The sequence below is a fragment of the Quercus robur genome, chromosome 3 (genome assembly GCF_932294415.1).
Source record: "Quercus robur chromosome 3, dhQueRobu3.1, whole genome shotgun sequence".
NCBI classification, from domain to species: domain Eukaryota; kingdom Viridiplantae; phylum Streptophyta; class Magnoliopsida; order Fagales; family Fagaceae; genus Quercus; species Quercus robur.
Genome location: NC_065536.1, coordinates 34149949 through 34222037, shown reverse-complemented (window position 1 = coordinate 34222037; position 72089 = coordinate 34149949). Strand labels below are relative to the sequence as shown.

Genomic DNA, 72089 nt, shown 5'->3' with positions numbered 1-72089 from the left:
ACAAACCGGTATACTCTCCCCCTTTTTGTCACGAATAGACAAATGAATCAAGAGGAAGGAGGGAAAGAAAAGGAGATATGAACAAGGACAAGATGCATGAGGGGTGCAAGATGAATGAGAAAATGAAGCTCAATCGAAAGACAAAAAAAATCCCTTTTAAAAAATGCTACAAAGCATAAAGAACATGATATGCTAAGGATGATGGAACATGATATAAACCTAGGTATGATATAGACACAAGAATATGTTATATGTGCTAAAAGGTCTAAAAAGATTTAACTAGCATGAGTAATTGCAAAATGTGTCAAATGTTAAAGTGTGTGCAGCAAAGATGCATCTAGAGTGCATCTAGTATGCATGTGAGATGCATAACCAATGCATGAGTAAGCACTCACGGGGCAAGGTGTACAAAACACACAACTAATGATTAAAACATGATAAACATGAATAATTATTTTGGTACTCATCAGAGTCCAAAACAACGAGAAAATTCCATTTGGGCATTTTATCAAACACATAAAATGCACATACTACACATGTACGTTAAACAATGCATGAACAAATGAAAATCTTGCCTAAATACATGTTATTTTTTCCACAAGAGGCCAACATCCAAAGCAAATCATCATTTAAAACAAAGCCTAATAAAAAAGATTGTCAAAAGTTAAGTTTTCCAACTCCCATTTGAGAAAATCCCAACTATGAACATAAAACCCCCAAAAACATAATCTAAGGATAAAAAACAATGAAAAACATTAAACTTGTGTGTTGTGTGTGTGAATCAAGTATGGAATAATCCTTAGACCAGAGTGAAGCTTCAATGATCAATTCAATCAAGTCATACACAACTAGTACTAAATCAAGTGGTCTATCTCAATTATAGAAATGAACATATATGACCTCCCACAAAAAAAATGATTACATATCTTTAAAGCTTTTCATTTTACTTCTTTACAAATTATAACATTTGTTCTTTTTTGAACAATACATCTCATTTTGAGATCGGTGCTTGAAATTTTTTAAATTTCAATATTGAGAATAAGCCTTTGGCTTTTTGAGCACCATACATTTCAATACAAGAGCCGCTTTCCCTTTTTCTTGGTTAAATACTAATATGTGCGACAGGCTTTTGCAGCTCATAATCTCTTTTCATTTGAGATTTACATTTGGTGAGCTCTTTTGGCAAAAACATAAAAATAAAGTAGGAAGAAATATAGGTACAAGTCAATGCAAGAATCAAGACCATCAAGACTATTGACCAATCATTTATGACAAGGTTGAAGATTTATTTACAATAATCACACATAGTTTTCAAGATTTCTCCCACAAAGATATAAGTGCATACATAACAAGCTAAGCTTGTAAATGCACTATGCCATTAGTACGAAGGTACTAGGCCAAACTCACATGAGATATGTGCTCAAATATATACGATCAAACTTTTTGAATTTTTCACTTTTTATGTGGTTTTAGATTTTTTTTTTTTTTTTTTTTAATCACACAAAACTAAAACATAAACGTAAGATCAAAAACAAAATTAATGCATACAAATAAATGCAAGATGCACAAAATGCATGAAGATATGACATTTAATGCATGAAGGGTCCTATAAAGATCGAAAGAATTAGATCAAGGACCAAAAGAGCAAAAGCTCAACCATAGGAACCCTTCCTCATCCAAACAGAATGATTGTTTGGAATGAGTGTCTCATGAGAAGTGAGACAAGGGTTGGAAGAATAAGAACCAGAGATGCACATCGACAAGGAGGTAAGAACATCAAAGACTTTTTCCAAAAACTTACCATTTTCCCCCAAAACCGGTTTAGCTTTCATAGCACACCTTTCAAACAGCTCAAGTTTAAGAGCTTAAAACTTAGAGCAATGAGGTCTTAGATGATTAAAGGTACCACAATGATGACAAACAATGGGTTTAGGTTCACTAGGCTTTTTAGGGAAGGATCTAGCACCATGGTTTTGTTCTTTCTTCAAAATGGGACATTGAGGTCTTATTGACCAATCACACCACAATGGTGGCAAGTAGGACCAAACTTAGATCCACTTAATTCCCTAGGATGGGACCTAGACAGAGGCTTAGGCTTAAAAGCCTTTCTCTCCACTTTTGGATTTCTTTTGTGTGGAGGAATGTACACCGATTTGTCTTTTGAGGTAGAACACACAATAGGCACAAAATCAAGTACCACAACATGATTGCAACAGATATTTTCATCATTTTTATCAATAGGTTTAGCAATCAAACACTTGACATGCATCTTAAGAGATTCATTTTCAAATTTAAGATCATCAACTAGTTTGTTAGACAAAACAAGTTTAGCATCCAAGCCTATATTCAGACATTCAAACTCTTTCAGCTTTTCAAGAGAATTTTCAACAAGCTTCTTATATTTTTCAACCAATTTATTAGATTCATTGAGCTTAGCAATCAAATCATCATTTTCACAACGAAACTTGCTCAAATTCTTATGAAACTTCTTAGCTCCTTTCTTCAAAAGTTTGTCAACAACACTCATAGATTCAAGTAACATGTCATCACAATTATGAGGATTAACACTCATAGAGACATTTTCACAAACACATAGCATGTTACAATCAACAATATCCATAAAAGCATACAAAGCATTATCCATGGCAAAACACACAAGGGATCAAGGATCACACATAGATAATGAAACCAAAACAAGTGTACCCACTCTGATACCAATTGAAGCTCGAAAATGTATTAAAAAATACAAGAGCTATTTAGACCCCCAAATTAAAGTTACGGCTCAATAGATTTTACACTAACTTAATTCTAAGTGCGGAATAATGTAAATGCGAGCGGATAAACAAACAAGCTACTCTAATCCATAATCAAGACAACACAGCAATAAAATGGAATGTAAAAGAGTAGGGAAGAGAGATGCAAACACAAAATAACATGCTGATATGTTATCGAAAAGGAAACCAAAGAACTAGGTGAAAAACCTCTCCACCGCCCTCCAAGCTGTAATCAATCCACTAAACAATCAGATAGAATACATGGGTTAGCAAGAGACCCTCCAAGCATAATTTACCCAATGTACCTAAGCTCTCCAAGCCCTTACTCCAACAAGGCTTCTCAGAACTGTGTCTTGTCTAGCTCTCCGGATCCCGCAACAAGCTCCATGTTGCATCTACCATCTTTGGCTTCTTCCAATGCTTCCCAGCAACACCAAACTATCACTTGACACTCTGAAAGGGTGTGGTAAGTGTTTGGGCTATCAACCTCTCAATGGTATAGAAATGGAGAGGTAGGAGTTGAGGAAATTCACAAGCATATGTGTAGAGATATATGGGTATAATAATCTCTAACTCTCAAGGCTTGAGGCTAGGGTTTTCTCTCAAAAGTACCCCTCAACATTTGTAGGTAATGTGGATATATATTGTGTGGATACAGAAAGTGTATATCAAATAGCACAGTTTGGCAAAACAATATGTTTCGCGGGTGTCACGCGGGAAGGCCTTACCCGCGAGATACTCGCGAAACACAACTGTCTCCATCTATATTGACTCTTTGCATTCCAATCATGTGCAAGGCACATGCTTCACTTCACGAGATGCTTAGTCATGAAATACCCGCGAGAACTCTTCTAACTTCAATTGCTTGAGTCTTCACACACTCTCTCTCTAACACACAACCCTTACAATCAAATCCCACAATAAATACAAGGTACAAAAGATTGAATATAATTACAATCAAATTTGGCACGGAATAAAAGCCAACAAAATACATATTTGTAAATCACAACTTTACATTATGTATTGACATGAAAAATAAGTACAATTACTACTAACTTTAGATATAATAATTTACACCATTATCCATATCAAGCCATTCACAAGTGCAAACTTTTAACACAATTGTTACTAACTCAATACAACAAATGACCACATCAATATCTATATCAAGTTCAAGATAAGTACAAAACTTTAAGAAATTGTTACAAACTTTACATAACATAATCCACATCATTATCCATATCAAAATCAAGACAAGGGCAAAGTACACAATTGTTACTAATATTCTACTCATTATAATCCACATCATTATCCATATTAAGTTCAAGATAAGCACAAAACTTTAAAACAATTGCTACTTAGATGACTCATCATAACCCACATCATTACCTATAAAGATTCAAAGAAGCATAAAACATTTAAAACAATTGTTATGAACTCTACATATCATAATCCATATCATGATCAACATCAAGTATGTCATGCTCTTCATTTTAATTAGTGTCTCTTGAAGTTCCACCTTCATGAACAACCTTAGCTTCAACATCACCCATACAATACTCAATATTGTCTTCAACATTGATAGGGACAATATCAACAATCGCTTCTTGTTGGAATGCATCACTATCTTCTATATTTTCATTGGATTCTCCACCCCCAACTTCTAGGACATTAAACACTCCCCTATGTTGGATGCATTGCACAATTTTCCAAGGTTCACCCAATTTGGTACCTTGATGGTAGAAAACTTGTTTCGTTTGACTAGGAAGTATAAAAATGGTCATTTTGATACCACCGACTTTGTAACATCAATGCTTGTGCAGTGTGCATCGGTTCTTATCGTTCTCCTTTGACCATTGTTTCTAGTATTATTCCAATACAACAACCCACTACAAAACCAATTTTCAACATTATAAGTATAGAGTTTTTTAAGTACTTAAACAAATTTTACTTACTATGCTCAAGAACAAATGTTACTTACTATGCTCAAGCTAAATGGACACCTTTAAGAAAAAAATCTAAAGTTATCACAAACAATGAGTATTTAACCTAGAAAAGAAAAGTCTAATTTATAAAGAGATTATCAATACACTTACTAGCTATATCATCACTACTAGCAATAGCATATAATACTCAGTGTTATAGCATAATGCTCAATATAAGTATTTAAGTAGAAAACATCTCAAAAAAGGACAACTCATGCAAAATGTATTCTAACATCTAAGTCTATAAGCTACTTAGATAAAGTCATTTCTCATTCATGAATGCTATTATCTATATTAATACTTAAACAAATATATATTGTACAATCAAATACTCCCAATATCAATTTATACCATCTTATAATACCATGCAAACCACCCGCTTGCTCTATTTCAATAATCCACCATAATACCAATCATCAACATTACAATATACAACATTTACAAGTATTGAAAAAAACATTAATATAATCATACAAAAGTAACTCAAAAATATCCATCCACAATTCCAAAAAATAAGAAACACTCCCAATATGATATTGAACCACCTTATATCACCATGCAAGCCACCCAATTGCTTCAACACAACAACCCACCACAATACCAATTCTCAACAAAACAATATATAATGCTTACAAATATTGAAAACAATTAAATAATATCCATCACATATAATTCAATAATATCCATTCAAAATTCCCAAAAAAAAAAAAAAAAAAAACTCCCAATATTATTTTAAACCACCTTATAACACCATGCAAGCCAACTGCTTGCTCCAACATAACAACCCACCACAAAACCAATTATCAACATCACAATATATAATGCTTTCAAGTATTGAAAATAATTAAATAATATTCATCACATATAAATCAACAATATTCATCCACAATTCCAAAAAATAAGAGACTCTCCCAATATAAATTTAAACCACCTTATAACACCATATAAGAATTCAATAATATCCATTTAAAATTCCAAAAAAAAAAAAAAAAAAAAAAAAAAAAACACTTTCAATATGATTTTAAACCACCTTATAACACCATGCAAGCCAACCGCTTGCTTCAACATAATAACCCACCACAAAACCAATTATCACCATCACAATATATAATGCTTTCAAGTATTGAAAATAATTAAATAATATCCATCACATATAAATCAACAATATTCATCCACAATTCCAAAAAATAAGAGACTCTCCCAATATAAATTTAAACCACCTTATAACACCATATAAGCCCCCGCTTGCTCCAATACAACAACCCACCACAAAACCAATCATCAACATCACAAGTATAAAGTTTTTTAAGTATTTAAACAAATTTTACTTAATATGCTCAAGCTGAGTGTACACCTTTAAGAAAAAATCTAAAGTCATCACAAACAATGAGTATTTAACCTGCAAAAGAAAAGTCTAATTTATAAAAAATGTATCAATAAACTTACTAGTTATATTATCACTACTAGCAATAGCATATAATGCATAGTATTATAGCATAATGCTCAATATAGGTATTTAAGCAGAAAACATCTTTAAAAAAAATAAAATAAAATAAAATAAATAAATAAATAAAAAACCTTTTTTTCAACAAATGGATAACAAGTTAGTAGCTTCACAAAAAAAGAAACAAAAAAAAAAAACAAACAAAAACAAACAAAAACAAAAAAACAAAAAAAAAAACAAAAAAACAAAAAAACAAAAAAAAAAACAAAAAAAAAACAACAAAAACAAAAACAAAAACAAAAACAAAAACAAAAACAAAAACAAAAAACAAAAACAAAACAAAAAAAAACAAAAACAAAAACAAAAACAAAAACAAAAAAAAAAAAAAAAAACAAAAACAAACAAAAATATACATGACCAAGAACTAATAGAATCAAAGAATCCCAAGAGAAAATAAAATTACACACATCCAAAAGCCTGTTTCAACAAATGATAACAAATCTTAAAATTATAATGCTCAATAGCTTCACCACAAAACAAAAACAAACAAAAATATACATGACCAAGAACTATTAGAATCAAAGAATCGCAAAGAAAATAAAATTACACACATCCAAAAGCCTGTTTCAACAAATGATAACAAATCTTAAAATTATAATGCTCAGTAGCTTCACCACAAAACAAAAATATACCTAACCAAGAACAGTTAGAATCAAAGAATCCCCAAGAGAAAACCACTTTCTATCATCATCCAAACCTGACAAAACAAACAATAGAGAACTAAAATTTACAAAATTTAAAAAATGCACTCTAAAATCACACAAAAACCAACTACAAGTAACTAACACAAAAACCCATTAAAAGTAACTAAATACTATAAACATATTCTTCCATTTACAGGAAAAAGACTCAAAACCCATATCATTTAATCAAATCCAAACCAAATTATAAAAAATAAATAATAATAAAAAATAAAAAATAAAACCTTACATAGTTGAAATCAGTGGAAGGAGAAGATAAGGGAAAGGGGGAGACAGAGGGAAGGAAGAGGGGAGGAAGTAGAGGAAAAGGGGGTGGAAAGGGGGAAAGAAGGGAGGGGCGGTGGTGGAGGAGAGAGGGAGGGGCGAATCAGCGGCCGCAGTTGTGAGGGAGAGAGTGAGAAGATAGTGGAGGAAAAAGGGGAAAGAGAGAGAGAGAGAGAGAGAGAGTAATATTGTTGAAGTGTTTGGTGGGAAGTGAAAAAAAAAGTGTTGAAATATGTTTAAAACCTTTAGTGATGACTTGTATTTCATCATTATTGGCTATCTTTAGCAACGGACTTAGATTTATCGCTGATAATGATATCAGTAACTAATATTTTTAGTGATGACTAGGTTTTCGTCGCCGATAATGATACTTGTTATTCATGATTTTTTTTAGCAATGACTTATTTTCGTCGCTATTTGTCAAATTCAGCGATGAAATGGATTTCGTCACTAATAGTGTTCCCAACAACCCCTTTAGTGACGAAATTTTTTGTCACAAAAAACTTAAACTTTTAGCGACGAAATAATTCATCGTTGTAGATTAATTTAGTTTCGCGACCACATTTTTGTTTGGTGCCCTTAATATAACACAACATATAGTGACGAAAGTATCATAGTTATTCTGTCATACTGTATTTCTTACTATAACATCTGTAACAGTTGTTCCTACCGTGGGCATACCATACACTCAATACTTCTGCCAAGACGTGTCCATATCGAGATGGCTCAACTTGTGCACAAACTGGCCTAAAGTGTGATTCATTTAGGCCAACCCCAACCCTCTTACCTTAGAATCATGGGTTGCGGTACAATAGAAGAACCCAAAGTCCAACAACATAAAAAGGCACACCACATTTAAATTGGCGACTCCACTGGGGAGTTAGGAAACGGATAGGGAAAGCAAGTAGATCCCTTACAAGTTATGCCCCCAAGATCAAAGGCAACACAAAATATGAGTGTCATGCCATCATAGGCGGGAGTAGAATGTCTTGCTGCAAAAGCCAGAGTCGACAAATCTTTCTTGCAAGACACCAATGAGATTACTTTTAACAAATGAAGACATGGAGGTGGGGTAATCACACCACAGAAGGCCCCTCTACTTAGCAGCCTCCATAAACCAAATCCCCATTAAGAGAGCTTTGGTTGATACAAGCACTTTAGTGAACCTCATCCCACTCAGCACACAACAAGCAGCAAGAATTCTAAAAGCAAGATTGAAAGATGCCCAATGGAAGTAACGAGATTCGGAGGAAGAGGCAAATATACCATGGGTCACATACAACTATGGTTAAAGGTGGGCTCGATAGCCTTTTTAGCCCATTTCCATGTAGTAAAGATAGAAGTTTCCTACTGCGTACTGCTGGGAAGGTCATGGCTACACAAACATTGCTTAATTCCATCTACCTATCACTAGTGCGTGAAAGGGAGATTGAATGGCAGGATGATACAAATTGCAGTAAATCCATCCCCATTAAAGTAGGCAAAGGCCCATTTGGTCAAGACTATGTTTTACGTCGAATGGGCACCGTTTGGAGAAAGTTTGATATCCAAGCCGTAAGGCACCTTTGTCCCCATGTGGGAGGACATCCAAGACAACCTAGAGCCTAACTTAAGGGTGTTGCTGATGTAGAAGAAGAAAAGTAAAGAAACACCAACTTTGGAGCTAGACAATACGCCACGATGTGCCAAGGTCCAAACACTTGACAGCAAGATAGTATATAAATTATAAAGGTGTACGAGGCCCACCTGCAGTATGCAAGGGGGTCCCGTAAGAAGGCCACAGCGTAAGAGCCTCTATGCTGTGTGGCCCAAGATGGTTCGGAGGAAGAAAGTGACATGGAAAGTGAAAGAGAGATTGTGGCAAAACAAGACATGCAAGTAACGGCGGAAGAAAAGTTAGATGAAATTGACTTGGGCACAGACCCACAAAATTCGAGACCGATTTCAATAAGCTCAAAGTTGTTGGAAGAAGGAAAGGTAGAATTAATCCTATTGTTAAAAGATTTCAAAGACATCTTTGAATGGGATTACAACGAGACGCCTGGGTTAGACCCAAGCTAGTAATACACACGCTTAATTCGGATCCTAAGGCCAAGCCAGTGGCTCAGCCTGCTAGGGTGTTTCACAATGAAATAGAGAAGCAAATAGTGAAGGGGGTGTAAAAATTATTAGCAGCTGGTTTCATCAAACCAATCCAACACCCATGGTGGTTGTTCAACATTGTCCTTATGAAAAAGAAAAATGGGTAGATACAATGCTGTGTTGATTTCAGAAATCTTAACCGGGTCTACCCCAAAGATAGGTTCCCATTACCCAACATGAATAGACTCTGCCATAGGAAATGCCATGTTTTCTTTCGTGGATAGGTTCAGTGGGTACAATCAGATTCGAATGGCATCGAAGGATGCCAAAAAAAAAGAAGAAGTGTTTTTAGAATGTCTATCGAGAATTTTTACTGCACAGTGATTCCCTTCAAGCTAAAAAATGCTGGCACAACTAGTTAGTGCACAATGACCGCAATATTTCATGACATGATGCACCAAGAACTGGAGGACTTTATGGATGACATTGTGGTGAAATAAAGAAGGTAAGAAGATCTTGTCAAGGTGTTAAGAAAGGTATACGAAAGGTGCATAATTTTCAAGCTAAGAATGAACCCACTAAAATGCACCTTTGGAGTGTTTTCCGGGAAATTTCTAGGATTTCTGGTCCACAGCAGAGGGATAGTCAAAGATCTAGCCAAGGTAGCAGCAATAGCGACCATGAAGCTACCAACCATATTCAAGGAGTTGAAGAGTTTCTTAGGCAAAGTCTCCTACATCAGGAGGCTTATCCCTAGTTTAGAATCCATCACTTCGGCTTTTACGAAGTTACCAAAGAAAGGACAAGGCTTTGAGTGGGGGCAAACACAACAGACAACTTTTCAAAAGCTACAATAGATTATCATGTACCTTCCTATGGGCAAGCCCCAGTTCGCAGGAAACCGTTACTGCTTTACCTAGCCTTAAGCTCATCTACCATTGGGGCTTTGATAGCCCAAAAGGATTGAGGTAGCATTGAACAACCAATGTACTAAATAAGTCGTGCCTTGAGGGACGCAAAGACCCGTTATGCCATAGCAGAAAGGGTATTCTTGGCAATTATCTATGCGTTGCAATGACTACACCATTACTTCCTAGCTTACAAGGTACATTTAATGATGAAATCTCACGCGATTAAAGCTCTTCTTCGACAACCCATTCTATTTGGCAGTATATCTCAATGGCAATTACAGTTATCACAGTATGGCCTGAAAGTGGGAATGACTAAAGTGGTGAAAAGCCAAGCCATAGCAGACCTGTTGGCTCAATTCCCAAGAGAAGAGGAATTCCTGCTAGATAATGAGGTACTGGGAGAAGTGGCTACAACAGAAGTGGCCAAAGAACAGTGAGTCATGAAGTTTGATGGTTCCTCTACAGCAAACTCAGAAGGCGCAGAAGTGGTCCTTTATCATAATGGTGAAGAGACCATGGCACTCTTATTCAAGTTAGAATTTTCATATTCAAACAATACAACAAAATACGAGGCCTACCTAACGGGGTTGGCAATAGCCCTCGAGATTGGGATTAAACACTTAAAGGTGATAGGCAACTCCAATCTGGTAGTCTGCCAGGCTAAAGGGAGATTTTCTTTAAAGGAACCAAGTCTATCCCCGTATATTGGCCCAAAGGATGAAGGAAAAGTTTTACACATTTAAAATAGAGCATGCTCAGAGGAGCGAAAATCGATATGTGAATGCATTTGCTATGTTGGGCTTACAGATAGCCTTTGAAAGGAGCAGTATCAGATTTAAGATCAACAAGCGAAAGGAGTCCATAATTGCAATACTCCAGGAAAGGTTTCAAGAGAAGCAAAGATGCGAGGAGGCTTGGACGATTCCCATCAGGGAAGCCCTATTAAAGGAAGAAGACGTGGCAGAATTGAAGACATTAAAGGACTTTATCCTAATGAAAGGGGAGTTGTATCACAAAATGTCAGGAGGAATTCTGTCAAGATGCATAGGGCATGGAAAGGCACAAAGAAAGCTGAAGGAAGTGCATAGTAGGACTTGTGGGTTCTGCAGTGAGATCAGTCTATACCCAGATTGTGGGTTCTGCAGTGAGATCAGTCTATACCCAGATTGTAGAAAGCGTATTTCTATTGGCCAACGATGGGCCAAGATACAGACTTGACCCAAACCCAGTTCGAAGCTTGCCACCTAGCTATAGATAGGGAAGAGAGTTGTGTCGTATTTACCACAGAAGATTGGAGAAGCCCATTCATAGAATATTTGACAAAATGCGTCCTACCACAGAAGCATGGAAAAAGGTATAAACTCAGGAAGCTAGTAACCGGCTACTTTCTACATTAGGGAGATCTTTTTAAAAAGGGATATGATGGGGGCCCACTACGGTGTTTAGGTCTAGAAGAAGATGGCAATATGTCGAAGGAAGTGCATGCAGGAGAATGCGGAGAGCATCAAGGGAAGAAGTTGTATTGGTGCATACTACAAATAGGCTACTGTTGGCCCACTATAAAGAAGGATACAGTAGAATTTGTGAAAAAGTGCCACAATTGCCAAGTGCAAGCCAATTTGATCCATACTCACCCATAAAACTTACATAGTATGGTCACTCCATGGCCCTTTCACAATTAAGGGCTTGATTTGGTAGGACCAGTCAATCCACCTTCCCATGATTACATATGGATCCTCATGGCCACAAAATATTTGACTAAATGGGCAACGGCAATACCACTCTGTAAATCCACCGGAGGTGTTATGGCAAATTTCATTAAAGAAAACATAATTGTTTGATTTGGTAAAGCATCACCGGTCATTGCCTTATTACCCGCAAGGGAATAGGTAGACAGAAGCAACGAACAAAACCCTCATCAGGATCATTAGCAAGATAAGCCAGGACAAAGGAGGTTAGGCAACGCATCTGCCAGACACACTTTGAGCTTATTGAAGCTCGCCCAAATCTACCACATGATTCTCTCCCATCTCCTTAGTGTATGGAATAGAAGTGGTGAGCCCAAAAGAAGTAATAATAAATTCTTTAAGGGTTATGCAAACACAAAGGAAGGAAAAGGAAAAGAAAGTCTTTATGGTAAAAAGGTGCGAGGACCTAGAAGGGTTGGACAAAAAGAAGGAGGAAGCCCAAGTGCGTAGCCGTAGATATAGGCAAAGGATGACTGAAACTTATGGCAGGACAATTAAAGATAGAATGTTCATAGAATGATAGCTCATATTAAGGATAGCAGACCATGTCGGGTGAGGTATGGCAAAACCATCAAAATTCTCACCAAAATGGGAAAGACCCTTTGTGGTCAGGGGAGCACATGTGGGTACTATCTTTTAGCCTAGATGGATGGAAAAGATTTAATGGACCTCATTAATGGCAAGTGGCTGAAACGTTATTATGCATAGGAAATATTATGTAATCATGCCTTTTCTTTTTTGTTTTTGTTTTTTTCCTCCAAGTGACCACCCTTGCAAAGGATAATGTCACAAGAAAGCATTGTAGCACGTTTTACTTATAATTCATGATTAAAAGCAAAAGGAAAAAGTAATGAAGATCATGAAGTATTAGCAAAATATAATGTATCCTAAAGCATAATAGTAGCTATAACAGATGTAGCATGATAGATTACAAACTCAAATATATAAGTCATATCAAACTTATCAAAATAAGTGCTAGAGAAATAAAGTGTACTGTGTGGAGAGAAAAGGGGGAAAGAAATAAATATGGGGGAAGGAAATAAAGCTACATAATGGATGAAAGTTCAATTAAAGGCCTAAAATAAGAGTCTGATCCTCGAAACGGCTAGAGCCAATAACAACAGAAAGAAGACGCTCACAACGCGCCTTTAAGTCTGCCACCTACTTCTTCAAACTCTCAATGTGAGCATCAATGGCATTCACAATAGGCTAGACCTTCTTCATGAAGAGGGCCCGAGCAATCTTTCGCAAGTGATCCACCTAAAACTCTACAGTGAATCCAACCCTGATCAACTCCTGATTTAAAGCCCTCCACTACATGATCCACTCCACAGACACGGTGTCGATGAAGTTATACACAATATCGTTCATCACACTCCCCAACTTAAGGAAGTGTTCCCTCGTGGAACGACCGAAAAGGAATCCCTACATAAAATCTCTATTATTGCTATAGACCACCTTTAAATAGGTACCTAGAAGCCATGAAAATCAACATAGAGAGATCTAACGCCATGGAAGTCTGCAGGGTCAAGGTCATTAATCTCAGCCTAGTTGAATCGGGTAAAGTAGGAAGAGGCCTTACTCACAGGATCAGGAATGGTGGCAAAACTACTGCCAACCTCAAACTGAGAGGTCATAGCCACTTTAACAAGAGACAAACCTAAAAGAGAACACAAGGTAGAGAATAAGCTTGTAAGGAATAAATGAAGTAACGAAATAAATGAAATGATGAAGGCTTTAATTGAAGAAGGTACGAAGGTGAGGAAATTACTAGGACCCATAGGAATGGGGGCTGCAGGTATTACAGAAACAGGGGTTGTAGGCATCGTGGGGTCTGCGGCAGTCTTGGGCTCCTCAGGCATGTTCGTGACTACAAGGCAAGAATAACATGCAAAGTGAATAAAGGGATATATTGAGAAATAACAGGGTCAAGGTCATTAGTCTCAACTTGGTCGAATCGGGTAAAGAAGGCAGCAACCTTACTCATAGGATCAGGAATGGTGGCAGAACTGCTACCAACCTCAAACTGAAAGGTTGGAGCCACCTAAACGGGAGGCAAACCTGAAAGAGAGTACAAGGTACATCATAAGCCCATAAGGAATAAACAAAGTAAAGAAATAAACGCAACGATGAAGGCTTTAATTGAAGAAGGTACGAAGGTGAGGAAATTACCAGGACCCACAAGAGTGGGAGCTGTGGGTACTATAGAAACAGGGGCTACAGGCATTGTGGGGTCTACAGCAGTCTTGAGCTCCTCAGGCATGTCCGTGACTGCAAGGCAAGAATAACATGTGAAGTGAATAAGGGTATATGTTGAGAAATAACAAGAAGAGATGAAAAAGAAGACTTAGTAAGAATGAAGGACACATACTCATAGCCTCAGCCTCCTACTCATCACCATCACTATCCTCGTTGGAATTAGAAACTCGTGTCTTCATGACGGGTTCATCCTCGGAGTCCTCAAGGACCTCCTCCGACCCCTCATCTGAAGACAAGTCTGCATCAGGTCCTCGAGTGGTAGAAGTGGGGATAGAAGATGTGGTGACCACCAAGAAAGAACCATCCTTCATTGCCTGGAAAGGGCAATGAAGGGATCGCTAATAGATATGACATGAGGGGTAGCAGGAAAGGTGCTCTCAATTTGGGATGCTCCTATGGGAGTAACTTCCTTTTGAGGAGTGAGGCTCTCAGCAGGTATAGGAGTAGACTCACCACTAACAACTCTCTCAGCCTAGGTACTCTCCTTAGCAGGAATAGGCTCAGATGGAGGGACTAAAGCCTCAGCAGGAGCTCCCTGTACAGCAACAGCAAAAGTAGAAGCTATAGCCTCAGCCACGGCAACTACCCCGTCAAAGAAAGGGGAACCTCCTCACTCGTAGGGTGATAAATAGAGAGTGGTTTAGGATCAACCTAAAGGAAAAGTATTAAAGCAGAGAAAGTGATAAACAAACATGCAAAAAAAAAAAAAAAAAAAAAAAAAAAAAAAAAAAAAAAAAAAAGGAAAGAGAGAAGAAAAGAGAAAGTATATGGCAATATGTGATGGTGAAAGAAAATGAAGATGCATGTATAAATAAGGCAAAGGAAAGAAGTGTACCTCAAACTCAAGCTCAACAAGTAGTATAGGGCGAATGGTTGAAGTTTCCTCCTTGTGTTTAGATTGCAAAAGAAGAAAAAAAAAACATGTGTATAGAGTTAGCCATAGGAAATCTCCATAAATAACTAAAATAAAGAAAGAATAAAATTTAGAGATAACATACTCTCCCCTCGGCAGTAGCAAATGGGGCTAGGGGAGATTTCTTCCTTTTACTGCCATGGGTCCTGCTAGAAGGAGGAGCATCCACGGATGGCCTTGAAGCAAAATCCTTAGGCTTACTTACCATAGAACGTCTACTGAAACGGGTACGAGTAGAAGAAGGGGGAGAGCTTTCGAGAACTATGTTGCCAATAAAAGGAAGACCTCCCTTATATGGAACAAGATTAGAACAAGTCTCAGAAGAGTCATCACCTCTCTTAGCAGACTTAGGCTAAGCAGTCCAAGACACCAAGCCCTTCTTCGTAGGTGTAGGAAGGTTAACCACCTTCACCTTCTTCTCTCAACCCAGAGGAAACTCACCAACATACAAGTACCATCCTTCCTTTTTCTCTTGCCACTCAAATATAGCAGACAAACTCTGCTTCCTAGCATATGCCACCACAAACTTAATGGGAAGCAACAACTATGGGTTGGTAGAAATAACAGTATGAAGACCCTTAAAAGGGATAAGGGAAAACCCACAGCCATCTAACAACTCTTGGCTAAAAGAAGTCATCATGGCCTGCCAATACTCATGCATCTAAGTAGTGCAAAGGCCCTCCCTCTGGGAACTCAGAAATACTAACTGCTGTGAAGTGCCTACTCAAAAACTTAAAGGCACAAGGGCACAAGAAAGGCCAAACAAAAGTAGTAGACTCCAAGATAGCAGTGAAGTCATTGGGTATGTCTCGATCAAGCCCAAACTGCCTCCTCACTCTATTAGTAGAATTAATGAACATAGTGAATGCCCTCATCAGCCAGGTAAGGCAACCACCCAACATTAGTGGCTGCCAAGTATGTAATCCCCCTCTCATCAAAAGCAATCAATGGGGTGGTGGTCCCAGTAGTAGCCATAAAGGAGCCCATGGCCGAATCAACACAAGTGAATCTACTACTTAAGTCTCTATAAACTCTCCAAGAAAAGACAACTCCCTTATCAAAGAACTCTATAGTAGGGTACCCAAATGGCTTCAATGAAAAATCAAAAGTAAAACGCCACAAAAATCAGTAATCACCTTCGGACAAGAATGGTGCTTCTTCTTGGCAAAACGAACTGACTTGCACTTAGCCAAATGCCTGGAACAACGCTCCCACAGCAAGTGCTACAATATGGTACTATGGGCGGAGGTAGTAACTATATGGCAGGAACCTGCCTGCCTCTCATCACTTTGCAAAATATCCAGCTGTACATACAAATGATCCAGAAACATAGGGGCCAATGGCAAACTCACCCCAGCAGAAATCTTTACTACTAACCAAAAATAAAGGGGTTTTACAACATAATAGGGATGAGAACCAAAGATAAACTTACAAAGCCAAAAAATGACGAAGGCTACACTGTGGATAGTAGTGGAAGCCTTGGAGAAGGCCCTAACCTAGTGAGACAACTTTGCATTCCCACTCATCCCTTTCCTCAACTCAACCTCCACAGCCTCCTCCTCGGTAGAAAGCTCAATATCGGTCGGGTCTATATCACTAAGGATGTGTAGCAATAATTGGTTCAACACATCCTCTAAGGACACAGTGTTCTTACCGCAAGAAAGGAAAAAGGTATGGGTGGGACTACACATTGACAAACTTGGTAGAGGTTGAACAAATCCTGATAGTTGGACAAACACCGGGAAGAAATGATGGCCTTCAACATGCTAGCTTGTTGTAACACCGCCATGAAACCCATATCGGACAACTCCGTGTCCATCCATTCTTTCCAACCCAAATATGTACCTGACCCAAATTCGTAGAGAATAGGCATGGGTAGTGAGGTTCCTTGGCAGATATCAAGGTCGGGATGGTAGAAGCCAAAAGGGCCCAAGAAACTTCTGTGTCATGGCAGCAAATGGAAAGCCACGCACAGCCTGACGGCAGAGGTGAGTAATCACTGGGTACTACCGGGAAGTGGATGTAAGTGTCATACCATGGGTCAATGAGAGGAAGGCACTCACTACCCGGATCGCGACCCCCTTCCTCCTCCTCAAAATGGTCCGATTCGGAGTGAGGAGCCTCCCCACCCACTATTTTGGCAGGCAGATCATTGGCAACAACCTCTTTCCTTTTACGGCAGGAAGAATTATCACCTTGTGATGGCGACATTGTAGATGGTATAAACGGAAAAGGTAATGGTAATGAGGTTTTAGGAAGATGAGACAGTAAAGGGAAAGGAAAAGAGCACATTATGAAGGAATGATGAGGAAAATAAAAATAAAGAGACTAAGGACAATAAAAGTGACGTGAAAAGAAGCAACGGGTCAACTATCAAAAGAAGCATCATATTAATGAAGTGAAGGTTGTGTTCCAAAATAACTGCTAAACTGGGGAATTTGAAGAGAGATGTCTATTCATGGCTAGAAAGGAAATAAGGTGGGGTCCACTATTTAAAAAACCTGTGAAAAAGAAATATAATAATAAATAAATAATAACAAGCATTCGCATATGAATTGCAGGAGCAATCCATATGCTTAAGGGGCTGAATGTTGATGCCCACTTTTGACAAAGGGCCTAACAGCAAACGAAGACCAACAATATGAAGAAAGTGAGAAAAGGAAATAGTAAAGCAAGTCTAGCAAGCCGAAATGGCAGGATTGATGGCTAGCAGGCCCACAAGAATAAAAAGAGGTAAAAAGGGAGTAAGTGGGCCGAGAAAGCCCATGGAATGAAGTAGTAAGCTCATGGGAATAGTAAGAGGTAGAGAGAGAGAGTAAATGGGTTGAGGAAACCTAGGAAATAAGTTAATAAACTCGATGGGTCGGCTTAAAGGCCAATAAGCCTAAGAAGTAATGAGAAGTAGAGATGTAGTAATTGGGCCGAGGAAGCCCAAAGGATCTAGCAAAAATCCCATGGAAGTAAAAGATGTGAAGAGGTAGTAAATGGGCCAAGGAAGCCTGAAGAATAAAATGATGAAATGGGCTGGCACAGCAAGAATGTTGGCCAACAAAACCCAAGAGAGGTAAAGATGTAAAAAGTGGGCCTGGGAAGCCTTGAGCAAAAAATTGACAAGGAAATGGGTTGAGACAACAACCCATGATGTAACACGAAGTGAAAGGATGGTAAAACTATAGCAAGCACGATGAAATGGTATGGCAGGATCAATAGCCTAAGGGCCCATAGACGCAAGAAAGAAAAATATGGGCTCAGAAGGAAGATGATGACTCCTGCCCAAGTAATGCCTAGTCCAAAGAAAAGATGAAAGGCAGGCAACATGAGCCCAAAAGCCCATTCATCCTTAACACCACAAAAGATAAACAACAACCAAAACATACAATAGAATCAAACAAACACGGAGGCAACAGAAATGGTGTGAAGGCCAGAAAGAAACAAATTTAGACGGAAATGGAGCATGCATAGTACCCAGCCAATACATGGGAGGTGGGCCACGGGTCAAGGGTATCAGAGAGTGTGGTTTGGTGGTGGGGAGAAAAAAGGGGTCTATTTTGGAGTTCCTGCTCAAACTTCTTTGGAGAGAAATGTCCTGCTGGGATAGCATCTCACCCAAAAGAAGTAAGTATGAGCTAGGACCACTTGATGCGTGCCATAGAGGTAGGTGAAGGAGAGGCTTAATCCTTGTCCAGATGAGAGTAGTGAAAACAGAGAGGCAAAAAACAAGACAAGTCATTTTGTCTGGGAGTGAGGAGTGGTGCAACTAACACATTCAGAGCAATGGTAGTGGCTGAGTAGTTGAGGTGTAAAAATGGAAAATCTCATCATGACAGGTAGTATAAAAGGTGGTAACTATGAATAGTAAAGATAACAAAAAAAGAGAGGAAAAAAGAGAGGTGAAAAAAAGAAGAAGAGGTAAAGCAAGGAAGAAAAAAAAAGGGAAAAGAAAAGAAAACACAAAAATCAAAGAAAAGCATGAGTGGTAGGAATAAAGACATGCATTAATAGACTACACAATTTCTCTCCCTCTTGATAGGCCAACTCTCTAAGAAAACGGAGGATTGAAGTTTAAACCATTTAGGTCCTTTTTCCAAAGTGCATAACTTCTATGGTAGAAGCCTTCTTTGAGGTTACCCACATTGGAGATCGGTTCCCTTCTTGGACTCATGTTTGCTGAGAAGTTAAGACATTTCCTTGGCAGACAAGTTTTTCTTTTATGATTGATGAACGATTAGTCCATTATTCTATTATTGAATTGTCTGCTGTAGTGTTGTTTTCATAGTTGTATTACTCTACCATAACCTTATTAGATCTCTCTTTCCCTTTATTTAGGCTTTAATGTTATTTGTCTAATGTCATATTTATTCTACCATACTATATTTCCTGCTATAACATCTGCAACAGTTGTTCCTGCCATGGGCAAACTGTACACTCAATACTTCTGCCAAAACTCATCCATATCAAGATGGCTCAACTTGTGCACAAATTGGCCTAAAGTGTGTTTCATTTCGGCTAGCGCTCCAACCTTCTTACCTCGGAACCATAGTCCACAGTACAATAGAAGAACCCAAAATCTAACAACACAAAAAGGCCCACCACATTTAAATTGGCGACTCCCCTTGGGAGTTGGAAAACTGACAAGGAAAGTAAGTAGATCCCTCACAAGTTCCCCAAGATCAAAGGCGATGCAAAATATGAGTGCCATGCTATCACAGGTAGAATCAAGGCCAACCATGCCACACCAACCCAATGAAGCAGAGGATGCTAATGGTGCGGGGTTGGACCACAGTGGTAACAAAGGAACCCCACTGATAACACTAACTTTTTCATTAAAGTATTGCACTCCGTATAGCATTCCCAACAACAGCTAGTGGAGGAAATACGCCAGCTGAAGGCAGACAAGAGTAAGGAAAAAGGGAGCCAACATGAACCCGAACACGTAACAGACAAGGAAGAAACCCCTATGGGCGGTGGCCCAAAGAACACAGAGTAGTATTTCATCACATTGGCTAACGTCGCAGCACTGTTAGAGCAAGAAAGGGCTAAAATGCCCAGTAAGAGATTCTATGCATGAAGACCTCTGTATCCCTTAAGGATACTCAACAAGCCATATTCCAAGAGATATAAGCCACAAACCTTCGCACAATACGATGGCAAAGGGGGAAGTGCTATCGAGCACATAAGTAAGTTTGTTGACACCTTTGGTCCTTATGCAACAGACGAGGACCTTTGCCTCCGAGAATTTTCAAAGTCCTTATGTAATCGGGCATATACCTGGTTCATATTCTGCACCAAGTATTTCCACGGAGAAGAAATAGTAATGCTTGCAACTTTGCAAGGTACTAAACAGAAAAACGGTGAAGACCTGATGGAGTACATCAAAAGGTTCAGGGACATAGCCCTCAATTGCTATGACAACTATGAGGAGAAGACGCAGGAGGAAATGTGCATGGGCAATATGATCATGGAATATAGAGCCGTCTTGGAAAACTTGGAAATTTCACAGTTTGTGCAGTTATTGTAAAAGGCTAGGAAGACCGCCCAATCAGTCAGGCCCAACTCTGGCAAGCCCAAGGAGCAAAGATCCACATTGTAGGCCATGACAGTGTCCACTAGCAAGAAGAAAAGGAAGTTAGAAGGAAGGGAATAAAAGAGCCCTCCGCCAATACCATGCACACTAAAGGAGCTAGATGTGCTCCTAGACAAATGGATTGCGGATGGAGTTTTCAAACCCAATCAAGTCTCCAGAGAACCCACTAAAGAAGAATGGAAGGACCCACATTTCTGCCGTTTGCATAATTATGTGTAGCACGCCACCACAAAATGCTGGGCACTTCGCAAGCTAGTACGCCACAGAATCAAGGAGGGAACCCCTGAGTTGTCCCAACCAGAAGTACAAAGAAGCCTACTCCCCAATCATAAAGGTAAGGGGTAGCAACAGTTGTCATTTGCGCAGATTCAGTAGAGGATGAAGAAGAAAGGCTAGCTCTGCCTGCCGCAGCCATTATTACCTTACAGAAGAGCTCTCAGTTCAAAAACTTGTTTAACCAACTAGAGCTCATAGCAAATGAAAGAAGGATGGTCATGAAGGCTTTGGTAAGCATTGCCTTAGGAGCGGGAGTAGAATGTTTTGCTACAGAAGCCAGAGTCGACAAAGCTTTCTTGTATGACACCAATGTGATTACTTTCAGCGATGAGTTCAACAACTTGTTTAACCAACTAGAGCTCATAGCAAATGTAAGAAGGATGGTCACGAAGGCTTTGGTAAGCATTGCCTTAGGAGCGGGAGTAGAATGTTTTGCTACAGAAGCCAAAGTCAACAAAGCTCTCTTGTATGACACCAATGAGATTACTTTCAGCGATGAAGACATGGAGGTAGGGTACTCAAACCACAGAAGGCCCCTCTACTTAACAACCTCCATAAACCAAATCCTCATTAAGAGAGCCCTGGTTAATATGGTGCTTCAGTGAACCTCATCCCACTCAGCACGCTGCAAGCAACAAGAATTCCAAAAAGCAAGATTCAAGGATGCCCAATGGAAGTAATGGGGTTCGGAGAAAGAGGCGAGTACACCGCGGGTCACGTACAGCTATGGCTAAAGATGAGCCCGATAGCCTCTTTAGCTCGTTTCCATGTGGTAAAGACAAAAGTTTCCTACCACGTACTGTTGGGAAGGCCATGGCTACACAAGCATCGCCAAATTCCATCTACCTATCATCAATGCATGAAAAGGAGATTGAATGGCAGGAAATATAGAACCCTTTCTCTCCCTTGACAAATCCCTTTTTACCAATATAAAAAAGGAGATAATTACAATTTACTCACCTGTAGTTTGGCTGAAATTTAAGTTGCTTACTTGTGCTTTGAAATTTGTCACTTTGCCCACCTAAGGTTAGCTCAGTTTGGGTTCTGTTACCCACATCTATTACAAATGAGGCTAAATACGTAATTTTGCTTTCTTTTATGTCTCTCTCCTCTCAAAACATAAAAAACATAAATGATTATGAGAAAGCAAGATCAAAAAGTTAGGATTTTATAAAAATTAAGAACAAACATTGCCACTACCATATATAGCTTCTGTCAAGAATTATCTACCACTATTGTTTAGTTTTTATTTTTCCTACCTTTGTTCTTTTAAATTTTAGTATCTATTTTGAAAATGCTGGAACTCAATTAGTCTAATTATTGTTGTCAAAGAACTATTTCTTGCAATCTTAGGCACTAAAATCCAATGTCAAGAGACTTGGGCATCATCCCATGAATACAGCAAAAATTTAAAGTTGATCAGTATTGTGTTTTTGCCAAGTTCCGTGACTATACAAAATAAGTACAAATCCAACTAGGCCTAAGTTTTCCTTCAGTAAAAACTCCTCACTCAAACCCACCATTAACGAACCCCAAAAACCAAACACACAAACCCTGCCTTCTTCTTATATGAGCTATGGAGTTGCAACAAATTTGAAGTATGAATTTATTGATGGATATTTTTTGGGTGGTTTTGGTTTTCCTTTGAATTATTATTATATATTACGTTCTTCTAGAGGATTGTAAACTTCACGATGAATTAGGTATATAAATTCAAATGAACAAGATTATATTGAAATTTTTAACATGCACGATCCAACCACCACATCAAGATTATCGGCCAAAACAATTATGTATTAATGAGTTCTAACTTCTACATTTAGTCATAAATTAAAGATACCACTTATGCGGTTGACATTGTTAAACCAAATGTTTTAGAAAATATTGGAAAGGTCTTCTATGGTGTTGGTAATGTTTGTTCTTAACTTTTATAAAACCCCTTACTTTTTTATCTTGTTTTTTTTAACTTCTTTTAAAAAAAATTATTTTTTTTATGCTTTAAGAGGAGAGAGACATAAAAGAAAGCAAAAATACATATTTGGCCCCATTATTAACAATGGTGGGTTACGAAATCTTAGCTAAGTTAACACTAGATGGGTATAGTGCCAAATTTCAAACCACGGATAAACAACTTAAATTTCGGCCAAACCATAGATAAGTAAGTTGTAATTAACCAAATTAAATTAAAAAATTAAAAAAAAAAAAAACTAAATAAATCTATCTTCTTTAAGAAATTCCTAATTACCAATATTTATATTTATGGAAAAAAGAACAAATATATCTTACATTAACTGGCTGTGCTGCGAGTCACTACTTGTTGTCCAACCTCCATTCCTCTCTACTATATCAGAGACCATTGTTAATTCTCTCTCTCTCTCTCTCTCTCTCTCTCTCTCTCTCTCTCTCTCTCTCTCTCTCTCTCTCTCTCTCTCTCTCTCTCTCTCTCTCTCTCTCTCTCTCTCTCTCTCCTCTCTCTCTCTCTCTCTCTCTCTCTCTCTCTCTCTCTCTCTCTCTCTCTCTCTCTCTGTGTGTGTGTGTGTGTGTGTTAAAATTTCACAACTTACAAGTTTTAAGTTGCTAGAGTGAAAGACCTTTTTGTTGAAGTACTAAAGGGTACCTTGGTCTTTGTGTATAATTATGTGTAATATACAAAAAAAAAAAAAAAATATATATATATATATATATTTGTTAATAGTGATTTGAAATAAAAAAATTTGCTTTGGTGGTAGTGTTTACACTTCATTGTTCACATTTCATATTCCATAATTTTTTTTATATAAAAAAATCTATATAAATATAATTACTTTTATAAAAATTTAATCTTTAATGTTCAAAATATAAGTAATTTATCTATATTATAAAAAAAAAAGTAAGTAATTTATGAGAAATCATCTACATTTGACACATTTTAATAGAAAAAGACAAAAAGTGTTTATGATTTGCAAATTGCATTGCTATTTTCAAATGCTGAAACTTGATGTATTGAACCCTCTAAAGATACTTAAAGATCTACTAGAAATCTCTTCCTCTCATAACAGTAACCACAAAAATATATATTTTCAACCAAGAAGCTTGTCAAAATATGCAAGAAAATTTTATAGAAGAATATTGTTACTTTTAGCTTGCCTCCTGAAAAAGTTTTATAGCTCGAGCCACAACCACAATGATTATATTCATATATATCTTAAGTTTCAAGCGCTAGTGTTTGGATGCTTAGAGAAGTCTCAAGATTTCAATCTTGCCTCATTAAATCAAATCTTGATGGAAAAGTACTTTATATTTTTTTTCAATAAATCCATGGGTACTAAAGTTTTACACCCTTCAACCCCTTTTTATATTGTAGTGGGTCAAAATTAGAGGTGGCAAAATCTGACACAATCTACAAACACAATACAACATGACATGAAATTAGCAGATTATAGGTTGAAATTTAACAAGTTTGTGTCATATTTAGGTTAATACAATTTACCCATTTAATAAACATGTCATGTTCGTGTCCATTCCACAAAATGTTATATCAATATACCATTCAAAACTCTAGGTATAATTTAATCCAAAAAATAAAAATAAAAAATAAAAAAGCTCTAGGTATATAAACTTATTAATTGTTGTGGTTATTTTCTTCGACATATTGTTAATTATTTGTGATATTGAAATATGTTTTAGTTTTGAATGATTATTTTTTATGTAGTTACTTATTAGTTTTGAATTTTATATTTAAAAAATCTTTTTATTTTTGTTTTTCATATTTCATATCAATTTCATTAATACTAAAATATTTTTTTTCTTGCTTTGATAAAATATGATAAATGGGTTGAGCCGTTTAATAATCAGGTTGTGCTATGATTGGGAAATATTAGCTTGTTTAATAAACGTGTTGGGTTAGTGTCGAATCGTATAATCAAATACTTATAAATCAATATAACACGATTCAACATGCAAATACGAATTGCCACCCCTAGGTGAGTTGAAATTTATGTGAGAGGGTATGTGAGATAGCTTATTTTGAAGAGAAATATTATATCCACAATATTTTCACAAAAAATCATAAGTAACAAGTTGTTATTGGTGGGAAAAAAAAAAAGTAATTTGAATTGTTGGTTTAAATTAGAACCAATAACAACTAACCACCAATGATATGTTGTAAAAATGTTGAAAAAATATTATGGACGTAGCATCTCTATTTTAAATAATGCAAGATTGTATCATTAATTATGTGTTAGTTATCTACTAGCATAATTAAACCACTCCCAAAAAAAAAAAAAATCTTTCATTTCCAAAAAAAAAAAAAATACTCTTAAAATAGCTTCTTCCTTTTTCTTTTTCTTTTTCTTTTTTCTTTTTTAGTATTCTTAAAATAGCTCTTTAAACATGCAAACATTTTTAAAAATATTACAAACATTCAAAGGACAATGCAAGTGTAACTCTCAATAATGATTACCATTTGAATTTAAGGTTTACCATATTTAATTACTCAACGAAAAAATAATTTTTTATAATTAAACGTCAGCTGTTTTTTTTTTCTTTCAAAAGTTAGATAATGAAGGTTTCAATTATTTAAAGAAAAGATTTTGTAGTGTTATAATATCCAATCTCTTATTTCGGTAATAATATAAATCCATGCACAAAATTTTAATAAAATATTTCACCTAAGACATTTCATCAAGTAAGGAAGCTAGTCATCAGTTAATCATTATGTATATGGAAGTTATCGGTTGCTTTAAAGTAATTTTTGTTTTGATCATGTTAACGGGTGTCCATAGAGCAACCATTAACAAATCATTTTAAGAAGTTTTTAACATAACTTTTATGAAAAACATAATTTTTTTTTTTTTTTTTTTTTTTTATATATACAAGATTGAAATTCTACTCTACCCTAATCTAAATGTATATGTGTGTAAAATTTCCTCTTGAAAATTTCAACCCCGGCTCTTACTCCCCACACCCCACAAACACTTATATTTGTGGAGTGATTATTACACCGAAGGTGTGCGGTGGTGAAAAAGTTGTTAAAACATTAATTGTTTTTTCTTTTTTCTTTTTTCCTATAAAACTTTTCTTAAAATGATTTATTAACAAATGTCCATAGGACACATCAGTTAACATTTCCCTTTTTTTTGTTTATATGTATTTGATTTCAGTTTTCTCTATATTTTAACCCTTATATATCTATTCTTTAATTGCAGTTAGATAGAAACATACTTTCTTTGAAATAAAATTAAAAATAATGATTGCATCGTTTAGTGTTTAAGTGACTATTGTGCTCTTTTCCTATTTCTATTTACAAATCATTCACATTTTACTTGTGCAAATACATAAACACAACACGCATTAGTAAATCTAAATCACCATGAGTGATGTAGGAGGGAAAGAAAATTATATTATTAACTATGAAAATCGTAAATAAAATAGGCTTGCAAGTTACTACAAGTTACAACAATAATAATACAATTAAAAGTATCATTCCTCACACGGTCACCGTCACAGCTCTAACGATATGTTAATTGAATTGGAAAAACAATTGCACCATCACCGACAATAATTGTGTGCGCACCAGATGGCAAGAGAGCATTACCATTGGAGTCTACAATGCCCAAGCCCTGGCAAGTATTTATGGCAAACTGAATAGTCTTACTCGTCCCAGCTGCAACAAAAACCTTCTGGAACGCAAACAGATTCTTAATATGAGTTCCAACAATACCAACTGGGGGCTGTGAGTAAACCAAAACAACTTCATCCCCATCTCTGTTGCCCACATTTTTAACTTCAACTGCAAGTTTAAATTTTTTATTACATCTCAAGTCATCTATTGCAATTGCCGGGCAGCTGGGCTTGAAGGTTCCATTTTTATATGGTAGGTCACGGCAGTGTTGAAATTTTGTCAATTTTATTTGTACTCTATTTGTCGCGGCTTTTAGTGTATAGTTGAATTTTGTGTAGCTGAGGCCATAACCAAAGGGGAAGACAGTGGGGCCATCAAAGAACTTATATGTTCGACCTGGGTAGCCATTGCTATCATCTGGCCTTAATTGCATGGATGTTAGTGGTAGCTTGTCAACGTAATCGGCTTGATACCAAGTAACGGGTAATCTTCCTCCTGAAAAAAAAAAATATATATATATATATATATATAATATAGAAGAATATGTATGTATTAATATGTATGTACAAATGAAATTAACCAAGGTGGATATGCATCGGCATACGGAATTAAAGTTGGATGTTACCTGGATTGTATTTTCCAAAAATAATATCCGCAATGGCTTGACCACCTTCCTCTCCAGGATATCCAGACCACAAGATGGCATGGATTTTGGGGTTATTCTTAGCAAAGGAGATATCAACACCTCCGGCCGACATGATTACAAGAACTACGGGGCCTTTTGAAGCATTAGCAACCTGGTTGATAAGATCAGTTTGTTTTCCAGGAAGGAAGAGATCCAACCTGTCTCTGCTCTCTGCCTCAATTGATAAATCAATTCCGGCAACAATTATAGTGGCATCAGATGTTGTGGCGACTTGCACGGCTGGGCCAATCAAGCTCCCATCGGGGCATTTAACATTTGAACATCCTGCTGCATAGTTCACTCTTCCATAACTGGAGAAGCCATTAAGTGGGGTTATATATCGACATGGAGTACCTTTATTCCATGGGTCAAATGCATAGTTTCCAATCATGGCAGTGGAAGCATTAGCATGTGGTCCAACCACTGCTAGGGAAGGGTACTTTCCAGTTGCCAATGGCAAAATTCCATTATCATTCTTCAAAAGAACAATTCCCTCCCTCGCTGCTTCTGCCGCTAACTCGATGTGCTCGTTAGAGCACACATCATTTATTCCAAGAGAATTGTATTGTGAGTGTCCATCAAATATTCCCAGCCTCATAAGCACAACATAGAGGTATTGTAGTGACCGGTCTACAAGTGCCTCCCTAACCTTCCCATGTTTCACAGCATTTTCAACATTATTGGTGTAGTAAACTCCACAATCCAAATCCAAACCTAAACCAAGAAGAAATTAAATGTCAGTGAACAAAAAAGCAAAACGAGGAAAAAAAGAGAAAGAAATGAATAGGAAAGGCACATAATTAACTAGCCTGCTTGTAGTGTGTATGAAACTGCAGTCTCATTGTCAACGTTTAGCCATTTGTGGTTCTTAATCATTACTTCAATAGAATCACAATCTGCAACTATATATCTGGCAAAAATTGTAATATTAGTCTTAATTACAAAAATAGCATCCTAATTAAAATTTAGGGTCTATTTGAATTGAGGAGTGGGAGGGAGTAAAGTAGAGTTAACTTAAAAAAGGTTAATTTTTGGCCAATTCTACTCCCCCTCCCTCTACCTCAATTCAAATGGACCATAGTATTTTGATATTGAGATTAGAATTTAGATTGTACCCATGAAGATTCCAATCTTCTCTAACGGTTTGCTTCAAGAGTTTGGGATCAGCACAAGCAGGTATGCCATTAACACGGTTATAAGAACACATGACACTACTAACATCACCATTTTCAACACACATTTGGAAGGGTCGGTTAAATGTCTCTGCCAAATCTTGTTCTGTCACCTTCAAATAAAAATCAATAAATACTTTGCTTTAATTTGTTTTTGAATCATAGTAGTATATCAACTTTAGAATTAGGATTTTCATAGAGTAGTTACCTTGGCATCAAAACTGTAACGCTCAACTCCTTTCCAATTGTCAACATCATAAGCAGTAAAGTGCTTGCAACATGCAGAAACTTTAAGCGGTCTAGAGTTTAAATCCTTATAGTGCTCTGTTCCCTCAACATCCTGCAAGCCTCTCACGTAATTCGCGGCATAGGTGCCAACTACAAATGGATCTTCACCAGGTGTCTCAATGATTCTTCCCCATCTTGGATCTCTTGCTACGTTAATGGTTGGACTCCAAAATGTTAATCCAGCATGCCCTAAATTGTACAATGCTCGTGCTTCTGTGGAAACAGCCTGTATCCAGCAAGGAATTTTAGCATATTTATTAAAAACGAATACTTTAATCTTTAAATACAACTGAACGGGTTAAATTTTACCTTCCCAATTGTGTTCCACAATGACTCGTTGAATGAAGCTGTTGTGAGAATCGGCGTGGGAAAGCTAGTTGCATGTGCTACTGAATCATCGAAAAAGGTACCTGGACCGACATTGGACAAACCATGGAGCGCCTCAGACCACCACTCGTATTCAGGCAGGCCTATTCTTGGGGCTCCGTAAGCACGATTTCCTAGCTGTCGCACCTTTTCATACAACGTCATTTGACTCACCAAATCTCTTGCTCGGACTTGGTAGGAAAGTTTCTTGTTACAAAAGGGGAATGATTTGATATCCAATCCAAGTTGGGCATACCTGGCTGGATCACATATATAGGTGAAGTTACTTCGGCCAGGGGTCACAGCATCACGGCCTATTTTTGTGACTCTTTTTCTTGCATCAGTGTATATGACACAGAAAGCCAAAGTGAGATAGATGCAAAGCAGAAAAGTAAGTAGTGTTCTCGCCATGGCTTGTAATTGCTTTGCATGCATGTAATACTACTCGCCCATTAAGGCTCTTATATATAGAGGAAGGAAGATCTCATATCCAAAATAATAAAAAATAAAAAATTAGACTTGTGAGTTGGCGTATCTCTTTATTGTGAGGATAAGCTTACTTCTCGATTGATATTTTATGTAGACTTCTGGTTTCGACGCTTGATAGTATATTTGTTTATTTAACAGCCTAGACATAACAAAGTAATGGTATCTGTTATACTGGATTTAGTTTGCCCGCCATAGGACTTTATGTGTTTATCTATATATATAACAACTTTTTTTGTTTTCTGAATTTAACAACCTAAATCTAACCAAATAATGTTCTCTATTAAAGTGGATTTAATTAGTTTGCACGCTATAGGATATTATCTATATAACAACCTTTTTGTTTTTTGAATAAGATCTATATAACAACATAGGGCTAACAAAACATACTTTTATGTCAAAATAATGATGTCATCTTCTATTCCAAGCTTGTCACCTCCAGAAACAAGTCCTGAAAGCAGTTGATATTGCAAGCTACTCCTAAAACTGACATTTGAATAATTCAAATCTTCTATTTTTTTTTTTTCAGTAATAAATTTTACATTAAAATCTCTCTAAAAAATTATATTTTCTCTTTTCTCTTCCACATTTTATAACTTGATAAAATCTACAATAGTTTTTTCTGGAAAAAAAATAACCTCAATTTATACATATTATTATATACATATTAAAACATAGTTTTGATATCCTATTAAGATTGTCGTTCTGATTAGACATATGGTTTCTTCTGATGAAAAAAATATATATTAATTTATACATATTAAGAAATAGTTTTGATACCTATTAAGAATGTCATTGTGATTGTGAAAAAAAAAAAAAAAAAGAATATAGATTGAAAGCAAAATTAATATGGTTTGACCTTAGTGATCCTTGTACTCAATAGTGAGATCTCATCAACTACATATTTGTTATAATAGATCAATTAAAAATAATAATAATAGATTAAACTTTAGATTAATTAACTACCATAGACTAACTAAATATTACATTATTTGCACTATAAGTAAGATGAGGTACAATCAATGTTAAACTGGGATTGTAGTTTAACATTGATTATACACAAACTTGTCTTTCATAGTACTTGAAACCCTACATGTGTGCATAGGATCGTGCCTGTGTTCGCATGCACCATGGCTGCGCGCGTAGTTTAATTCTTGTGTGTGCATGCCGAGAGCTTCTTTGGCCTTATTTTTCCAAAAATAGATTTATTTGCTCATTAAAAGTTATATTTATCATTTTAACATTTCTCAAGTCAATTTAACATCTGATTGGGTCCTAAACCAACCTTGGATTTCAGAATTTCAACATCATTGGGGAATGGGGGACCGAGCTGTAAATGGTACAAAATGCGGTGTCTACAGATGCTCCTCTTTTGATTCGTGAGCTATGCTAACGGAATCAAAATAATAAGAAATAAAACATTTTGTTTCGACGTACAGCTCGAGCCCAACCCATGCACACGACACACATCATGCATACATGGGATGGGGTGCAACACCGAAGAGTTGCGTGGGATTCATATATCCAAATTCCCACCTTTGTTGCTCGGCAAACAAGCAATGATAGGTTCACTATCCCAAAACTTGTTTTGCCAATTGCAAGGAAAAGGCAAGTGACTCACTATCCTAGATTCACTAAAAAGAAAACAAATAAGGCCAACAGTCGTAACCATCAACCAAACAAATAAGGGTGCTCTTACAAGCTTAAAAGGATATATATTTGTAGTATCCATTTGGGACTTTTGTCTCAAACTTCTCCGGGTAGATTGCGCCTCTAAGTAATACTTGTCTTCTCCATCTCTATCTCTACCTATTCTAGTGAGGCTCTTGCCTCGGGGTGATGATCTCAATCTCTATCTCTACCTCTTCCACTATGCCTGCATATTCAATTCCCTCGGGATATGTGCACAATTTCTGTATTATGTGCCTACATGTTCACTTCCCGAAGGATATGTGCACGAATTCTGTATTCTAATTATTTTTAGATGAAAGATCCACCAGGGGTGCAAAAGGACTCACTGGGGAGTATAATTCTACTGGGAAGTGTTTGGTGATGATTCTGACCTATCATGAAGTCTTGATGGTGTACGGCCCATAAGAGTCCGGGTAGTTTACTAGGGATCTCTTGATGAAGTGTTGCTCACTGGGAAAACTTTCCTCCACTAGGAAAAATTATCTTCTTCTTTCTTAAGACTCACTGGGGATTGATGTTGACTCCACCCTCGAGGGGGTTTTATTAACTCCATTAGGGAAATTTTATCTTGCAACTCTCAAAGGGGCTGCTTCTGTGTCTTGGACTCACGAGGGAGTCCTCCTATGATACTGAAATTTGCTTGGGGATTTGGTTGATGATCTTGACTCATGGAGAAGTTTTCATGATGATTTCTAATCCACTAAGGGGTGTTTTCGATGATTTTGATCCACTAGGGATGCTTTTAATGCTTTCGATCCACTAGGATGCTTTTTAGGGTCATTGTGTTCTTTGTACACTAGGGGCATTTCTATCATTTTTGGATGTCTTTTTGAATTTTCCTTTGCATTTCTAGCCTCCCAAGAACTTCATGGGGATATTTGAAATTTTTTTTTCCGCTAAACTACACATAGTTTAGCGGGGAGGCCTAAACTACATGTAGTTTAGCCATTAGATATGTTCCCACATCTTTATCTTTTTTTCCCAACGGTTACCAACCGTTTTTTTTTTTTTTTTTTTCATTCTCTTCATCTTCCTCACCTCTTCACATTCTCTAACTCCCTCTACAAAAACTTTCTACCTTTCTCTCATTCCCGCACAATCTGGCCCTCATCTCTTTCTTCAATATTAACTTCTCTCTCAAACTCTCTCACAAGTCCAAGAAGAGTTCTTACATCCTCTCCACTGATGCATTTCATCTCACCCGCTAGAATGGAGCGGTAAGGTTGGCTAAGGCTCCCCTCTTGACCTATAGATCACAACAAAATCTTTCTGAGGGTGCAAAGGCCGGATCGGAGAGCTTTTTCTTTTTTTTCCATTTTCAAGATTTTCCTTTGATCTTCCATTTTGATATGTTTTTAGGCTTGTAAATGCTTGGGTTTTGCTGTGGGATGGGTTTAGATGAAAACCTAACAACTTAGGATGGGTAGGAACATGTTTAGGATGAGTTTTGATTGAGAAAACCTTGAAAAAGTTGAAGAACACCAGTCGGTGTTCGTTCCTGCGTGCACAAATTCGGGCCTACGTGCGTAAACATGTTCTTGCATACGCAATCAGTACTCATGTGTACGCAGGCTTGTTCTTGCACACGTGTATCTATTCCTGTGAGCGTGGACCTACGCACGTGTGTAGAATTCTGAGTACGCAGCTTCCTTCCTACATACAAACGGCGCTAGGCAGAAACCTTAGTTTGGGCATTTGGACTCCTTTTTCATTTGTTCTTCATTTGTTTGCAATGTTGACATCATTCCTCACCATTTTTACATCCCACTGCGTGCCTCACATCACCTATCACTTTCCCACCATTCTTTTCACCTAATCATGAATTTAATCTCATTCACTTTTTGCAGGTTTTACCTCCATATTCTGGTAGAGGGAGTACTAGCGGGGCATTGGTATGGTACAACATCTGTACTGAGGAGACTCAAGGTCACATTTGTACTGCGGGTTTTGAGCCCATCCTCTGCTTGATGCCTAAGAGGTCTGCTAGTGTTGTCTTGGCACAGACCTTAGTTGAGAGATGGTGGGACACTACTTACACCTTCCATATTACTGATCGGGAGATGACCATCACTCCCCACGACTTCCACCGCATGACTGGCCTGTGGTTTGATAGAGTCCCGATAAGTTTAGAGGACAAGTTAGGCACTCAACTGGGTGTAGAGCTACTCGAAAGGAGGTATGCCACGAAGAGAATCCGCTACACTAACCTTGAGGCGGATTTCATGGGTCGTCCACAGGGGACAGCTAAGGAGTTTGCTCAAATGGCCAAGGTCTTTTTGTTATACCTGTTGGTTGTATACTTATTTGCAAATGGTGGGCAAATAGTGTCTTTAAGGTGGCTAGACCTTTTTCTGGACTTTGAGAGGGCTCAGACTTCTAATTGGGGGCAAGCATGCTTGGCCTACTTTTACTCTTCCTTAGACACGCTCAGCCAAGGGACTCTGCGCCAACTAATAGGACCTTGGAAGCTCCTCGAGATTAGTTTCTTTCCCTTTTCTCTTGTGGCTTATGTATTTTCACCCTTATGGTCATATATCCATATGCCATTTAGATTAAGACTATGTACCATATTCTTGCTGATTGAATTCACACCCATATCTTACAAAATTGTTATCCTATAAACTGCCATATCTATGCCTTGCAAACTATCATCTTGCAAACTATCATATTTGTATCTTGCAAACTGTCATGTTCTCTTGCAAACTGTACCATAACCTCTTGCACACTGTCATCTAGCAAACTGTCATGTTCTCTTGCAAACTGTATCACAACCTCTTGCAAAATGTCATCTTTTTAGCACTGGGCTATGGAGTACAGCCTCATCACTTAGGGAACTTCGATGGACTTGAAGAGTGTCACCTCTATTCAGGCTCACCTCAATAGATCTCTCCACTGTTTGCATGCTTCTTAGGATTCTCTTCCTAACCCCATGTGTTGTCACAGATTGTGTGGAGTTCCTAAGCCGGTACTGATCTTGTAGCAGATCCGAACTTGGAGGCAACTACTATTGTTGCTTCTAGGATCTCCCTGCACCTTGAGGGCACTAGGTTGAGGGTGATCTATTTGGCAGAGAGGGTGTGCTGCTAGCTAGTAGGTAAGGATGCGCCCTAAGTTCCAATGGACCTTCTAGTGTTCATGCTTGCCCCTCGCTCGTAGGAACCCTCAACATGCACACGCAAGAATTAGCCTACGCGCACAACCATGATCATGCGCACACAAGCACGATCTTGCGCATGCATGGCGGATTCCTGAAACATAAATAAGGCAAGTTTTTTGCATTAATGCTGAGATTTGGAACAAATCCTACATCATCTCGGAGTCATTCCAAACCCCTATTTTCCTAATATAAGTAGCCTTACATAGTACCTTTTTAAAACACACAGAAATCTCACGGGAAAGCACTAAGGTCACTAGAAATAGTGAATCAAAGAGGGAGCTTTTCACAAAACATCCTTAAGTCAATTTTCTTTTGATTAGGGTCATTTCTGACCTTGATCTTCGAGTTTAAGATTACTAATCACTCTTGTTTTTTATTGTGAATAGACTTGACTGAAGGAAGCAGTAAAAAATCAAGCCTAGGAGCTTTTGTTTTGAGGTTTTGAGTTCTAAACTCTTTTCTCTCTTTTATGTTTTAATTTTATTGTTTATCTTGTTTCTTTGTTTGTTTGTATTTTAATATATTTATGTAATTTATGTTTTTATAGTTTTTACGTTTTAAAGTATGTTAGGATGTTAGAATTAGTGTTTCGAAGTTTTGCTCTATTTGTTGTGTTTCTAGGGTTTCTAGGCTGAAACCCAAGTGCACATAATCTTGGCTGCATGCACAGGCTTGATTATGCGCACGCAGGCTTGTTCATGCGTGCGCATGATCCTGCCCAGAAACCCTAATTTTATTTTATCTACTTTCGCTTCTGTTTTCACATGTAATACTTTTATTTTGGATCCTTTTTCATGTATTTATGGTTTTAAACTTTTGTTTCACATGTTTAATTGCTTGTTTGCCTTTCATATCTTAAATTAGGGTTTATCTTGTATTTTCTTTATTTCAATGCCATGAACATGCATCATTGAATATGATTTTGCTTAATGATAGACTTGAACATGTTTGTTTGGATGAATTATGCTTAATCACATGTTTGCTTGAACCTTTTAATGCCTATGTTTCCGCCTTGGATGAGATATGATGACATGATGAATAGTAACATGCTGGATTTATGTTATATCATGCTAGATGAATGCTAGGTTGGTTTGAGATGTATACTAGATGAATGTTAGGAGATGCCATGCTAGATGAATGTTAGGTTTGAGTTGTGACATGCCATGATTAGATGTATCCTAGGGTTTGTGATTGATGGCAAGCATGATGGATGTATGGTTAGGGATGATTGATGCCAATTTGTATGCCTAGATGTATGCTAGTGTGAGTGTGAGTTGTTAGGACATATGTGATTCACTTGTTAGGAACATATGTCACTATTTTATGTAATTGGCTAATCCTTTGAAAAAACGCACTTTATTTGTAATTGGGTAAATCTAGGTGTTTTTAATACTTCAAGAAACAAGGTTTCAAGATCAAGTATTGAAGTTATTCAAGTCTGTCCAAGAAACAAGCTAAATAGTGCAAATTCATTAAAGCTCGACAGCTGCATCTATCGAGCTTAAGAAAGCTGTTTCAGCCCGTGTTCTCAACACCTACTCGACACCTCCTATCTGTCGAGGTTTAAGAAAAACAGATTTTCTGTTCTATTTTCTTGGAATCCGTGAATGTGTCTTTGGGCCTTCTTTTCTCCTAACCCTAGATATATAAAAGGATTATTTTAAGGGCCGTCAAAGAGTTCATAAGTTGCACAAGTGTTGAGCAAAGTTTGTTCAAACAAATTGTGACCAGAGACAGAATTTGCTATAGTTCATCGTTCTTGAAGAAGTTGCTGTGTATGTGCACTATAGGGTTTTGTGACCAAGCATCTTCTTAATCTTCATCATTGGGATGAACTGAAAAACTTTGCAGCTAACAACCTTCTCCAGTTGGTGATTAAAGTCGCGTACTGGGATCCGCGCATTGGTTAGTCACGTACTTGGGAGTCGTGCATCGAAAGGAGAAATTGTCACTACAGAATAAGTCCAATTGGATATTGGGGTAAGGGTTAAACTATAGGTTGGTATAAGGTACTAGGATTCCTTTACTTGTAACCACTTGTTGTGATAATAGTGGAATTTCAGGAGTGGTGACCTGGAAATCACCCGATGGGGTTTTTACCGTTAGGTTTTTCTCATTCGTAAACAAATCACTGTGTCAAATTTATTTTCCACTGCATACTTAGTTTATTAGTGATTTGTTTGTGCTACCACGCATTTTCATGTTAATTAACTTAATTAATTCACTTGGCTAAATTAATTGGTTAATTTATCACAATGGGTCAATTCGTTTTTGGCCTATCATGAGTATAGATGCAATATTAAGTGTGCCTTTAATAAGGGTAAAACTTAAGACACAATGAGAGGAAACCAACCTTAGGGTTGGGCGGTTTTGGATGCCTAACACCTTCCTAAAACTGTTCCTTAATTCCAAACCTATATCCCTAGTAGTAAGACCAAAAATGTACTTCCTCGAAAGGACACAATATATATGGTTCCTAGAACATTGCAAAAACTAGGTGGCGACTCCACATTCTATTGTGTCTACACTCGAGGCTTCCCTTATTGTGCGATATGTGTTCTTGCTTCTCTCATTTCTTTTCAACCATTCATCATTTGCATTCTTGTACATTGGTAAAATTCAAATGAAACACTTGTGTCAAGCTGGCCCTACTATTGGTGCTCTCATTGACCCTTCCCGTTTGCCCTAGTCGGTCCATGCTTATGGTCCTAATGGCTTTGCTCGAGGGCATCCCATTGGCCGTAATACAAATGTCATGGGCTACCCTTTTCCTAATGGTACTCAGGCGATGAGTTCTCTTTCATTCTCCCTTTACTTTTCTTACATCTTTCAACCTTTATCCTAACACTGTCTTCTTTCAATTCAACTTACCCTACAAGAGCATGAGGAGCTCGTTTGGCTTGTAAGGAACCTCAAGCTGGAGGTGACTGAGTACTCCCAGCAGTTGTACGACGATAAGGATGTTGGTGATGATGATAATGGTGGTGGTGGAGGTTCAGAGTCGACTCCAACTCATTAGCTGAGGAAGAGGCGGTTTTGGTGATCCTATAGATAGACACAAACACAAAAAGCATAGCATAGCTTTTTTTTTTTCTTTTTTTTTTTCTTTAGCATACATTCCTGCATTTTGGATTCAGTTTAAGACATTGGGTTGTATTTAAGAACATCTTTCACATTTATGCTTTTATTTGGGATATGTACTTAAATTACAAACTTTTGGAAACTTTATGCAATTCTACTATTCTTGATCTTCGATATTTGGAAATCTAGAGCTTGAATAATGCTTTAAGTAGTTTTCAAGGCTGTAAGACTTATAGGAGAAGCTTTAGGGAGAAAACATACTTAAAATAGGGGAAAACTTGGTTTTGCCTGCCTTCCAACGTAAGCAGACATGGGCCTGCATGCGCAGGTATTGACCATGCGCGCACAGTCTTGACTCTGCGTGCATGTACCCCGAGGGTTAAAAACCCTAATTTCCTCTCTCCAAGTCAAAAATAACCGTTAGGGTCTCTAAACCTTCACAAACACATTCTAAACTCAGTGAACATTTCTCCAAGCTTTCCGCAGCAAAACTTCTCTCCTTTAGAGGTCTTTGAGAAACTTAGCCATGGTTTCAAAGAGGCTTTCACTCCTTTTGGTCTCTTGCATCTTTCCCATATCATCAAGTCAAAGTGGGTGAATCTTTTCTCTCAATCCCTAATTTTGCCTAGGTCCTTGACCTAGTGGAATTCCTCTAACTTTCGCTTGGATTGCCTTTCGGTTTTCAACCCATCAAGGCTCCTTATATCGTCTTTTTATTTTCTTTTTTATTTTTTTTACTCTCTGTCTCTTTTCCTTTTACTCATGCTTTCTCTCCTTCTCTCTTTCCTTTTCCTGATATGGCCATATGAGAGGTTCCAATTGCTTTATCCAACTTTAGGATACAAGAAAAGAATTAGCGGCTATCATGAAGTGGGTTAATATAGTTAAAGAAGCTTACAAAGAGTCTAATCAAAGGAAAGAAAGACTAACTAGCCACCTTAATATGCCCCAAATTTTACTTTTCTGCGCTTTATGATTCTCATGTCTTTTCTTAAGAATTTTTTAAAGGACCGAAATGTTCCAAATCCCCTGTAAAAACAGTTTATCATCTTTTAATTTGAGCAATGAGAGAATCATCCATTTTATTATCTTTGTTTATTGTCATCATTTTTCTTTTTCTTTTTTCTTTTTTCCATGCCATGTAATTTTTACCCATGATGTCCTTTGAGGAATTTTCGCCATGCCCATGGTCTTTGCCCCTATCTTTTCCCTAGATCGCCATTTCGGATTTTCAACCTAGTAGGGTCCTTTTGCCTTAATTTTTGCCTAGGCCGCCCTTTCAAGTTTTCAACCTAGCAGGTTTTTTTTTTTATTTTTTTCAAGTGTTATGCCTTTGAAGCCTATCCATGTTGATTGGGTAAAGCATCTCTTCCTCATCCACACACAGTTATGATTGTGTGTGGATGTATTTGATCCTCTTATATCATTACTCTTCATATAATGATTTACTTATGCTCTCTCGCAAAATTTCACACACAACAGGCATACGCTTTGCTACTCTTGATACTATTGTATAGGTACAATGTGATTTGGCCATCACAAGGAATACATGTGGTAGTATATGCTTTCTAAATTGTCTAAATTTGTTTTTGAAAATAAAATTGGTTGGACTTGTTTAGTGTGTTTTCAATCTAGGAATGCTTTGCGTCTAGAGTTGATGATGTGTTTGAGTGCTAAACATGCTTCTTGGTTGCTTGTTTTGGTGTCTATCTTGATTGCATTCATCTTGTGTCGTTTCTCCTCCTTGAAAAACCTTGTATCAAGCTTCTCGATACATGCTCGATACCTCCTCGATACATGCCTCTTCTATCGAGATTTTTGGGTTTGTTCTCAATATCTCTCAATAAATAGCTCGATCCATCAAGCCAATTCTTTGGAATCTCTGACTGCTCGATAAATGCTCGATACCTCCTTGATCTATTAAGATCTTTTTGCTGTCAATACCTCTTCGATACCTCTTTATCCATAGAGATTTTGTTCTCAATAGATGCTCAATACCCTCTCTATCTATTGAGCTGCATTTTCTATATATACATATATATATATATATATATATTTGAGGTCCCACCCGATTTTTCTCAAACTCAAATATCTCAATCTCTATCTCTTGATCCAAACCACTCCTTTTCAACAAAAACCTTCCTCTGTTCAAGGTTTCATCCTAATCCAAGCTTCTTTCTCTTGGTAAATGTTCTTAATCTCTTCATCTTCCCTTCCTTCATGCATTTCATGCATTTAGACCTAGGTTTTCAAGTTTTAGGGAAAAATTTTAGGTTTTGAGTTCTTTGTGAAATTTTTGGGGTGGGTTTTGTTGTTTTGTTCTCTCATGATCATGCATTCATTCTATGTTCATTATAACAATGTTTCATGCATTCTAGGATTGTGTGACTGATTATATCTTGTGAGTGCTGTAGTTTGGATTGGGTTTTTACCCATGATGCATTTTTTCTTCATGTAACATGGTCGTGCATTTTTATGCATTGCACTTCATGTTTTCCTTCTTTCCTATGCCTTATTCTCTTTTGTATTTATGTGTTTCTTCTCTCTCTCTCTCTCCGTTTAGTTTCCTTCTTATGGCACCTAAAAAATCTCCCTCTACGAACCTAATAAGACGTCATGGTTCTTCTTCTTTTTCTTCTTCTTCTTCTTCTTCTTCTTCTTCTTCTTCTGTGAGGTTCCGTGATCAGAAGACCAAAAATGACTTCTTTGAGAACTTCTCTGACCGGGCGATTCATTCGGAATGCCAGGTCATTCTATCTGATTTTCCAAACACTCCTCTACCCAGTGCGTTTAGCTCTCGAGGTTGGGCTTCTCTATGTGAGATACCCAAGAGGTGTCCCGGTGTGTTCATTTAAGAGTTTTACTCCAACATGCACGCCATTGATACCTCTGTGCCTAGGTTTACTACGATTTTCGGGGGTAGACAAATCGTAGTTACCTCGAAGTTCATTTTCAATGTACTACATGTTCCTAAGGTTGATCATCCTGATTACCCTAGTCATTGTCGTCTAAGTTTTGTCTCTCAAGACGAGATGGCTTCACTCTTCTATGAGAAGGCCATGGTGTGGGAAGATGCTCTTAACTTCTCCACAACTGAGTTTGCTAAGGGTCCAAGGATCCTTAATATGGTGATGACCTTTGTTCTCACACCATGGTCTCACTAAAACACTATCACTGAGTCTCATGCTCGTTTCCTTCTTTCTCTTTTGGAAGATCTTTCTATAGATTTTCCTTCACATATGATAGTATCAATGATATATTGCTATCGAGACACAGTCACACATGATAAGCTCATCTTTTCTTCGGCTATCACATGCATGTCACTATTCCTCTCTCTTTTCCTTTCTATGCCATAGGTGCCACTAGCTAGGAATCTATTAAGAGGAGCGACGCAGCTAGCAGCCAAGTGGCCTTGTGTGAAGGATGATGTTGCCCCTACCCCCCGTTCGTCTTCATCTTCTATACTCTTATAGACACCTCATTTCGTACTCAGTTAATAAACTTTAGTCCCCAGTTCTAATGATGATCTTGAAATGTTTACAAAATGTAATTGAAATTATTTTGATAGTTTGGAAGTAATCACAACTCAAAAGTGCTCAAATTGCTTTGAAAACATTGCTGAAAAATGACCTTTACTCACTTTTTTTACCACAACTTTTGATTCACAAAGAATATTTAAGTAATGTTTGTCTCATTGGAAAGTAGATATCTTGGGCTTCAATTTGAACATAATTTTTTCCAAATTTGGGCTTAAATTGAGTGAGTTATGACTGTTTAAAGTTGGGCTAACTAGGCAATCTGATTTTCTAGGTTTTAAAACTTCATTTTAAGGGCCCAAACATAATGTTTTGATATAGGCCGGCCCATGGACCCTTGAGAACGTCCAAAGATCTTTAAAAAGTCTGAAAACCCTAATTTTAACTTATAAATACTCGTCTTATACCTCCAATCAAAACCTTAGCTAGAGAAAACCATTTTTAGCCTCCATCTTCTCTAAAACCCTAATTCTCTTTTCTAAAATACACACACAACACCTTTGCACGTTTTTTACAAACTAAAAACCTCTCTTTAGTTAGTTCTAAGGCAGAAACTATTTTCCAAATTTGATTTCTCAAAAGCCTTTTCAAAACTAATCTTGTTTTTGAGTTGTGATTACCTATAAACTATTGAAATCTTCTTTTACCTTGATGTCTCATTGAAGCTTGTTGTGTAGGCACTGAGGAGCTGGTTAAATATCAATCAAGTTTGTATTCCATAGCAAGGTGAGTTTCTCTTCATGGCTTTTCCTTGATTTGGTTCTTTTATAATTTGTGTTTTTGTTGTTCTTAGTTAATTTATATGTTATTCATGCATAGAAATATTTTGTTTTGTTTGATTTTATTTTGTTTTTTCTCATCATGTTTTGATTGGAAAGTCGATATGATTTGATATATTGATGAATATGTTTTGATGTGTTAAGTGTTGCTCTTGTTTGTTGTTAGATTCAATGCATGTTTCGGAATAGATTTTGTTTTGCTTTTCTTTGATATCTTTGTTATTAGTTTAGGTTGTTTAGTTTTATATTAGAAGCATGTCAGGTTTAGTTTGATTGTTATTTTGTTGCTTTCTTTAAAATTGTGTTTCTGGGCACGTATGCGTGCGCATGCTTATGTATGCGTACACATACTTGTGCCTCGAAATGCAAATTTAGGGTTCTTGCAATTTTGATTGTTTTGCTTAGTTCTAAATCCTCCGTTTAAGTCTCGTTGAGTCTAATTTTCACATGTTTAGGCCAAGGGTTAGTAGAACAGCATGTTTCACATGCTTTGATTGTTAAATTGATAATTAGGTTTATATCTTGGTTGAATCACATGAACATACATTGATGTATAGGTGTTGTGGTGCTATGAGGTAAGTGAGGTAAGTCATGCATAATTACAAGAACATGCATTTGATTGGGATGATAAGCATGATATGGTTTATGAACATGATGAATATGCTTGGCTAATACCATGATGCTATGCTTGGATGTTTGGGTTATGCTTGATATTAATGCCTTGTTGATGCTACCATATTGTGATATGCTTGATGCCTTGGATGAGATGAGATAGATGTATGCTTAGGTTGTGATATGCTATGATAGATGAGTGATTAGGTTTTGGGATAATTGATGCTATGTTGATTGTTAGATGTATGCTAGTGTGTGTGTGAGTATAAATACAATATTAAGTGTGCCTTTAATAGGGTTAAGACATAAAACATAATGATGAGAAGCCAACCTTAGGCTTGGGCAGTTTTGGGTGCCTAACATCTTCCCAAGACCGTACCTTAACTCTGAACACATATCTCTAATCGTAAGATCAAAGGTCCTTCCTCAAGAGAATGCTATATATATGGTTCCTAGACTATTGCAAAAACTAGGTGGCAGCTCCCCCTTGTGTCCATAATGGCGACTCTACTAGGGATTGTGATTTAATTCCTATGTGTCCTAGGTCTTAACCTTAATAAAGACTTATTCAATACTTGTTTGCACACACTTCACATGGTTCGTTGTCCCTTAACTACAATTGGTAATGAGTGGGAAGATGGAAGGCTCCATTCGGGCCTAAATCTTTCGGAGTTCATCCCACCAACTCACAATCGGTGCCATCACCTATAATGGGCTTTAAATACATTGAAGTTTGCCACCAATCCACTATGGGGTCCACTTAGGCCCTCTGTTGGAATCATAGCCCATCAAGTTATGAGTGACCTACTTATATATCCATTTATCCTAAGGGAACCTACCCACACTTAGAGAAATCCTAGATCCTATCAATAAGAGGGTACCCTTTATATATCTCTTGTTTGTTTAACCATATATCTTGTGATCACCTAATTCTAAAGGATAAATAAAAGATGTAAAGGATTGGAGGATGACCCAAAAGTTGTGGCATGATGAGGATGGTGGAGATAACGATGATGAGGATGCTTCCGGCTCTGAGTATGATGATGAGAGGACTGCTTCTCAGTGATTCACCCTTTGTCACTCATGACAAAATGGAGGAGTAGTTTTGTATATGAGAGTACTCTTTTTGTTAAGGGGAGAGCTAGCATAAGGTTAGAACAATTAGGGGGAGAGTGCTTTGAGAGATGTAGCGAGGTTTTCATGTATCTTTTCTCACTTCAAGTACCATCGTCTTGTGACCACTTTTAGATACATTGTATTCTTTGATATATATTTGATGATGTATGTTTTCTTCACCTTTGTCTCACATGTGTTGTTTCTTTTCTATCTTTATACACATGTTTCTTCTTGTATACAACTTGTCTATGTTTCACACTTGATGCATTGATGAATCTTGTGTAAGTTTTTCAGATAAGACAGGTTGCAAGTCTATCATGCGATGATCTCTTTCCTTGCAAATTTTTTCAAGAGCTCGTTGTATTAGTTAGGCTTTTGTACTTTTCACTTTTCGGCTTTTGTAATACTTATGGAATTGCTGCTTTATACTTCTCTCATGATTATGCTTGTGGTTTTGTCATGGATTACCGAAGGGGGAGATTGTTATGGTCATATTTTATGTAATTGGCTAATCCTTTGACAAAATGCACTTTACTTATACTTAGATAGATGTGAGATGGGTTTAATATATCAAGAAATATGTTGCTCTAAGCATATCAAGTGTTCGTTTAAAAGTCATAAAGATTGGTATAAGAAACAAGTGAAGAAAAGCTGTTTATTAAGTCTCGACAGATAGCTCGACCGATGCCTACTATCGAGACTTAATATGAAACTTGATAGATAGCTTGACAACAGCTCGATCTATCGAGAACTACGATTTTCAGTTTTCTAGATCTCAATTTTGGCCCAGGCTTATGTATTTGTTTAGGGTTTCTTTTCTCACAACCCCAGAAATATATAAGACTTATTTTAAAAGCCATCAACACACGGATACAGAGACCAAGAGAGTTATTTTCTCTGTGAGAAGCTACTGCGTTTGTACGCCATAGGGTTTTGTAACCAAGTGCTTCCTGATCTTCATTATTGATGAAGTGAAGAATTTTGCAGCCAGCAACATCGTTCAAGTTGCTAGAGTTAGTTATGTACTGGGATCTATGCAAAAGGTTAGCCACAGATTGGAGATTTGTGCATCAAAGGAACGAATGCTACTATGAGATCAAATCTAATTGGGTATTGGAGCAAAGGTTCAACTGTAGGTTGGTATTTCGGGATAGGCCAGGGTTGTTGGCAAGATTTCTTATACTTGTAACCGTTTGATTGTTGATTAGTAGATTCTTAGGAATGATGACCTTAAAATCATCCGGTGGGGTTTTTGCTTTGCGAGAGGCTTTTCCCATTTGTCAACAAATCACTGTGTCAATTTAATTTCCGCTGCATTTAGTTTAATTTGTGATTTGTTGGTGCTTTCACGATTTGCATGCAATTGAACCTAATTAATCAACTTGGATAATTGAATTAATTAACTGGAGTCAAGCTATCTTAACTTAACAAATCCTAAAACCTAAAAAATTATGGAAATACCCCTGAAACTTAAAAATGACCAAAATACCCCCGAAACCTAACAATGATCAAAATACCCCCTATACCTAAAAATGATCGAAATACCCTTGAAATCTAAAAAATGACCAAAATACCCCCTAAACCTAATAATGACCAAAATACCCATGAAACCTAAAAATGACCGAAATTCCCCTGAAACCTAAAAAATGACCAAAATACCCCCCCTAAACATAAAAAATGACCGAAATACTCCCAAAAACCTAAAAATGACCAAAATACACCCCCCCCCCCCCGGGAACCTAAAAATTACCAAAATACCCCTTGATGACCAAAATACCCCGAAAAATTTAAAATGGCCAAAATACCCCCTAAAACTAAAAAATTACCAAAATAATCCCTAAACCTAAAAATTGATCAAAATACCCGTGCAACCTAAAAAAATGACTGAAATACCCTCAAATCAAAAAAATGACAAAAATACTCCCAAAACCTTTAAAATGACCAAAATACACCCAAAACCTCCAAAATGACCACAAATAACCCGAAAGCTATAGAATTGCCAAAAATACCCTGAAACCTCTAAAACGACCAAAATACCCCTCAAAATATCTAAGATGACCAAAATACTACTAAACTTATAAGATGAACAAAATGCACTTGAAGCCTCTAAAATTACCAAAATAGAGGTTTGGGGTATTTTGGATGTTTCGAAGGTATTTTCATCAATTTAAGGTTCTACGAGTATTTCGGTAATTTTTTAGGTTTCGAGGGAATATCGGTAATTTTTTAGGTTTTAGGGGTGTTTCGTTAATTTTTAGATTTTAGGGCTATTTCAGTAATTTTCTAGGTTTCTAAGGTATTTAATTTTAGTCATTTTTTAGGTTCAAGGTACTTCGGTCATTTTTTAGTGTTTGGGGGTATTTCGGTCATTTTTTAATTTTTGGAGGTATTTTGGTCATTTTTTAGGTTTCGTGGGTATTTCAGTCATTTTTTAAGTTTTGGAGATATTTCGGTCATTTTTTAGGTTTCAGTGTCTTTTGGTTTTTTGTTTTTTTTTGCTTTAGGTTTCAAGGGTAATTCGATCATTTTTTAGGTTTATGGTGTATTTTTATCATCTTATAGGTTTAAGGGGCATTTTTGTCATTTTATAGGTGTCAGGGGGTGTTTTGCTCATTTATAGGTTTCAGGGGTATTTTTGTCATTTTTTAGGTTTAGAAGTTATTTTGGTAATTTTTAGGTTTTGGGGGTATTTCAGTTGCTTTTTTGTTTCAGGAATATTTTAGCCATTTTTATGTTTAGGGGGTATTTTGGTCATTTTTAAGGTTCTAGGAATATTTCAGTCATTTTTTAGGTTTTGGGGGGGTATTTCGGTAATTTTCTAGATTTAAGGGGGTATTTTTGTCAATTTTTAGTTTTCAGAGTATTTCGGTCATTTTTTAGGTTTCAGTGGTATTTTGGTAATTTTTAGTGTTTTTTTTTAGCACATTTTGTTTTGTTTCTAAGGTTTAGGGGTATTTTGGTAATTTTAGAGGATTTTAGGAGTACTTTGGTCATTTTCAAGTTTTAGGGTATTTTGTTAATTTTGATTATTGGGTAATTGTGTGGGTTGGCATTTAAAAAAACACAATACCAAAACACATATTTATAAATAAATAAATAAACCATCAACCTTAATTAAAGTTAATTATAAGAAAGAACAAAAATCCACCAAGAGAGAGAGAGAGAGAGAGAGACTACTCACAGCTTTTGTGTGGGAAAAATATGGATTAAATGGGAGAAATGATATCAAGTTTATACAAAATAAAATGTGGAGAAGAATAGTCAAAATATAATGGTATGTTTGATACACTGAATGAGGATTATGATAGGAATTTTAATCTTTATTACTAGTAATAAAGTGTGATGTAATGTAATAACTAAACCTATATCTAGTAATAAATGTGTTGTGAGTTATAACATTAAATTGAAACTTAACATTTATTTTAGGAAATATTTTACTCCTACAATTATATCTCCTTAAAAATTTTCATTTTTAAATTTAAGAGAGATATGTGTTATTTTTTATGATTTTTTATTTTTATAATTGTTAGATGTATATGGAAAGTTTGCTTATTTGAAAATATATTAAATTTTAAAATTATTGCACTTACTAAGGAATAGCTAATACAACCTTTTAAAGAGGAATAGTTATTCCTCATTTTGAAGAATAGCTATTCATAAGAAATGACTATTCCTTGTAATAAAAACATAACCAAACTAAAGAATAACTAAACCATAAGAATAATCATTACATTACAGCACCTATTACAGTCTACCAAATATGTCCTAAGAAAGAGAAAATAATGAAAGAATGAAGTGTAACAGTAAAATAGAGAATAGTGGGGAGATAAAAAGGCAAAAAGAGAGGGGGAAAGTTGAAGAAAGTGTAACAGTTGGTGTGGACTAATAGAATGAAAAATAGTTTCTTTTTTTTAAAAAAAAGAGTAGGGGGAAGAAAATTTTAAAAATAGAAAAGAAGATATAAAAATAAGTGGATAATGTGGTTGCTAATATGGCTCAATAGAAGCGTAGCAACAATAAATACTACACTTCAACTTTTAGATATAGTGGGTGTTTGGATAGTGTTTTGTGTCCATATTTTGCGCGTTTGGCTGAAAATTACCTGGGTCCCACGTTATTGTTCATGAACCCCACAAAAAGATGAAAAACGCAAATAAATTATTTTGTACTGTTAGCGTTATTATTTAGCTGAAGCTATAGTACTTTCAGCCCAAAAAATTAGTTAGCTTATAAATTATTTTGTTACAGTACTTTCAGTAATAAGTTTTCAGTTTTCAACAAAATAAACGGTATCCAAACAGACCCGTAATAATATAAACGACAGTGGGTTCAAAGCGTTAATTAGAAGACTTGAACCATAAACCTCATGGATCACGAGCCCTGAAAAACAATAGACTAAACTCTTGGGTTAGTAACTCCAAACGGACCCATAATAATATAGATGAGAGTGGGTTCAAAGCGTTAATTAGAAGACTTGAACCATAAGACGAGGAAGCGGAGCTTTCGTATAAGCAGCAGCTTCCCCCGACCGACTAAAATACAACAGTTGCGACCTACTTTGATTCAAAAGAAAGGCGAAGGGTTTGGCAACAAGCAAACGGCTTTCTATCATAGTCGTAAGGGTTCCAAACCTTAACTACTTTAGTACCAAAGGCTGCTTTCGGTTGGTTTCATAAGGGGGCTGTTCACTACAAGCTATCAGCGCTGTCTTAGATTGAACACGGCAATAAGATAAGTCGACGTTCAATCTCTAAGGCGGGTTTCTGCTGAGAACGGAATAGTGTTCGTGTCCAAAGGTGAACAACGCCCTACATCTGAATCACAAGGGCTAACTTCAGTGGTAGAAGCCCTGACTTACTTAAAAGCTTCTAGATTGGTTGGGTCTTCCGAAACGAAGGGGACTAAACAGAAACAAGAGGAATCCACCGAAGAAGATCCTTCTCTTTCTCTTTTTTCGGAAGAAAAGGAGGATCCGGACAAAATAAAAGCCTTGAAAAACAATAGACTAAACTCTTGGGTTAGTAACTTTTGAGTTGTTCAATGGTTATTTCGGTAACTTGCTGAATTAAGTTAACAATCACAAGTATGATTGAGAACTCCAACTAATTATGGAGCAAACCTTTTGAATCCTAGGAGCTGTACTTGGATCAAACATATTGGCAGGGACAGGAAGTTTACTGCCTCAATTCAGCAATGGTGCGGTGAGAACCAAGGCTTGAGGTTTTCGCTGGACATTTTTCATACCAAGGCAGACCAATTATGGTTCCTTTTATTTTCAACCACGCCTGCATTTACTATGCAAATTTGAAGTAAAGCAAAAAAACGTATCTACTACTCATTGGTGCGTGCCAGTACTGTTATGGAAGCACCTAAAAGTTCATCACACTCTCCAATTCAACCCTCATTAGAGGACCATTGGTATGTATATGACTATAATATTATATGTTATGCATTAAGCAACATGGAGCGAGAGAGAGAGAGAGAGAGAGAGAGAGATAGGGAGATCAAAGGTCACATAACTTCTACCATCTTGAACATCTAGTTCCATTGCTTCACACACACACACACAAGTATTTTGACACAGCCCAGACCCATAAGGGGGGTGGCGGGTTAAAAGAAAAAGAAAAAGTAAATGTTTCATAATGCCAGTAATAAAGAAAAATCCCCTATTTTACATTTTGAAACCAGTTCCTGGCTTAATGATTAAGGTTTCAAAATTTATAGTATTATATACAATATCTCCCTCACCAATGCAGGCACTTAAATATATCCTGTCAAAAAACTCTGTTTTAATGTCCAAACAATGCCAAAGAGGTAGTCAAGAGTTCAAAGACCAATTGTAGTCCTGGTATACAATATTTATTGGGCCTCCATCCCCCAAAAGATGTGTCAAAAGACCTGATTTAGTTGCATCCAAGTAATTGAGGATCCACTTAAGTATTTCTTTGTCATTTCCAAAATCCACATTGCACCTGCAGGGGAAATAGAACATGTGAAAATTCTATTTGAAAGGATCAATATCTTCCTATATAATTATCATCTGTGGCCTGATTAAACAATATCTGTAAATGTCAAAATGGTTGGAAGAACTAAACACTTTGTCACTCACCACTTAATAATTCGGGTGAGATACACAGTCCTCTTCTCCAAGTCCACCTCCATTCCATCACCCTGAAAGAACTCTCTTGCGGCACATCTTAATTCTGATTCAACTCCTTCAGGTGAGAAAAATCGGACAGTTGGGCTTGACCTTGTTCCATTGCAAAGCCCAAAGTGGACTAATGGATTTACTTTAGCAGGAGCAAGCTTGAATTTAGATGAATACAGTGATCAGTATTATAGACCATCTAATTAGAATGCAAGAAACTATTAAAGCATCATCTTCTCTCAAAAGTATGCTTAATGGGAGAGGGGTCACTAAAAGATTCAAATATCCTTGTTTTGAACATATTATTAATAAGTAAACAAATGCATTTCATTTTCAAAAAATGAAAATAGAAGTTAAAAACTTTCAAGAATACTTGAGAGTAAACTAGTACATGAGAGACTTATTTCCTGATATTTTATAATTGCAACATTTCTTTTGGGGTGGTGGTGGGGAGGAGAGCCTAAGAGAGGCAGATTGTTGTGTGTGTGTATATATATATATTATTTTTTTGACTTAGGAGAACTTCACTCAAAGTATATTGTACAAAAATTCTCATTGTATAACAATTAGTTGCACGTTGCAGAACATTCTATACAAACAATCCTCATTGTTAATCAAATTTCTATGGCAACTAACTCCACCTGCCAGAACCAAAGCCAGAAACTAAAGCTATCCAAAAACAAAGTCCAAAACAAAATATCATTTAGAGAAAAAGAGACTACATATTAGACACCTATAACGCGTAAGAATGAGAGAGAATGGTATATATTTGTAACAAAGATAAGTGAAAATAGTCACCTCCAAACGCTTGTCTCCAGTGCCGAAAGGCTTGAGCAAGGATAAAGGAGCTCTCCGGTTGCTTCTAAGGATCCCATGGTTAATTAAGTTAAGGGAATAGGGATACCCTCCTACCAAATAATGGAAGTCAGAAAAGAAGAATCTCCTATCAATTGCTCCCTCTGGACAACCTATCCTGATCACTGCATGGATGACCATGGCATTGTACAAGTTCAAAAAGAAGGCTAGCTTCTCATTTTCTGAGAGAGATAGTAGGTTCACCCGGTGAAGTTCTTGAGCCAAATTTACGTACCTGCATTTGGGAAATTGAAAAAAAAAAAACATCTATATATTTAGAGAATTTTAGTTTATTTGAATTGTACATGACTCATAATATAAGAAACAACTAATAATAATTTTGTAGGGATTGCATGCCATCAGGCAGAATCTAACTCATTTCCTTCAAAGAAGAAACTACTATGATGGCTAATTTATATATATTTTTTATGAAGAATCTGTCACGTGATAATTGATGCACCTTGTAAACATTAACTTGTATTGAAAGGTAGGACAAATATCAATATATGTTTCAGGACACACGCACAACAATTTCTTCCAAATGACAGAAGAATCCCTACTATCACGAATTCGCACCACACAGCAAATTTAACCAAAAAAACCACCTTATTAAGCAGGAGAGATACGAACATTAACTTGTGAAAAAGTAGGACAAATAATTGATTTCCAACATAAGTTTCCGGACAGTCAACATACGTGTACATAAAACATTTTTCTTCCAAATGAAAAGAAATAATCCCTAACATGACAGATCCCCACCAACCATAATGAATTGATCCCAAAAACTTCCTTATTAGGCAGGAGGGATACCACTTGGCTACCAAGGCCAAAGAAAATTCCCACAGATTATTTGTCATTTAGATTTTTTTTTTTTTTAATTGCTATAAGAAATCTAAGAAACCCATTCATCAGTTAGAGCTAACTAACAAATCGACAAAAGATAATTGTTGTAAAACGTAGGTCCTATGCTATGATGCAGGTCTCATTCTTTTACAAAAATTATAACCAATCATACTCCAGTTACTATTTCAATAAGCACTTCAGTATCATCATTATAGCCATAACATCTATTTCTATCTATCTGATGGAGGGAGCACAACCAAAATTATTTCAAAGTTCAATTTTTTTCTTTTTTGAGATTAGGAATTTTTTTTTTTTTTTTTGGTTTAATGGATTCCTTATTGAATTTTGAATTTGTGCTTTAATGTTGTTGAAGATTTTATGCTGCCACAAGTATACATCCTAGTACCATGCGTTCGCAGACTATGCTTCCACGCCAGAAGCAAATGAAGGCATAAGATACTTTCCTTCTTAATTAACATTTTCTCCAACTAGTCTGATTGTGCTACATAGATTATTGTTGTATTGGAATTGTATACAATGAATTCCCTTTACCTTTTTCCCTTTTTTTTTTTAATATGGTTTTGCATGATTCATGAATCTTCCATTTTCTACTTGCCAGTTCAATCTCCAGCATGTGATGTATAGGCTTACATATCATCCATTATGGTCATTTCTGCAGCTCATTTGCATGCATGATAGAATGAGTGAATGACTGAACTGAATTAGCCTATAGGATCTACGGCATACCCCAATGTTTTGAGACTTAGGCTTTTCTTCTTGTCATTGTTATTGTTGTCTACGAAGTAAGCACAAAAGTTAAGATGAAAAGGTATTGAAGTGTCTGCATTACAACCTACTGGTTAAGTAAAACATTTTCTTCTCCTTTTTGGTGGTTTGTGGTTTTGGGGAGGGCGCCCCCAAGGGTATGTACATATGTAACAACAGACTTCAAAGTTAAAAAAAAACAAAAAAAAAAAAAACGAAAGCATTTCCTCAGCATTCCTAACATATATGAAATTAGAAATTGACAATATAAGCTAATTGCTGCATAACTTATAAAGTGTTGGAGAACAAAATGAAATTATAGATGGAATAAAGTAAATCCAAGAGGAACATTGAGCGTACCTCCGAAATTCTTCACTGTTACTGATGGCCTTATAATCAACATGGCGCCTGTCATCAGAGGCATAGGACTCCAGTATGGCAGTCATTATCTTCGTGAGCCTTTGCGCAATCATAGTTGCAGGCTTTGGTTCACTGTCATTTATAGATCCTCGGAAATTGAAGCATTTGGGAATAAATGGTTCGTGCTCAAGGAAACGATAAAAATGGTTCCCATCTTCAAAATCATTTTCCCTACAGAAATAACTAACCATTAATGAAACTTGTGATTGGCTAAAAAGGTATACTACAAGTACTTAGTTTCCTTTTCTTTTCTTTTCTTTTTTTGGGGGGGGGGGGGGGGGGGGGTTGTTGGGAAGTGATCCAGTCAAAGAGACATGTTCTTACCCAAAAACGTGATGAATAAAATGCTTCCTGGCAAGCTGCAATCCAATGTAAACAGCCTACATTTGTTGTAGCACAAAATTTATTAGACATTTATGTAGGAGAGACAAGCCTAGATATCTTTCTTTTTTCTTTTTTCTTTCTTTTTTCTTTTTTTTTTTTTTTTCACAGAGAAAGTGGCTACAGAAAATATAGTCAGAACAACAAATCATAACTATGGCACATAGCAACATTAGTGCATGTACTCAGTTTCCCTACAATTGATCTGTGTGGCAGTTAATTTTTGCAGACATTATAACCCAAATCTTACCATATTCCTATATATAGAGATTCTCTACATATTATTAGATACAAAGGAGTCTTAATACTAATTTGTGCACATAAAGAAAGAGTACTCGAACAAAGCAACCATCCTTAAATTGCAATACCTACTTTAAAGGTATCAGCTTTCTTTGCACTCCCAATTGTACAGAGTACCGTTTGGGTGCGCATCACAATTGCCAAAGCCAAGAATAAGATCAAGGAAACTTGAACCATTTTTATTCAATTTGAGCTTATAAGGTCAGTTTTCAACTTTTATATACAACTTTTTAGAACTTCACTTTTTTTATTTTTTTATTTTTTTAAGTACAACTATACTTTAACACAATTAAAAAAAAAAAAAAAAATCAACAAAAGACTAAATAAATTATACCCAAATGGACATACATCATCATCCCCTGTAAATTGGAACTTTTCAAAATTGACTAAGGCCGAAAATTGTGGCCTATAACATTAAGTTAGGGCAATGCTCGACCTAGTTTATGCTGAACATGAAAAGCAAAAGAGAACTAGGCTAAGGACAACACACAACTGTACATGTGAGATCACAAATCACGTCTAGCATGTTGAACAATGATGACCTTACTGGACCCTCCCCTCTGAAAAAAATAATTAGAGCAGCTAGTACGTTATGCTCACCCAATGAATCAATGATGTTTATTGTTTTTCTTTTAAGTCTAGTTAAAATCTCAGATTAAGAATCAAACAATTCGATAAAGTTAAAACCAGATTAGGAAAAAAGCTCTATAGCTAGAATAGAAAAACTACAGAACCAAATAAAAAATAAAAATTAAAGAAACCCTCAAGATCTAATCATCAATTTTGAATGCTGCGTGTGACATTATCAACTAGGGTATAACTTGAGGATATTCCTCAACATTTGATGTCAATCAAAAAACATAATTGATAGAATTCACCAAAGGTTATATATATAGTGAAGAGAAAATGTTGTATAATAAATTGTTTCCTCTGGTGAAACTTGATAGACAAAGGTAGAGAGCACAAAAGGCCAAAGACATTGACCAATGCATGTTTTACTTTTTCACGAGTATGGGCTGGTGTGGGGATGGGGGGAGGAGCCAACATTTGAAAGTGTCCTCCATCATGGTATTTTGGGAGTTGGGACCCTCTCAAACTTTTTAAGGAGTGGGTGTGGGACTCATTCATTCTTAACCCCTGGGTTGATATAAGGTAAATGTGGTCCATATGATGCACAATCTCCACTCATAAATTAGGAACCATTCTGTACAAAATTCAAAAGTTGAACAATCAGAGAGCCACTGGGACGGGGGTCCATTTAAGTGAGAGGACCCAGTCATAGACTCTTTTTTAACAATTAATAGTCTTTCCAAGAGTTTGGTTAACACTAATTTTTACTTAATTAGTGTGTGTATATATATATATATATCGTCATCATTATCTTAAGGGATAGATCGACCTCATAATTTCTTATTGGATATACCATTGAAATCTCATTATAAAGACTGGCAAGTGGCCACTAATAATCACCCGCAACGCGGATTGAATCTTATTAAAAAATTAAATATCAGACCGAATAATAAAATTATATGGGGAAGTCTTATGTAGCAATGTAGGACAATTCAGGGAAGCTCTTATTTGGGTACGAAATTAAGGACTAAAACAAAAATTAGTTCAAAAAATAATATTTTTCCAGTCACACAATATCTCAACAATTGTCAGAAACTTGTAAAAAAAATATTATCTCACTAAAATTGTATCATATATTATTAATAATATTTTTGTGAATCTAGAGATGTAGAAAAGGCAAAAAAGAAAAAAGAAAAGAAAGAAGCCCATATGAATATTTTTTTTTTTTTGATAAGCCCATATGAATATATTTATTAGACAATCTAACAACATTTGTAAGCAAGCTCATAGTCATAGGTAGGCAATAAATAAAGTAAGCAAAAGTGCAACCGTGGCTCTATTCCCTACCAAAAAAGAGTAAAAGTAAAACCATGGCTGGCACTGTCTAAATATGATAATAAGAGGAAGATTATTATGAACTCCAATGTCCCATCATGAATTAATAAATTAAGGACTTTAATTCCCTTACAGTAAACGAGGTTGTTATCCACGGCTATCATGCCGCGCAGTGTGTTGTCATCATTAATGTCGCCAATAGGAAACACAGACTTCTCTTGGTCTGTGTAAAAGGACAGCTTCGGCTCTTTGCCTTTGGAAATTCAATGCTACTCTTGATCTTTTGTTGGTCCGCGACTTTACTTACGCGCAGTTTTCAGTTTACGTTTGGACACTTCGAATATCAAAACCCAAATTTAAAATATCAACGTCAAAGCAAATGACACACACACACACGCGTATTATCTCCTCCGACTTCATCATCATTCCAAATACAAATCTACCCTCCTATTATTATCACATTTTTCTTTATTTTTTATGTTCTATTCTATATATAATATTTGATAATAATTATATTAGTCATTTCCTATTATTATTTTTTGCGTTTTTATGTAAAATTATATATTCTACTATTGATTTTATATATTTTTTACTATAACATAAGATTTATCAAAATTCTAATATAAATTTAAAATATAAAATAAGCCAAACTTAAGCTAGGTTTGGATCCGCGTTTCCCACCCAGTGTTTGCGTGTTTTTTTTTTTTTTTTTTTTAAGACTAACGTCTAGTGCACTGTTCAAACAGTAAAAAATAAATAAACAGTATTTTTTCACACATTTTAAAATTATTTTACTATAGTGTTTTCAACAAAATAAATTGTATCCAAACGAACCTATACTGATTTTATAACCAAGATTTCGTATAGTGATTTTATAACCAGGGGAGGCATAATGAAAGTAAATTGGTTTGGTGGTTTTTTTGGTCTGTTGATTTGAAGTTGACCTCAGCAAAATCCCGCATTCTCAGGTTAACAGGCCCTACTACCAAATTAGATAAATAATTTATTTTAAAAAATTTAACTATATAATTAAACTTAAATTCAATTAACAAATATATAGTAATATAACAAAAAACCTCACATTTGTGGGACCAATCTCCACTTTAAAAAATAAAATTAAGTGTTGTAATATCGTGATAAAACAAAAATCAGGATATTTTGATTTTTTTTTTTTTTTTTTTGAGAATAAAGTATTTTAATTTTAACTATATTATAAATGAAAGATATAAATGTACGGCATGCCAAGTTCAAAAAAAAAAAAAATATATATATATATATATATGTGGTATGCCGCAAACCACGTAATGACATAATAATAATAAGGTCATAGCTCTATCGTTTAAGCTAAAAAAAAAATAAGATTATCAAAAAAAGCTAAAAAATAATAATAATAAGGTGATAATAGTAGTGAATTGAGTAGAATTGAGAATTGAGAATTGAGGTAATACCTTTTTACGGCCACAGTCAAAGTGATTAATGAGGACCTCCACCATCTCTCTCCCAGAGAAGCAGTTTTTAACAATCTTCATCCTCATCAGACGGTCCTGAATGGGCAATCTCTGCCTCAACACTTTAACGATAGAAACCATCTCGTCCGTCGATTCTTCCTCCTGATCATCAAACCCGTACACAGGCGATGCGGGTGCAGCATCGTCCGATGGACATTTCGTACTCAACATTTCCTTCACCCTCTGATCGAAACCACCGCTGTTCCTCAGCGAATTCAAAGCCACCAAACCCCCAAACAACTTGTCGTTGAAGAATATCTGTGGTACGGACGAGGTTCCTGTCCTTTCCACCAGCTCTTTCTCTCTTTCCGGATACACCTCGATGTTTATTTCCACGTATTTCAATCCCTTCTCCCGAAAGAACCTTCGAACCGCTGTGCTGTCTCTGCAATTCGACCGAGAAAAGAAGCTGATTCGACCTTTCAGTTCCATGTCGTTTTTGTGTTTTACGATAACCTTTAGCCCCGACAGATCGAACTGCGTCACGTCGTTTTCGTTGTCTTTGTCGTCGTTGCTGTTCTCCTTCAGCGACGACAGTCGTTTTACGATTGCTACGGAGAACTCGTTGCTTCTCTCTCTGATGAACTTTCCGATTGATGATGCTCCGGGGATTAACGACATGTCGTTGTCGTTGTTGTCGTTGTTGTTTTCTGGATTAGAAAGGCCTCGAGGAGCCTCTGGCTTTGGGAGAAGTGAATGAGGTTGGAGGATCTTTACTACGTCGTCGTTGTTTATTGATGACTTGTCTGTCACCGACGACGACGTTTCGGTTATGTCGTCGGTGTCGTCTTCTTCTTCTTCGTCTTCTTCCTCTTCTTCTTCTAGTGGAACTTCTCTCTTCTCGATCTCGATTTCATCTCGAGCTTCTCCGTGATCATTGGCTTTTAATGAATCAGCGGATATTTCGATATTTTCCAACTGGGTTGATTCCATAACTGTGTTTGTTTCTTCAAAAACTAAAACCAGGTTGGGCACCAGAGTATGAGAGAAAAGTGAGAGGCGAAGAAAAGCTAAGGAATGAGAGGAATGCGATGAAAGCGGAGGGGTTTTATGGAGGAAAAGATATTGAGAGGTTTAATGCAACGGAATTTGGTTTTTTTTTTTTTGAATTTTGAAAATATAATTTTTTTTTTTTTTTAATAAACAAAATCCTTATCTCTAATTTTATTTAAATAATAAATACTCATAAACAAACTAAAGAAGAAGAGGTCAAAGAGGTTGAGACTCTTTCTTGGGCTATAGTCAGCTGGCGGCCCATTGAAACTATCTTCGGCCCCATTTTTCTCGTCTTTTACGGGTTCAATTAGGAGACTTTTGGATTTAAAATTTTGGGTGGACTAAGTTACCCCTTTGAGAACCCCAGGTTTAAAATGATATCCGATTAATTTGAAACGTGATTAGTTTAGATTAGTTTGAAACGTGACGTAAAGCTTGATGTCTCCTATTCAATTTACTATATTATTGATTATTAAATTTTTGAATATTTCAACTTACTATGTTTTTTTTTTTTTTTTTTGGGTAAAATAAATAAAGTTTAAAATGAAAAGAAAAATGACACACATGGCAAGTTATATATATTAAAAAAATAAAATTAAAGAAAGAACCCCTGTGGTTGTGAGAGTAGTGTGAGTTTGAAGCAAAGGGATTAGGGGTAATTTTGTGAATTTGGAAGGAGCGGTTATAGTGGCGATGATCTAGGGGCATGATGCCAAGTCTATCTCATTTGACTGGGCTAATTGTCAGTAAGTTAAGGGTCAAAGTGACGTCGTATCCTCCAAGTGGCGCCACTTATACCGCTCTAAATGGGAGCATCATCTCAGTGCTGATTCAGGAAATATACCCCTCAATCTCGACAATTTCAAACCAAATTGCATGCCCCAGTCATTAGGCTAGTGGCCACATTCAAAAAAAAATTAAAAAATTAGGCCAGTAGCCACCCAATAATTGAAAACTTAACTTATCAAAAATAAATAATTGAAAACTTAACGACGCAATAATAAGGAATTATTAGTTCATCAAAAAAAAAATTAATAAGGAATTATTTGCCTTAAAAAACAAGTGGACCAGTTCTTTTTTTTTTTTTTTTTTTCTTTTTTTACATAATAGGAGAATAAGTTTTAGTCACTAAAAAAAAACTACGACATTTTTTTTATAATAATTGAGATAGCATGTTTAGATTGATATATATAAAATAAAATGATATTAATAGTGAATTTTATATATTTATACAAAATTATATTTTACTAAGCACAACTTTTTTTCTCCAAAAAATAAAATTCACAACTTACCATCTCAATAAATTATAAAAAGAAAAAAATATATTGTAAAATTTTGTATGTATCTAATATTACTCAGAAACTTTAAGAAAGCCTAGAACCTTTAATTGCACCTATAATTATGGTGCTGATGAAGTATCAACCATTTTATGGTATAAATTCATTTAAAATAAATAAATTTGTGATATTAATATTAAATCATATACTCATCATCTTCTTGGGGAGGGGGGGGGGGGGTTTCAAAACTTTAGCTTTTAGCTAATTTTAAATATATACAATTTTTTTAAATATCACTTTTTCTATATAATTATACTTTTTTCCTATTATAAGAGTCTGTTTGGAATCTACTTATTTTACTGAAACTGAAAATTTTTACTAAAAGTATTGTAGATAAAGGTAAAAATTAGCTAAAATAATACAGTAGGACCCATGAATAGTACAAAAAGTGCAGTGAAGCCCATAAATAGTAATAAAAATAAACTAAATAGTAAAATAAGTTGACAAAAATAAATATTAACAAATGCACACTAAACATCCTGGGCAGTACCCTTTTTAGTGCATTTTGGTTTCCCCTGTCTCGCGGTTAGGGTACGTGGTTTGCTCAATCCCTTTGCCATTTGACATCGTTATTGGCAATAAATCAAGTATGCACGTGCCTCTAAAATAGAAGCACAAAAAAAGGCACCACCTGATTATAAATTCATGAACCATTTATTAACTCTGTGATGAAGATCTACACACCAGATTTAGTCAAAAGGAGGAGAGTAATTCAATTACCTTGTTTGGAAGTTTTTTAAAGAATGAGGGGGAGGAGTTTCAATCACCTCTAACCTCTTATTTCTAATTCCCCCAAATTAGAGAAATTTGGAGAGAGAGTAGAGTAGATAAATTATTGACTAAATAAATTTCTCAATTTACCCTTTCTAAATTAATAATAGACTAATGTTGCAAGTCTATTTTCAAATAGGTGTAAATTTATCTATTTTAATCATTTCCTCTCCTCTCCATCCTAATTTTTAAAAAACATCCAAACAGGGGGAAGGGCTAATTACTCCCTTCTCCCTTACTAATTTTAAAAACATCCAAATAAGGTGGAGGGGAACCATTCCCCTCTACTCTCCTCCCCACTACTCTCCTCCCCTCTACTCCCTCTCTAAACTTCCAAACAGGCCATAAGAAAGGAGAACCAAAGAGATGAGAAAACAATGATGGAGTGCCAACCAAAAAAAAAAAAGAGTCACCCAAATAGTTTGGTCAACCAATCATGTGAGGATTCTCAAAAATAAAAAAATAAAAATCTGAGAATCAATCGAATATCATCCAAATGTGTGAGCATCCAAGAATGTGGTCATCAATGAAGAGATTCGACATTTAATTTGAATTGAATAACTATCTTCATTAAATCTAAAGTATCTTCCCAAATTAGTCCTAACATTAATGGTCTGTTTGGATGTTTAAAAAATGAGGGAGAGTAGAGTAGAGGGAGGGAGAGTAATTCAATTACCTTGTTTGGAAGTTTTTTAAGAAATGAGAGGGAAGGGTTTGGAGGGGTTTCAACTACCTCTAACCCCTCATTTTTTATTCCCCCAAATTGAAGAGATTTGGAGGGAGAGTAAAATAGATAAATTATTGACCAAATGAATTTTCCAATTTACCCTTTCTAAATTAACAAAATTACAAACTGATTATATAAATAATCTTTGTTTGTTTCCTGAGAAAATTTAACACTATAAATGACAAATCTTCCCAGTGCTTTCTTACAAGCCAAACACAATTTCTACTAAATTTAGTATCTTTACAGTTTCTATCCAATATTTTCTCAGCAACCAAACAGAATAGAGAAACCCAAAACCGAATACTTAACCAAGTCTCTAATTGCATAGATCTAAAGATCCAATACCCAAATCCATAAACTAACATTTATGGATTTCAAAGTGGACACCCAGTAACTCATCAGCCTCTCCTCCGAATTTCCTTTGGGATTCAAGAATCGAGCCAAGCACGTGAGGATCTCCGATGCGACCTGGCTTTTGCCCTCTGAAATGTTCATTGTAACATTGATTATACACTGTTTCGAGCAAGCCGAACTCGTCGAAGCGACCGACAATGAAGACAAGGACGAAGAAGACGAAGTTGGCGAGAGCAAGATTGGTGGCTTCTGACTCGTTGGACTAATCAGGTTCTGAATCGTCTCGGACCACTCACTGTTAGTGTTGGTGATCACCGAAATGGCGTCGTTTTCAAAGCGATGAGGATGACGTCGTTTGTGTGAACGTTGAGATGAAGCAGAGAGTGGGCGAGCTTAGAGACTTGGAGTTTGTGTTGGCGGAAGGTTAGGGTTTCGCTAGAATTGGCGTCAATGAGAGCAAGGCTGTGTGGGGGAAGAAGAGGAGTTTTGGAAAAGGAAAGAGGTGAGAGAGAGGCTAGGATTGGTGGGGAGGTGAATCAGTGGTCTTGGGGATGTGTAGGTTTGGGTTTTGGGGTTGAAGGTGGCTACTACCATGGGTGTTTGGGGAGTGAGAAACTGTGGGAATTGTTTGTTTCTCGAGAAAGTTGAGGAAATTGGAGAAGATTTTTTATTTTTTATTTTTTATTATAATTTTTATTGAGGTAATAAAAATTATTTTATTATAGTTAATAGTAGTTTTATACTTTTATTAGTGGTATTTGATGGAATGAGAATGTTGATTAAATAATTATTTAATCTAACAAATTAATCATAGACCAATGTTGCAAGTCTATTTTCAAATAGGGGCAAATTTGTCTATTTAAATCATTTCCTCTCCTCTCCCTCCTAATTTTTAAAACATCCAAATAAGAGGAATGGCTAATTACTCCCTTCTCCCTTACTAATTTTAAAAACATTCAAACAAGGTAGAGGATAATCATTCCCCTCTACTCTCCTCCCTCTCTACTCCCCTCTACTCTCCTCCCTCTCTAAACTTCCAAACAGGCCATAAGAATTAAATGTACACTCTCCTCCCTCTCTAAACTTCCAAACAGGCCATAAGAATTAAATGTACACTTAGCTTTTATGAAATATGCTATTGTCTTGTATGAGATGTCTCATCAATCAATTAGCCAATAGTTCCCCTTGATTCAACCTATTTTAAGTTCAATTCAAGTCTTTTAGGAAGGATTCTCCCACTAATTGAGTTATTAATTGTCTTGTCCTTCATAATAAACTTTCAAATTCAAATGTAATTGTATAACCACTACACACTCTTGGTGCGATGGTCACTCCACAAGTATAACTGTATAAGTGCTTGTAGGGTGTAAAGGACAAGAGTCAGGGTTCAACTTACTAGGAGGGAGTTTTACACACATATACATTTAGATTAGGCTAGAGTAGAATTTCTATATTGTATAAAAAAAAATTCAAATGTAATTGTACTGAATGTTTTAGGCAATATGATTCTTTTATTATTAATCCATTAGGTGGCATTTGGTATAAGAGAATCCACATTATCCTCGGCATCTAGATTCCTAAGAATGTGATGTATGACAATTTGGATGTCCTGAAATGTAACTGTTTTTATGTTTGATTTGATTTGAAATTTTATAAAATTCATGAAAATATGAGATGTTTATTCCAAAATACCAATTGCTTCGTAAATACAAAATGAAGTCTTTTTTTTTTTTTTTTAATCTACTTCCAAATAAATGATGAGAAAAAATATATATACCAAGCATAGAAAATTCATGAAAAATATAGTATAAAATTTTTTAAATGGCATGTATAATACAAAAATAATTATTTAAATTGTCAGTTTATAATAATAATTATTTTATTTTTATTTTATTTCTATTAAAGGGTAGAAAGAATGGGTAAAATTGTTAATTTATACAAAATGCAACTTTATCCAAGAATGGGAATGTGGATGCCCACCTTTTAAAAAGGAATCCACATTCCCACCCAAAAAAAAAGCTTTGCGAGAGAATCCAAATACCCTTGGTATCTAATTTCCTTGTGTTATTTGCAATCAAACATGAGAATCTTTCAACATTCACAGGAACCCTAGAACATTACCCCATACCAAACACCACCTTAATGTCTTATGGTGTCAACAAATCTAAAATTTAATCCCAAGTCTTTTAGGAAAGATTTACATATATTACCTCATAAGATTTATCTTTTCTTTAACTGACTATAAAATTCAAATTTTAAATTAGTTTCCCTATGTTATTAAATCTTAATTTCCATAAATTTGGAAAGATTTTAATCTTTAATTAGGTAATTAAGATTTTCCCTCTTATATGAATTGGATTCAAATTTGAAATTTAAACCTAGTCATTTGTCATCTTTTATGGGAAGATATGCATTTAAGACTGCCTTCTTTCAAAATTTTGAATCTTGAATTAGTTGACACAAGGTTTGATTCTCATTGATTGTGAATGATTTTATCTTTAAATGTCCTTAAGACTTTCCTAAAATGAACCATTCAAAATTACATCTGAAATTAAAATTCCATTTGACCTTGCTCACTTAAGGAAAAAGGTGATCTTTCATTTATTATGGTCTTAAGGACTAAATCTTTCCCTAATAAATTATTTCTTATCCCAATTATTCTAACCAAGTCAAGGAAACCCTATCCTGAGAATAAAGGAGAATTAAATGCCAATTGAAAGAATTATTTATTTTTGGTTTTATTAAATTAATTAAACTAATTAAAATGACTTAAATAATTTAGAATAAAATAAGGCAAAGCAAAGAAAAGTTTCGTTTGTGAGTTCATAAGGGAATGGAATGAAAATGAATAATTATAATGGAATGGAATGGAATTAAGTAACCTTATTTGGTTGTTTTAAAATAAAAAATAGAAATGAATGAAAATGAATAGAATATAAGTAACCTTATTTGGGAGTAACATAGAGGGAAAGGAATAAAATAATTTTATAACAATATTACTATCAGACCCATATTTTAAAATAAAGGGTTAAATATATAGGGGTATTTTGAAAATTTTAGTGAAAAATTCATTAAATCTAATTTCATTCCCTCCAATTCTTCCCAATTTCAAGGGAAAAGAAAATTTGAGGTTTTGAGGGAATAGAGATGAATGAGTATTCCCTCCTATCCAATCCATTCCCTCCCACTTAAACTCCTAAATAAGGGAATGAACTTTTCATTCCTTTTATTAAAACTCTCAAACAAAGGAATGGAAGAATATTCTAAACTTATTCTTTTCATTCCTTTCCATTCTCTCTTCCTAAACGAGGTCTAAAATTTTACAAATTTATATATGGGAAAATAAATCAAATTAAGGTTTTTGCCCAAGGTGGTGTACACCACTAAGCTCCGAATAAAACCCCAACAAAAGAGACAATACAAGAACAAATGGCGTAAACTTATCATTTTAGACGTAGGCTACTTTGGACAGTATGCTTCAAACACGAAAAAATGTGAAAAGTTCAATTTAATGGATAATTTGTATGTGCAGTGTTCATGTTATCATTTATTCTAAAATATAACAACAAGAATAAGTACAAGACAACAAGAAAACATGTGATTCATGAAGAAAATGAAATAAGAAATTAAGCAGGAGAATTAGGGTCATGGTAGTAGACCATTACCTCTTTCCTTACCTATTGATGATGATTATATGACCGATCCTTCATTTGAATCTTGATAGGGGTATTTTGTCCATGAAGGTTGTCGGTACAGTTTGACCCATCAGGGTAGATGTCACTCCCAATGATACCACAGACAAAGGGCCCGTTCAGATAAGTTCCCTATTCCAATGCCTCAATATCCCGACGGTTCTGTTGTCTACTCAAGACCCGTCGAGTAACTTGTGTATTTGCTCGACGGGCAATTCGCACCTCATCCCTTTCTCGAAAATCAACGGATGGAGGATTATCCCAACGGATGGATGGTCACACCAACAGTTGAACCTACTAGGTCCCACAAGTCTTTATGTACCCTCTACTCACGTGTCCCTACATGAAAATAACTTGCACACCACATCTACAGACCCTACTATACATCTATATCTTCCCTATATGGGAAGAGAAGCCCTAAGACCTTGGAGCCTTAATTCCAAATCTTATCTACAAGGAAACTCCCTACATTCAAGGGATCTTGGCTAGCTCTACACCACTATATAAACACCAAAAATCTTCTTTAAGGTACGTGAAAAATACTGGCTCTCACACAATTGAGTTCTTGGGATTTTCCTATTACTTAACCTTCGAAGGGTCTTTAGTCGGCACCCCACCAGTGCTCTATGTTGGTTCTTTGTTTTCTTACTCTTTAGAAACCCTAGAAGACGCACGTGTGGACGATCAGCTCATTGACAATTTTTTTGCATCATCAAATCTCTACCACAAATTTGTGTCTCTAACCAAACAGAAGACATGCGATATTAGCAAGACTCCCAATAAGGTATTAGCAATTTCAAGGATAGGAACAATTGTGATGGTGGGATGGTGCGATAATGATAGCTGGGACTAGTGAGTAAGAGACTAGTTTTCTAATAAAGGGCCCTTAGAAAAATAAGTTGAGCTCTCAAAAATCCTTTCCTACCACTTGGATACTAGGCTTTAAGTAAAACTAGCAGAGTTTCGGTATGGGAAAAGTATGGATCCCTTGAAATTAAGGTGGAGAGTCTTATTTATAGGCTTAATGGAGCTTATGGTTTTCAAACTGGAGTACTACACTAAAAGAGTGGAGTACTCTACTTTGGGCAAGAACCTCAAAGCAGAGTACTCTAAGCGAAGTACGCTACTATATCAGCAGAATACTTTACATTCAGAAGGAAGTTACTGAATCAGTTTGAAAATTGGATTTAGGGCTTTTCAAGGTTATTTGTTGGGCTTTAACACACAGTGCTTATCATTTTGGTAGAAATTGGGGTCTTCTTTGTCATCAAGATCAGGGATCGTAGACATAAGCTAGAACAAAATGGGGTGCCTACATCCATTTTCAAAAGCCCCAATAAGTTGATGCCAAATGAACACTAAGTTTTTGGATTTAAACTCTTTTGTATATATAGTTTTTGGATTTAAACTCTTTTGTATATATATATGTCGATGAGTTATCCATCAAATGCCCAGTCATACAAGAAAGACTGTTTAATACATTAAAACTACATCATGTCGATTCCCTCCCATCAAGGATAGTCGACCACTCATGACAACAATATGCAAGGCCTAGTAGGCAATGGGTCCTCCCCTCCCTCCTTTTGAGAAGAATGTGTGAACAAGCTCGTGATGAGTGTGTGAACCCTTTATGTGCACTAAGTGTGGGGGCTATTAAAAATTCACCTCAAGTTTTGGTAGTAGCCAACAATTATTGGGATTTTTAAGGTATGATTGGCAACCTATGTCTATTTGATTTTATTACCAAGCATAGATAAAAAAAAATTCAAGTGTTCCTAATCTAAGCGATGGTCAAAAATCGTCTCTTGAAACAGAATTATGAATTTGGGAGTTCGATTACGTATAAAAAAGGTGTTAGACACCTCACTACGCCTATCACTTGACAACACTTTATTTTGATTTGTTCCTAGTTTTTTGTCATTGGCAGATAAAAAGAAACTATTGGCTTGGCTTTCAAGACAACAATGTCTATGGTGATTTGAAATTTTTTGTAAGTATATGGCCTCTACCAATGCTTTGCTAGTTAACTAAAACCTCTATTAGATGTATATGATAAAAATCTAGTAGAGTTTTACCTTAGTTTTCATGTTTTTTTTTTTTTTAAGGAAAAAAAAAAAAAGCCTGATAAGGTTTTCAGAGTTGATGCGTTTTGACACACGTGGCAGTGTCCTTGCCAAACTTTTGAACTAGCTAACATTGGGCCCCGCCGGGAATCACGCGTGAATGCTCGGTATGAACACATGGAACATGGAGATATGTCTACAACAACAACCTTAAATATATGCCCACATCACAAGGTTAAGAAAATCCATGGTCACAAAATTCCATTATCTAAATGCACAATTTACTTTTGTGCTTCATACTCCACACAAGATATGTAGCGTAGCATGCATGAACAATATATGAGCTAAAAGGGATTGGATCACTAATGGAATTAGGGGCTAACAAAATGCCGTTGTTTACCTTTGGAAAGTGTGTGCTCCATTCATACATGCAAAACATAGACTAGAAATCACAAAACTTGGAAATGGATTAGATTTTTGGTGTGGGTTTGGATCGAAGTCATGAATCCAATAGATTGGATTATGAACTTTAATCAACCCATAAGTAGATCGTTGGATCTCGTGTAGCTAAAATGAGTGTGAGACCCCCATCGCCCTCTACATAATTTCTTTGAACATATAAATTTATTGTGCAAGATATGTGAATTTTCATAAGGATTTAATTATTTCCATGCCAATGTATATATATATATATATATATATATATATATATAATAATAGGTGAAGCCAAGAGAAACTCAAATTAGAATTCTAAATTAGAGTTTCAATTTTGCGCCATGTGTCCTAAATAATTTATTCTTAAAGAATTTAATTTTTTTTAAAAAAAATCAAATGTGAGACCACATCATAATTATTCATCTAAATGAGTTATTAGGTACAAAAATCAAAGAACTTAGAATAAATTAATCGTAAAAAAAAAAAAAATGCTTCTCAATAATAAATAAATAAATAAAACATGAACAATTTACATTACCTAATAATATCCTGACAAAATTTTTTTAAAGAGTTACCAAAATATAAAAATAACTATTAATAGTATTTAAATTATATATATGGGAATCTTTAATTGCATGAAGCTACAAACTAGTTATATATAATCTATAAATACTATATAACCAAAACATTTGACTACAATTGACTTTCTTATATTGTGCCACTTAAACTTTGGAAGCTTCACAATTTTACATATCATCTAATTTTGGTTATTTTTAATATTTAAGTTCTTTTTATTTTTCTTTTTTTTACTAATTAATTGAAAACTGGAAGTCTTCCCTATATCACTTTCTGTCCCAACTTATCCTCGGTGCAATACGATTCTCTCCTCTTTCTCTCAAACCTGGTCTAACCTCACTCACTCCAATTGCTCAACCACTTTCAATCCCTCAAGTTGCTGAAACAATCCCAGTTTGTGGTTGGCTAAAATTACTGACCCATCTCTAATAATAGATGACGATCTATTGGAAGAAGTATGGGCTGTCTCTCCTATCTTTAGGTGTGTCAAATTGGTTGGTTTGGGTGGGTTTGGAGTGGACATAATTGGGTTGGGTACATAAAACCACTTTACCCATTTATTACCCATTTAACTAATCACTTCTAACCCAGACCCAACCCAACCCAGTTATTATGGGTAAACCTCAACCCATCCAATCACCTAATAATCAAAATTACCAAAATGCCACTACAACTTGAAAATGACCAAAGTACTCATAAAATCCTTTAAATTTACCAAAACACCCCCTAAACCTAAAAAAGACCAAATATGCTATATAAAAAAAATAAATAGATAATGAAAAAAAAAACCACTAAAAATGACCAAAATACCCCCAAAACCTAAAAAATTACCCGAAATATCCCTGAAACCAAAAAATTGACAAAAATACCCCTGAAACCTAAAAAATGACTGAAACAGCCCCAAATAAAAAAAATAACCAAAATAGTGGGTTCCAGTTAGCTCAACTAGTAAAGTCTTTGATGGTTGTATAAGAGATCTAGGGTTCAATCCCCGCCTACACCAAAAACTGATTGGTATCTTGGTCTGCTAATAAAGAGTTATCATCAAAAGCGGACGCCATAGGTTGAAATACTCTCCCAAAAAAAAAAAAAAAACCAAAATACTTCGAAACCTAAAATTACAAAAATACCCACTAAACCTAAAAAAATATGATCGAAAAACCTCTAAAACCTAAAAAATGACCAAAATACCTCCTTAAACCTAAAAATTGACCAAAATACCACTAAACCTAAAAATTGATCGAAATACTCCTGAAACCTAAAAATGACCAAATTACCCCCAAAACCTAAAAACTAATCAAAATACTCCTAAATCCTAAAAATTACCAAAATACCCCCTAAACCTAAAAAAAGAAACTTAGAAAATGACCAAAATACCCTCAAAACCTAAAAAATGGCTAAAATATCCCCCAAAATTAGAAATTGACCAAAATACCCCCAAAACATAAAAAAATGACTAAAATACCCTCGAAACTAAAAAATAACCAAAATAACCCCTAAACCTAAAAAAGATGACCAAAATACCTTCGAAACCTAGAAAATGACCAAAATACCCCCGAAACCTAAAAATTGACCAAAATACCCGCTAAACCTAAAAATTGATTGAAATACTTCTGAAACCTAAAAATGACCAAAATACACCCGAAACTTAAAAAATGACCGAAATACATCCGAAACCTAAAAACTGATCAAAATACTCATGAAATCTAAAAATTACCAAAATATCCCCTAAAACAATAAAATTACAAAATACCCTCAAACCTATAAAATGTCAAAAATACCCCAAAACCTTTAAAATGACCCAAATAAACCCAAAACATCTAAAATGACCACAAATAACTCGAAACCTCTAAAATTACCAAAAATACCCTAAAACCTCTAAAATAACCAAAATACCACTAGTCCTATAAGATGAACAAAATACCTGAAACCTCTAAAATTACCAAAATAGGGGTTTTGGGTATTTTGGATGTTTTGAGGGTATTTTCGTCAAATTAAAGGTTCTAAGAGTATTTCAGTCATTTTGTAGGTATCAAGGGAATGTCACTAATTTTTTAGGTTTTAGGGGTGTTTCGTAAATTTTTAGATTTTAGGGCTATTTCAGTAATTTTCTAGGTTTTGGAGGTCTTTTAGTCATTTTTTAGGTTTTGGGGATGTTAATACCATATTTTGTTTGCCCTCGATTTGCATCCGAAGTGCCTCTTTCAGCAAAAATGACCAGAATGCCCCCAGTCAACCCTAGGTTTGACCGAAAGTCGAACAAGGTCAAAAGCCTCACAAAACAACATTTTCCATATTTTTACATCGAACCCGAGCTTCTCGGAGAATTTTAACAAGTTCGACCTGAAGTCAATTCCAAGTGGGCCCAAAAACCATAATTTTGACCCGACAAAGATTATCAAATTCTCATTCCAACGACTGTTCATGTGTCGAAATTAGAGTATGAACCGTCGAGATATCACAAAAACCGGGATGACGCACCAATCGATGCATCGCTAACTTCCAAGGGCCATAACTTTTGATCCAACCATTGGATTTTCGAGTTCCATACCTTTTCAGAAATAGGAAGTCAAGATCTTTCCAAGGGTGTCAAGAGTATATATTTATGAAATTGGATTTCATAAATATATGATGAATTCTACATTCTTGACTTTGTATTACTACGAATATTTTATGAATGGGTTGCATGTATAATAAAGTCTTGGGATATAATTTATTAATAAGGCCTAGAGTGCAATTATATTTATATAGCGGTATTAAATATAATTAATGGTAACTTTGGACTTGTCAAGAGTTGACCGAAAAGCCCACGGCCCATTAGAGCTAGTGTCTTATTTGTTCCCTTTTGGTCTCACTCCAAACCACATACTAAAGCCCAATTGGAATGACCCAAAAGGCTAGCCCAATTAGATAATCAGTTATAAGGAGAGAAACATACAAAATTTTGTAAGAGAATGTAATGATTTGTACGTGAGTGTAGGATACTCTCTTATTCTCCCTTGAACACACACATAAACTAATTGAGAGACCACACTTCTTAGGCATAAGTGGAATTGGAGTGAAGATTAAAAGTGTTCCCAAGTACATCTAATCTTTGGTTTTGAATTTCACCACACCAAGGTACACTCTCTTGTTCTTATATTCTGAAATTTACATAGTACTTGTTATCAATTGCGAATGAAGTAGATCCATTATTTTTCCACTGCGTATTTTTTGTATGAGATACAAACCATGTTTTTCCAACACTCTGGACAAGCATAACTTCGTAAGCTCCTTTTGTCTACTTCGGTTTGATGAAATTTTTGTTAAACCCCTAAAATACCCATTTTTTAATATCAGCCATTCTTTTCTCAATCAGCCGTAAAAATAAATATAAATAAATAAAAACACATAGCTACACGTTATTGCCTGTTTGCTACAAAGTGAAGCTACTGTTGTTCGTGGGATTTTTGTGAGACACCATTTGAAGCTACTGTTGTTCATCAACATAGCCACACGTTATTCTTTGACTGCTACAAGTTTTGGTTATTGCCCACAAGTAAGTATTTCTTTTTCTTTGTCCCCTTAAGTCTTATAAATAATAGTTATAGGGTCCACAGATGAAAGAGTGACATATAAATGGTAGTTGTTGCTATACAGCCAGATTCTTTGGTTTGCTTACATCTTTCTTTAATAATTTTTTGTCATAAAATGATAGTTGTTTTACTAATTAATCACTTCCTGAACTTCTGTGTGAATTGTGTAGCAAAATATAGTATGTTACTTTCTATGGTATAAACATGGTGTTGTAGGTTACAAAAATTACACTAAATTGAAGCAAAACTTTGTTCTTATGGATAATTTCATAATTATATTGGTTATTCATCATACAATGTCATCACCAATGTTTTTTTTTTTTTTTTAATGAAAAGTTGGATATTACTGTTTTTGATCTAATATAAGGAATAGGACGTGGCAGTCTATATGCTATTAAATTCTGGAAATAATATTTTGAACCATGAAATTGACATAATGGATAGATTTTGAAACAAAAAAACAAAATTCAGTATTGTGAGTGCTGCTTGAATGGTGTCCTTTGGCTTTGTTTCATTTAAAATGAATATATTTAAAATATATTCATTTCAATGTATTCAATAAATATATTCATTTCAATGTATTCAATTCTTATATTATTCTTGTTCATATATTTAATTATATGTTAACATATAAAAAAAATATTTAATTTACAGTTTAAAAACTATCAAAAGCATATTGTGAAGTGTCCAAATTTTATAATGAATAGAACTTGTGCCTATAATTTCTTCGACTAGGACTCCGACTAATAACATAACTATTTTTTTTACTTAGATGGATTTGAATGATGAGGTACTTAAGACCATAATTTTTTCGGAATATATGCGGAAACTAGCCTTGGTTCATACTTCATGCCGTTATTTGTGC

The 72089-nt window shown here is 35.7% G+C and overlaps 2 protein-coding genes across 2 annotated transcripts; both read right to left on the bottom strand.

Annotated features, from left to right (window-relative positions):
* Window positions 1–26490: 26490 nt before the first annotated feature.
* Window positions 26491–29294, bottom strand: LOC126719554 (beta-D-xylosidase 4-like). Its single transcript, XM_050422089.1, has 6 exons — window positions 29058–29294; window positions 28669–28974; window positions 28404–28573; window positions 28098–28198; window positions 27229–28002; window positions 26491–27098 (listed from the first exon to the last, which is right to left on the bottom strand). The coding sequence occupies exons 1-6, from the start codon at window positions 29277–29279 to the stop codon at window positions 26491–26493; spliced, it is 2181 nt and encodes a 726-aa protein (XP_050278046.1). The 5' UTR covers window positions 29280–29294.
* A 19790-nt stretch (window positions 29295–49084) lies between these two features.
* LOC126717876 (uncharacterized) lies at window positions 49085–57801 on the bottom strand. The gene is made up of 6 exons (XM_050419818.1): window positions 56639–57801; window positions 52929–52984; window positions 52545–52775; window positions 50520–50811; window positions 49683–49879; window positions 49085–49545 (listed from the first exon to the last, which is right to left on the bottom strand). Exons 1-6 carry the CDS (start codon window positions 57629–57631, stop codon window positions 49392–49394), a joined length of 1923 nt encoding a protein of 640 aa, XP_050275775.1. The 5' UTR covers window positions 57632–57801; the 3' UTR covers window positions 49085–49391.
* Between the last annotated feature and the right edge of the window lie 14288 nt (window positions 57802–72089).

Coding starts and splice junctions, on each gene's coding strand:
- LOC126719554 (XM_050422089.1), bottom strand. CDS start 29,279: ATGACGTTGTATGAAAAGGTGCGACAGCTAGGAAATCGTGCTTACGGA. Junction 28,199..28,403: donor GAAGATTGGAATCTTCATGG/GTACAATCTAAA, acceptor AATTTTTGCCAG/ATATATAGTTGCAGATTGTG. Junction 27,099..27,228: donor TTTTGGAAAATACAATCCAG/GTAACATCCAAC, acceptor TTTTTTTTTCAG/GAGGAAGATTACCCGTTACT.
- LOC126717876 (XM_050419818.1), bottom strand. CDS start 57,631: ATGGAATCAACCCAGTTGGAAAATATCGAAATATCCGCTGATTCATTA. Junction 50,812..52,544: donor AACAGTGAAGAATTTCGGAG/GTACGCTCAATG, acceptor TCCCAAATGCAG/GTACGTAAATTTGGCTCAAG. Junction 49,880..50,519: donor CTGGAGACAAGCGTTTGGAG/GTGACTATTTTC, acceptor TCTAAATTCAAG/CTTGCTCCTGCTAAAGTAAA.